Source organism: Lotus japonicus, chromosome 3 (assembly GCF_012489685.1).
Source record: "Lotus japonicus ecotype B-129 chromosome 3, LjGifu_v1.2".
Classification (NCBI taxonomy): domain Eukaryota; kingdom Viridiplantae; phylum Streptophyta; class Magnoliopsida; order Fabales; family Fabaceae; genus Lotus; species Lotus japonicus.
The window spans coordinates 37,155,191-37,224,456 of NC_080043.1; the positions used below are offsets into that span (position 1 = coordinate 37,155,191).

At 38.7% G+C, this 69,266-nt stretch overlaps 9 protein-coding genes and 1 non-coding gene across 12 annotated transcripts in view; 9 read left to right on the forward strand and 1 right to left on the reverse strand.

The window, feature by feature from the left end:
• Nucleotides 1–1,827, forward strand: part of LOC130709519 (21.7 kDa class VI heat shock protein) — a 2,136-nt gene extending 309 nt beyond the window's left edge. Inside the window, exons 1-2 of the mRNA XM_057558902.1 lie at nt 1–523; nt 1,383–1,827. The exon at nt 1–523 is cut by the window's left edge and continues 309 nt beyond it. Of these exons, the coding sequence (XP_057414885.1) occupies nt 214–523; nt 1,383–1,648 (576 nt within the window). The 5' untranslated portion in view covers nt 1–213 and the 3' untranslated portion in view covers nt 1,649–1,827. The remainder of the gene's footprint in view (nt 524–1,382) is intronic.
• A 1,489-nt stretch (nt 1,828–3,316) lies between these two features.
• TRNAA-AGC (transfer RNA alanine (anticodon AGC)) lies at nt 3,317–3,389 on the reverse strand. Its single transcript has one exon. It is a non-coding gene; the product is annotated as a tRNA-Ala (tRNA).
• A 5,683-nt stretch (nt 3,390–9,072) lies between these two features.
• LOC130709520 (kinesin-like protein KIN-14N) lies at nt 9,073–20,689 on the forward strand. Its single transcript, XM_057558903.1, has 17 exons — nt 9,073–9,412; nt 9,542–9,800; nt 9,953–10,097; nt 10,189–10,298; nt 10,409–10,528; nt 10,607–10,789; nt 11,856–12,065; nt 12,151–12,225; nt 17,503–17,649; nt 17,730–17,868; nt 17,983–18,092; nt 18,303–18,464; nt 18,572–18,789; nt 19,068–19,149; nt 19,281–19,385; nt 19,476–19,580; nt 20,323–20,689. The coding sequence occupies exons 2-17, from the start codon at nt 9,600–9,602 to the stop codon at nt 20,500–20,502; spliced, it is 2,292 nt and encodes a 763-aa protein (XP_057414886.1). The 5' UTR covers nt 9,073–9,412; nt 9,542–9,599; the 3' UTR covers nt 20,503–20,689.
• A 5,849-nt stretch (nt 20,690–26,538) lies between these two features.
• Nucleotides 26,539–27,347, forward strand: LOC130744075 (pentatricopeptide repeat-containing protein At5g39710-like). The gene is made up of 2 exons (XM_057596270.1): nt 26,539–26,937; nt 27,150–27,347. The coding sequence occupies exons 1-2, from the start codon at nt 26,539–26,541 to the stop codon at nt 27,345–27,347; spliced, it is 597 nt and encodes a 198-aa protein (XP_057452253.1).
• A 1,000-nt stretch (nt 27,348–28,347) lies between these two features.
• Nucleotides 28,348–28,707, forward strand: LOC130744076 (pentatricopeptide repeat-containing protein At2g37230-like). The gene has a single exon (XM_057596271.1). The coding sequence runs from the start codon at nt 28,348–28,350 to the stop codon at nt 28,705–28,707; it is 360 nt and encodes a 119-aa protein (XP_057452254.1).
• Nucleotides 28,708–28,716: 9 nt separating this feature from the next.
• On the forward strand, nt 28,717–36,497 carry LOC130744077 (pentatricopeptide repeat-containing protein At5g39710-like). Its single transcript, XM_057596272.1, has 5 exons — nt 28,717–28,788; nt 29,331–29,520; nt 29,643–29,806; nt 30,283–30,431; nt 36,236–36,497. Exons 1-5 carry the CDS (start codon nt 28,717–28,719, stop codon nt 36,495–36,497), a joined length of 837 nt encoding a protein of 278 aa, XP_057452255.1.
• A 192-nt stretch (nt 36,498–36,689) lies between these two features.
• Nucleotides 36,690–38,343, forward strand: LOC130744079 (pentatricopeptide repeat-containing protein At5g39710-like). Its single transcript, XM_057596273.1, has 5 exons — nt 36,690–36,902; nt 36,944–37,060; nt 37,144–37,346; nt 37,881–37,977; nt 38,113–38,343. Exons 1-5 carry the CDS (start codon nt 36,690–36,692, stop codon nt 38,341–38,343), a joined length of 861 nt encoding a protein of 286 aa, XP_057452256.1.
• Nucleotides 38,344–38,513: 170 nt separating this feature from the next.
• On the forward strand, nt 38,514–39,485 carry LOC130744080 (pentatricopeptide repeat-containing protein At5g39710-like). Its single transcript, XM_057596274.1, has 2 exons — nt 38,514–38,653; nt 39,275–39,485. The coding sequence occupies exons 1-2, from the start codon at nt 38,514–38,516 to the stop codon at nt 39,483–39,485; spliced, it is 351 nt and encodes a 116-aa protein (XP_057452257.1).
• A 15,694-nt stretch (nt 39,486–55,179) lies between these two features.
• On the forward strand, nt 55,180–57,835 carry LOC130744081 (pentatricopeptide repeat-containing protein At5g39710-like). Its single transcript, XM_057596275.1, has 3 exons — nt 55,180–55,531; nt 55,710–56,436; nt 57,616–57,835. Exons 1-3 carry the CDS (start codon nt 55,180–55,182, stop codon nt 57,833–57,835), a joined length of 1,299 nt encoding a protein of 432 aa, XP_057452258.1.
• A 6,984-nt stretch (nt 57,836–64,819) lies between these two features.
• LOC130709525 (disease resistance protein RUN1-like) overlaps nt 64,820–69,266 on the forward strand; it is a 5,255-nt gene continuing 808 nt past the window's right edge. Inside the window, exons 1-5 of one of the 3 annotated variants that reach the window (XM_057558909.1) lie at nt 64,820–65,476; nt 65,658–66,762; nt 66,867–67,139; nt 67,268–68,146; nt 69,206–69,266. The exon at nt 69,206–69,266 is cut by the window's right edge and continues 808 nt beyond it. In XM_057558909.1, coding sequence (XP_057414892.1) covers nt 64,932–65,476; nt 65,658–66,762; nt 66,867–67,139; nt 67,268–68,146; nt 69,206–69,266 — 2,863 coding nt within the window. In that variant the 5' untranslated portion in view covers nt 64,820–64,931. Of the gene's footprint in view, nt 65,496–65,657; nt 66,763–66,866; nt 67,140–67,267; nt 68,147–69,205 lie in introns of all 3 variants that reach the window. The other 2 variants (XM_057558911.1, XM_057558910.1) reach the window with 2 other exon arrangements.

A 69,266-nucleotide genomic window follows, 5' to 3' on the forward strand; every position in this document is an offset into this window, starting at 1 on the left:
TTAGCCATACGTAATATGCTTGGCATGGTTTCTCTTCAGATATAAGAAAAGTCTAGAAAAGAAAATATTCCTTTTAGCTTTACAGCCTCCAAATATGCCAAAGGAATTTGTTCTCTCTTTTTTTATCAGATAGCTTCTCTCACACTATAAGAGAAAACCCACAAAATTCTCTCCCCCAAAGCCTCAAAAAATTTCAGTCTTTCTAATTAGCAAATGGCTAGTTCCAGCAAGAAGATTGAGGTTAAAACAGATGATCAGACTCCACGTAAATGGTGTGTTTCACTGGGAGAAGATAATTTCAAAAGATTCTTCAACCAGGCTAATCCAACAGTGCATAAGGTTTTTGGTGATGGATCACTTTTCAGTCCAATGTTGTTTGGGAAGTTCTTTGATCCTTCTGATGCCTTCCCTCTGTGGGAGTTTGAGTCAGATGTGTTGTTATCTCATCTAAGGAGCTCCAACCAAAGCACTGTGGATTGGCATCAGAGAGATGATGGATATCTACTAAAAGCAGAAATACCAGGTAAGAAAATTTGCTTTTCAATTTGAATTTTCACACATAACCTTTATTCTGCCTTATCTGTAGAACTTAAGGCATACTTGATTTCTGGGTTTTAAAATAGTTTTTAAAAACAGAAAAAGAAAAAACATGTTTATATAGAGCCTGTTTGGATATGGGTTTATTGGAGCTATTGGAGTTTATCTACTTGAAAAAAAAAACTAAATAAGCTCCAATAAATGTTTGTTAGTTTACATCCAAAAGGGTTTATAAACTGTTTTAAAAAATTGTTTTTATTTTCAGTTTTTGAAACTAAAACAAGCCACTAGTCTTGCAGCTTTGCAAAACATCTCATTCTCTTCTTCTGAAGTATAAGTTTGAAAAATGATTTAAGAAAAAGGTTTCTAAGAGGTAGACACACAGAGTGAAAAAGAAAGAGAAGTTAGCAAAGTAATATATGTGATATATCATATATGATATGATAAGAAGAGACAGAAAAAAAAGGAGATGTATGGGAGGTGTCTGTACTGTTTGAGTGTCTCTGTATCATAACTGATAGTAAAACTGCCTCATCATTTTTATGATCTGCAAATAAATAAACACATGGATAAATAAATTAAAATTAAAAAAGGATCTCAAAATTGGAAGAACTATTCCTTAAACTTGCAGGAACCATTATTTGAACCAAGGGGAGCTTTCACCTTGCATCAAAAAATTTCTTTACCAGGTTATAGTAACTACAGGTAACCTATTATACAGTGGATCTTTCAATCAAATGACCGATTAAATAGGATGAGGCCAAGTTTCTTTAGATTTATATAAGAAAAGTGCTTAAACTGGTCAATATTTCTGTGACAGCAGTGGTTTGTGATTGTTAAAACAGGAACTGGGAAAAACCATATTGAAGTCCATGTTGATCACAAAGGGAAGGTTGTGGAAATCAGCGGACAATGGAAGCAGCAGAGAGACTCAAATGATTGGAGGTGTGGCCATTGGTGGGACTGTGGATATGTAAGAAGGATTGAGATGCCAGAGGATGCAGATTGGAAGAACATAGAAGCTTACTTGTATAATGACACATTTTTAGAAATACGAATACCGAAGAAGCAACAGGGTTGTGATGTTGCACAGGGAAAGAATGTGGCTTAAACAATGCAGAAGCTACTAGACTGTGTTACCATCATCTAGTAGCATCTTCTATGCAAATTGATAATGATATCTAACATTTAACATACTTTTAACTCTCCTGTCTAATAGTTGGCCTTTTGAATTTTGATGATGTAAAATATATATAGAAGAAGGGAATAAAAGGAAAACTGTGGTGTGAATAGAGCTGTTTATTAATTGTTATTTTGATTGACTGTGAGCAGCAAAGAACAAAGGACTATGTGTGTGTTTGGGTATACAACTTAAATTAAACACATGTGACAATAAACGGTTATCGCGTAAGCGCTTATTCATATTATTCATAAGCTAATATGAACAACTTATGAAAATAAACTCAAAACAGCTTACAGGTGCCATAAGCTATTTACATAAGCTCTGCCATACAATTTCATAACCGCTTATACTATAAGATAAGCTGAAGAATTCTTAAGCGCTAATGCTATAAGATAAGCTCAAATAAACTCTCCCAAACACTTTCATAAGCGCTTATGCTATATTTGAAATGTACAATGTGGAGGAATTTGGGGAATAATCATTGCAATATCATGTCTAAAATCCTGATCCCCATCATCTTCCACCACAGCATAAATTTCTATTTCAAGTTTCAAGAGAAAATGAATAGTAAAAAGCAGAACATGTCCATAAGATACATGGCAGAAATACTAAGAACACCATTTCAGTACTAGATCTAAAATTTCACAAGAAGTGGGTCTTGTTTTCTTTCTTTAGAGACAGAAATTGATGAGAGTAATCTGAAAAACAATAAAGAAGACAGCACGCATTACGCATATGTATATCACACCATGGCCAGTCCCCCAATCTCCAGAAGAACAACCAATTAAGTTATGTTTAATAAAACTGTAAGTTCAGGTCAATTTTGGAAACATTATAGGTCCAGTCAGTGAGTACTCTTGTTCTTAAGTAAAATAATAGCATATTAGTCATGAAAACTAAGTTATGTCATACATGTTTTAAATGACCTTGTTGTGTGAATTACTAGCTAGGTTGTACATATTTGTTCTTTGTGGAATTTGAGCCTCATGAATTTGGAGGAATTATAATTCCGCCGTTGTTTTACTGGTGGAAGTAAACAAGATTAAGCACCACAGATAAATCTGTTATCTTCTCCTAGTTTCTTGTATCAAAAAAATTGGAATCTGTCATGCACTTTTCTCACTGCCATCTTATTTAACATGGGTGAATGATTCAATTAGCTTCATTGCGAGTGGCAACAGAGGAAGACAACAAAAAACATACAGCAATAAAAAAAGCCCCATTGTCATGGCAAATTCTCATTCATTAATTCAAACACTTATGTGAAGCAGATTTCATATATGAACAATTGAATGTTGCAAAAGTAGTCACTTTTTATCTAGAGCTAGTGAAATAACAAATTTGGGATGGCAAAATTGACCTGAAAGTGAAACACTGCTGAATAGTTAAAACTTGACCCAAGGACTTTCACATTCACTCCAGTAATCGAAAGCCAAAAGAAGAATGCAACTTCATCTCTTACAGATGCAACCTTTGAAGAAAAAGAAGGCATTAACTGAAATCGAGGGTTTCAGCATTATCAATCAAAAGAGCATAAAACAACCACTTAACTGAAACAGAGACAAAATATTGAAATTCAATTCAAAAATGGAAAAGTGGAGATGCGGGGTATCGATCCCCGTACCTCTCGCATGCTAAGCGAGCGCTCTACCATCTGAGCTACATCCCCATATGACAAGAGAGTGAAACATAAGATTTATAATCGTAACTATTTTGTTGTCCATCGGCACGTTAAGAAAAATGTGATGCGTCACTTGCTTTCATTTTGGGCCTAATTTTATTTCTTGTTTTTGCTAACAGGCCTAATAAAGAAATATGTGGTGTCATTCACTGATATATTTAGTTATTTACTCCTTTAGTCCAATGTGATAAAAAGATTTAGAACCTGTTAATTATTTCCTATTTATTATTTCGATGCATATAAATGAAAACTCATGTATCTCCTAGAGTTAGGAAAAACAAAGTGTTGTTGCCTCCGCGCGATTCCAGCTGCTGCTGCTGCTTGGAGGAGGCCGCGGCCTGGTATAGTAAAGGTGAACGTGGATGTGGCTTTGGATAGTGAGAATATGGCAGGTTATGGCTGTGTAGCTCGCAATAGGATGGTGAAATACTTGCAGCTGCTCCCTTTACCCAGTGTTGTTTTGACAGCAACTATTGGGGAAGCTTTATGCTTGAGATGAACTATGATTCTTACTTCTCAGCTTAGCTTCCGAAAGGTTCAATTTGAGACTTACAGCTTGCTTCTACACCGGGCTTGGAAAAAGAGAAGGGGTGCTTCTACTTTATTTTATGTTATTGAGGATTGTTTTTCGCTTTTGCATTTATTTGATTTCGTAGACTTATCTTTTGTTCGCAGAGAAGGTAATTCCGTGGCCGTTTTCTTAGCTAGGAATGCTCCTTCGATCTTTGTCCGATATGGTTTGGTTGGAGGAGGGTCCTCCGGGTTTGCAGGAATTTCTAGACCGTGATGTAATGGCTTCTATGCCAATTTGATTTCAATGAAATCTTTTAAGTTCAAAAAAAAAGTTTAGTTTCCACAGAAAGATAAACTCTTATATAAACTAGAAAAAGCTTAATGGTTATTCAAACATACGCTAATCAATAAAAAAGAAAATAGAGAAAAAAATGATGCGGAGCAATTAGAGCTACAATATCTCCAAAAGTTGGAGCACCCGAAGAAATCCCGCTGATTGACTTCAGTTTTACGTTTATTTATTTTAATTTCATATCTTAGGGCTATTTTGATTTTAATTAATTTCAAATCTCAAGGCTCTTTAGGATTTACTATTTAATTAGGATTTACTATTTAATTAGGATTTTCTATTTAAATTTATGATTTACTATTTAATTAGAATTGACTATTTAAACAATTGTTGTTTTCTTTTATGAGACAGTTTGAAGTTTTACAATTTTTGGAATTAATAGAGAAATTTTCTCTTTGTCTGTCAACTTTCGGTATTTTACGGTATTCTCCGTGAAAATGAACGAATCTTGATCTCCAACCTTCGGTATTTTCCGGTATTCTCCGTGAAAATCAATGAATCTTGATCTCCAACCTTCGGTATTTTCCGGTATTCTCCGTGAAAATCAACGAATCTTGGCCTTTGAATTCTCGGTATACTACGGGTATCAACGAGAGTTTGAATTTATCCTTCTACCCCCAAGCACGCTGCATCAAAAAATGTGATAGATAATATAATATAATAGGAAGAGAGATATATAGAGAAAAATAAAATCAATAAGAGGTTAAAGAACTGCTCAAATATCTAAAAAAAAATGTTTTAATTAGTCGATTAATTAGTCATCGCTTTATCTTGTACTAATTTGGGTTTCAGTTTGAATGTTTAAAAATTTGGCTAAAGTAGGATTTTCATGTAAAAATTGGGTGACGATCGCGTACGTACCAATATGTAGGATTGTCCAAATATTGCACGGGGATTGGGTTGGCATTTTTGATGATAAAAAACAAGTTATGACAGAGTTCAACGATCAACTTAGTTTTTCAGAGAATAATCAAACTCTACTTTTCCCACCATGAGCCGCGCCACAACAACAATCATAGATAAAGATTCTTACCCTTCGCCCCAGTAACTTGAGATGCCACAACGTTCCCCCTTGTTCATTCTCATATTCGTCTTTGTTGTAACATTACTAGAGATGAATGTGGGGAGCTCCATCTTCTTCTTATTGATTGTGAGATAAATGACTCGACATGTAACTCTCATTAGATGATGGTGGTCTAGATTTTGTGTGTCTCAATTTTCATTAGACTGTCTTTTTTTAACCCAAAATTGACATGTGGACACCCCTGCCTAATATGTTCGGCGAAAATGATAATATGTGTACAGATGTTATTTCTCAACCACTTTTGGACACATAACTTTATGGCAGTTTTTAACTGTCGCTAACGTATGCAACAACCGCAGCGACTAAAAACCACTCTTATAATATCATTATTCGAATGTATGATTGTCATACCTATTACTAATTTCTAAACCAACCACTTGAAACTAACCCTTTATTATAATTAAGAAATAACTTCTTTATGATAAAGAACTTTGTATAATACTCTCAATCTCAAATAACATATCAGTGTATTTGAACTATAATATTCAATTCAACGCTTACCTACTAATTATGGTTCAGCTATTGGACATCACACCTAATTCATGCACCCGAGGGGGGGGGGGAGACTTTGCATTTGGCAATTATCTTTAGGAAATTAACCTTCAGACACACTTCAGCATCAAGCACCTGCTTTGCTTCACAATCTAGCAAAGGGAAATTACACAGGCAGCTTCAATAAGATATAACTAACCTTTTCACACATTTACTGTTACTAGAGTAGGATATTTGTATTGTCAATTGTGCAACCTCCAAGACTTAATTTGTGTGCTAATCCAAAGCAAAGAGCCAAAGTCTTAATGGTGGATTGATCCATTGGAACTTTTGCCGACACTCCATTACTTCCTAAGTGCAAGATCCGAAGATCTAGAGAATGTGACACAGAGAATTATTTTCAGGTTATATTCTACTATACATGGATAAGGATGTCCATAATAACGCATCACGCATGGGACAAAACTTTTTTTTTTGTTCTGGTGAGTCAATTATTCATGAACATAGTTGAATAAGAAGTCTCAAAAAAGGGGTCGGTCTTAGGAAAAGGACAAGAAGATGCACCTGATCAGTACCAAGAAGTGAATGGAAACACCAACTACTCGTGTCATATGGATGGTATGGTATGTGCTTTCACTATTGCGATCATCTTTTGAACGTATAGTAGTAACTCAATATGAATAACTGAATTCAGATTAGGTGGTTAATATTTAATCTCGGTGAATATAATATAAATACATATTAAAAATACGATCTATTTAATCTTAATTAAAAGAATTGCATTTGTGGCTGTAGTGCAAGCAGTTAACCGGTAAATCCAAATCCCTGTTTTCCTTATGCAAATTAAGTTGGCATTTTTCAGACAAAGTTGGTTAGGTAATAGTACTTTTTGGCAAATGATAGGGAACATTCTTAACTTTCATCTGAGGTTAACAGAAAATAGTTGTTTATACCTAAACAGAATTTGCAATGCTTGGATTTGGATTTGGATTTTGAAGTAAGTTCTTCTGTTAGATCCTGGCACAACTGTAGGACGAATAACTGTCATTAGCTTATTCCTGTTTTTTTATGGTTAAAGAACATTAAAATTGACTTATTTTATTTGTGTCACCAATCATGTTCTGTTGCTCCTGCAGATTTGGGAATAAAATTAATTCTGGGATCCAACTGGTTTTACAATTTTCTAAGAAAATGGTTCTTTGCCCCCAAAAGCATACGATGTAGAGCATTAACTAGATACAAGTAATTATTGTACTCATGTTTTATACTGATAGACATAGTGATCATGTTGCACTCAACCATTTAACAAACATCAGTGATCTACATCATTACTATCTTAAAAAAATCATAGCCACATAAAATTGTAGTATTCTAAAGGTCGCGGTGCTCATACTTGGTGCATTATTACGCAAATAAAGCTCACCTTTGATATTTATTTCAAGTATAAATAAAGTCACATTTCTTATTCCTTAAGGTAACTTTAGAGCTACCAAACTGTCATTATCAAATAATTTTCCTCGCCCATGTCTGTTTCATATACTTACGAGACATTGTAACAAAAGTAATAAATCATGCTTGGCCTTACAAATTTAAAATTAGTATAATAAATTATTATTTTCTTTTTACACATATTTTATAAAATTTAAATAAAAGTAAAAACTAGCTATGTGTGGAATTGAAGGAAGATCAAAGTTCTGGTTTGTTTCTTCCAAAAAAAAAAAGTTCTGGTTTGTGATCATTGATTTAAAAATCCAATTTATAAAGGCATATGAATAAATAAATTTTCTGAATCTGATGAACATAAATATAAAGAAATATTATGCGTTATAAAACTATTTTGCTTTTTTTGAAATTAATGAGTTGCTTGGGAGAACGAATCTTACACGTGATGGGCAACGACTGATTTTAAAAGTTCAAAATTGAATTGCAGTAAAAATCTAAACTAAGTTTCAACTGGCAAACAGTACCAAACACAACACAATCAGATCCACAATCACAACACAACATAATCGAGTACTGAAAGTAATTCTTTGACATTTTTTACCACACTTTTTTAGTTTTGCCATTACTTATATAAAATCAACTAAATTATACACTCTCCGGTGACTATTATAAGCAAAAATTAGTTTTTTAGATACATTTAATAAATGATGTATGTGACCATTTTAATGACCACATACATCATTTATTGAATGAATCTAAAAAGCTAACTTTTATTTATAATAGTGACCGGAGGGTGTACATGACACTTTTTTAGTTTTGTCATTACTTATATAAAATCAACTAAATTAGAGCATCTTCAATGTTAGTTCTTATTTCTTAGTTCTTAGCACTATTCATGTGGGCCCATACTGCCACATGTGCTTAAGCAACTCTTTACAGATTTTGCTCCAAGCATGAGTTCTTAGTTCTTATCACTATTTATCCGGTCCTACACTACCATTATTTTCATTTTTTTTTATTTCCATATAATTTTGATTTAAATTTAAATACTAATTTAATACTTAAATTAAATGAATGAGAGAGAAAAAATTAACTTTTTATGCTAAGAACTCAAAAGTAAAACATCTTATATAAGAACTTAGTTCTTATTTTTAAGAACTAAGAACTCCACGTCATCCCCCCCAATGGTTAAGAACTCACTCAAAAATAAGAACTAAGAACCTTGCATTGGAGATGCTCTTATACATGAGTCTTATTTGTAATTTTGTGAAACTCACATGAATTTTAACGGATTCAAGAGAGTGTTAGAAAAAAGATCTTATCAAATATGATAACACACAACTTTAAACACTATTTTTTCCAATATATCTCCAATTTTCAATTAAATCATACTTACAATTTATTTTTCTTATCTTCTCTTCCTATTTCTCTTTCCTTTTTAAACTATATACTTTACATTAAAAAAATAAATTACCCCCATCAGAAATTAATTCCTTCATATTGTTATCTAACTCATATGTTATCACGCTCTTAACACTTAAACTATTATACGAACTATTATACGAACGAAGACGTCTACTGATGCTATGTTTGGTTGGAAGGAGGGGAAAGGAAAGGGAAAGAAAACACGGAAATCGAGGAGTGAATTAGGACTAAGGTTTAATCCAAATTCACTCATCGATTTCCGTGTTTTCTTTTCCTTTCTTTTCCCCTCCCTCCAACCAAACTAAGCCTGAGTGTGCAAGAATCTTTATTAATGATAAAAATAGCAACCCATTTTTCTATTTTCACTCCTTTCTACTTTCTTCTTTTCAAGTATCCATCTCTCAATCTCTTCTCTTCTTTCTTTCTTTTCTGTGTGTGTGGATCATCACCAATCTCTTCTTGCTAAAGCAACTGACTTTGATCTAGTTAGCTTTGAATACAATCCATGTGCCCACAGTACTAGACTAGTCTCTGTTTCTATTTCTATTTCTCTTTCTCTTTCTCTCACACACACACACCCATTTTCTCTCTCCTCAAAGTGTCTCTGCAGACAGTGAACTCTTGAGCTTCAAATTGACCACAATGAACTAGAAGTGGCCTTCACTTTCACTCCCATTCACACTCCACCCCCTCCAACGTTCAAAGGTGTCTCCTTTACTCGTTTACCATGATTTGTCTACCATTTTCACCTTAATTTCAGTCATGGGTCGTTTTCATATCTGCTATAAGTGCAAGTGAAACGTCACGCTTAATAAAAAAGTGATCTTTTTGCAGAGTTTTACCAAATTTGTGGGTAATGAGCTCCTCACTGACAGATTGAAGCAAAGAAAAAATGGTGGGAACTCCGATTACTCCGATTAATGGAAGAACAAGGCTTTCTTTTGGTGTTGTAAATGGTGGCCATGACCTTGGCCCAAGTAGCACTCCACCAAGCAATGCTGGGTCTGATTATGGCAGTGTTGAGTTCACAAGAGAGGATGTGGAGGCCTTGCTGAATGAAAAATCTAAAAGGAAAGACAGATTTAACTATAAGGTTAGTTAAAGTTTGTAGCTTTACTTTCATTCAATTTGCATCATGTGTATTTTTTCATTGCTTGTTTTGGCTATTTGGGTTTGAGATCAAAATGGGTGTCCTATTATGTGTACTAGGCTTTGGACATTAACTTAAAATTTTGGTGTTTTTAGGAGAGGTGTGAAAATATGATAGATTATATAAAAAGGCTCAAGGTTTGCATCAGATGGTTCCAAGACCTTGAGTTAAGCTACTCACTGGAGCAAGAAAAACTAAAGAATTCATTGGAATTAAACCAGCAGAAATGCATGGAATTAGGTAAAGATTATTTCTCATTCTTTTCCACCATTGTTTTAGAAAATCCTCACCAATTTTTTCTACTAATGTGGTCGGATTTATTTAATTTCAGAGTTTCTACTCAAAATCAAGGAAGAAGAACTAAATTCAATCATTGTGGAGCTGAGAAGGAATTGCTCTTCTTTCCAAGAGAAGTTAATGAAGGAAGAATCGGAAAAAACGGTAAGTGAGATTTCCAAGTTACTGGAAATTTTTAAGGAGTGAATTTTATTGTGCATAATGCAAGAGAAAGGTTAATTATAAATTTACACTTATATCTTTGAAAACACAAGGCCGCAGTGGAGTCTCTTGTTAAGGAGAAAGAGGCTAGGCTTAACTTCGAGAGATCACAGGCTACATTATCGGAGGATCTTGAGAGAGCTCAGCGAGAGCTTCAAACATCAAATCAAAAGGTAAGATAACATTCTGGTACTGGTTGTCATGTTAGGAATCATTCTCATAAATAATGTCTACATAAATGAATTCTGCAGATATCATCACTCAATGACATGTATAAGCAATTACAAGATTACATAACTAGCTTACAGCAGTACAATGGAAAACTTCATTCAGAGCTTTCTTCAGCTGAAGAGGAACTTAAGCGCGTAGAGAAAGAGAAGGCTACTGTAGTGGAGAACCTTACTATGTTAAGGGGTCAGCTTACTTTGTCTATGGTGAGTTCGCTTTGGTGTTTGAACTGTTTCAATTCTGAATTCAATAGTCACTGGTAAGTAAGGAGAATTGGAATCTTATCATCTTCATCTAAAAATCCCCATTAACCAAAATGAAGAACTAATTAGTCATGAGTTTCTTCCTAACCATCTGTATTCATTATGTATTTTTGTGCTTACTAAAATAGAAGTAGGCTACATTGAATAGAATGCATGATTTTTGGTTGAAGAAATTCTTAACTATGATGTCTTATTGTTGAATAAATTGCATGGGTTCTTATAATGTTGCATTCAATGGTAGAGTCTAAGGATTTCCCCTCCCTGTAAACTATTAATACATTACTAGATAGAATATTCAGAATTTTCTTTAAATCTGTTCTAGGAAAATAGGAGCACAAAAAAATATTTTACTTTTCAAATCCTTGCTTGAGTCTAGTAGTAATATTGACTATTTTTCTTAACGTAAAGATAATTACTTACAAACTCAAATCATCTGAAGTTCCTTCAAACAGCAACAAATAAATTCCCTATCATTAAAATATATTCCTTGCTTTCATAACCTAATCAGTCAGAAACATTATGTTGGTCCTAAAGCACCTGATACTTTTTGGCTCTTCATTTGTTATGTTGGATATCAGCAGAAACCACTTGTTATGGTATGTTGGACATTATGTTGGTCCTAAAGCACCTGATACTGTGTAGGTATACATTGGGAAGTGTTTCTTTTAATCACAGAGTCCCCCAAAGATCTCATAATAGTCCTTAAAGGGAAGAATTAGTGAATTGAAAGTACTTATATTTGGGCAAGTTTGCTTGATTTATTTGAAAATTTATAGAGGTTATATCTCTTTGTTCTTAATTTTTTATGGAGAAAAGAATTTTGGAGTTTTGAGTGCATATTTGCTTTGTAATTATCTTTTGTGGGGTCTTTTTTTCTTGGTAAACCTTAATCATGATTAAATGTGGGTTTTGGGTTTATTATTGCTAATTTACTGTCCTTCATGAAGTTTCTGAAAATTGTTCTGCTGAACATACAACTAGTATTTAAATTGTTTCATTGTATTGTTAGTCCTCTCAAGAAGAAGCAACAAAACAGAAGGAAATTTTAGCCAGTGAAGTTGCATCTCTTCGAGTGGAGTTGCAACAAGTGAGGGATGATCGGGACCGCCAATTATCTCAACTGCAAACTTTAACTTCTGATTTAGTGAAGTTTAAAGATTCTTCAGAAAAATCTTGCTCCGAACTGAACAACTTGGCTATAAAAACAAATGAACTGGAGGTCGGTTTATATTCTGTTTCTTTTTGGTAAATGTCACATTCTCTTGTTATTATCTAGGCCTGAAATGATAAACTTTGCTTCACAGGAAAAATGTAGTTTGCAAGATAACCAGTTAAAGGCATTACAAGAGCAGCTGGAATCTGCCGAAAAGAAATTGCAGGTACTTGAAAGTAGGAGAAATTGTATTATTACTTCTTAATCAGAATACAAAGGGTAATTACATTATATAGAAGAAGACTAATCCTAAATAAGGAAATAACTAATTATGTACACAATCTCCTAATAAGAGAATAAATCTTCTAATACTGAATATAATCTTCTAATAATAATTCTTATATTAATTCCTTATTTACAACACCCCCCCTCAAGCTGGTGAATGAATATCTATCATTCCCAGCTTGCAAGTAAGCTCTCGAAACCGCTCCAAGGGAAGTCCTTTGGTGAGCACATCAGCCAACTGAAGTCCTGAGGGGACATACTGTGTAGATATTAGACCACTATCCAATTTCTCTTTGATGAAGTGCCGGTCTATCTCTATGTGCTTTGTTCTGTCGTGTTGGACTGGATTATGAGCAATACTAATGGCAGATTTATTATCACAGAAGAGTCTCATGGGAGCTTCATACTTTATTTTCAAATCATCCAGTATGATCTTCATCCACAACAGTTCACAAACTCCTTGAGCCATGGCTCTAAACTCTGCCTCTGCGCTTGATCTAGCAACTACATTCTGCTTCTTGCTCCTCCATGTAACTAAATTTCCACCCAAGAACATACAATATCCTGTAGTGGATCTCCTGTCAACAATTGACCCTGCATAATCTGCATCAGTATAAACCTCCATAGACAACTGCTCACTCTTCTTGAACAGCAGACCTCTCCCTGGACTTGCCTTCAGATACTGCAAGATTCTATCCACAGCCTGTAAGTGTCTCTCCTGTGGGTCATGCATGAATTGACTGACAACACTAACAGGATAAGCTATGTCAGGCCTAGTGTGAGATAGATAAATGAGCTTCCCCACAAGTCTCTGATATTGAGCCTTATCAACCCTAAGGTCCTCCTCACTACTTCCAATCTTGTGGTTTTGCTCTATAGGCACTCCAATGGGCTTACAACCCAATTTACCAGTCTCTTTGAGAAGATCAAGGACATACTTTCTTTGAGATATGAAAATCCCTTGCTTCGAGTATGCCACCTCCATACCTAGGAAATATTTCAGTTTTCCAAGATCCTTCATTTCAAATTGGGCTGCCAACTGTTTCCTCAGATTCTGCTTCTCAAGTTCATCATTACCTGCAATGATCATATCGTCTACATAGACTAACAGAAGAGTGAGTTTACCATTTTGAGTATGTTTGATAAAGAGGGTATGATCACCTTGGCTTTGTTTATAACCCAGAGACACCATAGCATTAGTGAATCTCCCAAACCAAGCTCGGGGTGACTGTTTGAGCCCATATAGGGCCTTCTTCAGTTTGCACACCTTATTTCTTCCTGAAGTAGGGTCATACCCCGGTGGAATCTCCATATACACCTCTTCCTCCAAATCTCCATGCAAGAAAGCATTTTTAACATCAAACTGTTGTAACTCCCAATCAAAATGAGCTGCTAAGGAAAGAATGATCCTTACAGTGTTCATTTTTGCTACCGGAGCAAATGTCTCTTCATAATCAATTCCATAGGTCTGGGTGTATCCCTTTGCAACTAGCCTCGCCTTATACCTGTCAAGTGTGCCATCAGATCGGTACTTCACGGTATAAATCCACCTGCAACCTACTGTCCTCTTGTCATTTGGCTTCTCAACAATCTCCCAAGTTCCATTTTTGTCCAGTGCATGCATCTCTTCATTCATGGCTTGAATCCAGTTCTTATCTTTTAATGCTTCTTGTACTGATGTAGGGACTCTAATAGAGTCAATAGCTGAAATAAAACTCTGATGCTGCACAGAAAGATTTTGAGTAGACACAAACTGGGATATAGGGTACTTGGCACATGAACGTTTTCCTTTTCGTAAGGCAATAGGTAAGTCATCAAGGTTATGCTCATAGGAATTACTAGGCTCAGGGTTCGCAACACTTACCTCAGGATCAGACGATTGGACTTGTTGTTGGATCAGGACGGGTTTTACTTTCCGCTGGTACTTTATCCTGAACCTGTCAACATTATTCTGATCTGGTACTACTTCAGAACCATTGTCATCATTCTCATCTGGTACTAGTTCAGGACCATTGTCATCATTCTGATTTGGTACTAGTTCAGGACCATTGTCATCATCATCACTGTCCTCAGTGATAGGAATAGAGGAAGGCATCAAGGGATCCTGTAAAAGAGGAATAACAGACAATTCTGGAGACTCAACTTCCTGAGTATTCCCCCCCTGAAGCTGAGGATTGGGATAAAAAGACTCTGATTCTTGAAAAGTAACATCCATGGATATATAGACACGACGACTAGGAGGATGATAACACTTGTAGCCCTTTTTATCTGAGGCATATCCTATAAAGATGCACTTAATAGCCCGAGGATCTAACTTACCCCGATGATGACCGTGAACATGGACAAAGGCGGAACAACCAAATACACGACTTTGAAGACCTGACTTAATGGGCACAGACGGAAAGAAGCTAGTCATAACCTGCACAGGACTAACACTAGATAAAACCCTAGAAGGTAACCTATTAATTAAATAAGCAGCAGTCAAGACAGCTTCCCCCCAATAAAACTTAGGAACATTCATTTGAAAGAGTAAAGCTCGAGTGATTTCAAGAAGATGACGATTTTTCCTTTCAGCAACCCCATTTTGTTGTGGGGTGTCAACACAAGTCAACTCATGAACCACACCATTTTTTGTAAGAAATTCAGAAAAATTCTTGTTAACATACTCTTTCCCATTGTCTGACCTTAACCTCTTAATAGGTTTCCCAAACTGTGTTCTAATCATGTGGAAAAAGTTAACAAATAATTGAAACACCTCAGACTTATCTTTCATAAGAAAAACCCATGTAATCCGAGTACAATCATCAATAAAAGTAACAAACCATTTTGCACCAAAAACATTAGAAATGGACGAAGGTCCCCACACATCAGAGTGAACAAGATCAAAAGGTTGAGCACATTTATTATTACTAGGAAGAAAAGTTGAACGATGATGCTTAGAAAACTGACAAACATCACAATGAAAAGATTCGACTGACACTTTTGAAAATAAATGGGGAAACATGGTCCTAAGAATACTAAAAGGAGGATGCCCAAGACGCTTGTGCCGCAACCATATTTGAGAAGTATTCCAGGACTCTGAACTCGTCTGATGACACTTGCTTTCCTCGTGCCGCAGACAGTATAACCCGTCCTGTTCCTTAGCAATCCCAATTATCTGTCCCGTGGCAAGATCCTGAAAAACACCATGTGAGTGGAAAAAGGTTACAGCACAGTTCAAGTCTCGAGTGAGTTTATGGATGGACAAAAGATTGTTAGAAAGCTTTGGGACATGAAGCACATGCTTTAAGGGAAGAGATGGACTAAGGTGAATATTACCACATCCCGTAATCTGGTTTTGGGATCCATTAGCAACAGTGATATAGTGTTTTTCAGGGTAAGTGGAATAAGAAGATAAATGTGAGGGGTGAGGTGTCATATGATCTGTAGCACCAGAGTCAATAATCCAGTCATTTTCAGTACTCAAAGCATTAAGAGATAAGAAGGTAGAACTCTTACCAGTCATTGTGAGAGAACAAGAACCAGAGGGCTTACTCAATGAGTCCATAAAAGCTCTCAGACGCTCCAATTCTGCTTTGCTAAGGCTAGGGACATCTTCTGCTGGTGGTACAGGTGGGACTTCACCATCATTTTCCATGTCAGAAGTTGTGTGATTTGCGCGCCTCTGCGGAGCACCTTTGGACCCCCTCATACGTCTAAGGACGTTTTCCCTTCCATAAAGTTTGAAACAGTACTCTTTGGTGTGACCAGACCTCTTACAGTAAGTGCAACGATCATCACGGTTGAAGAGATCATCACGGTTGAAGCGATCATCACGGTTGGGGCGATCATCACGGTTAGGGTGTCCGGAAGAGGTGGATCCTTTTATGGGACCCTTTCCAGAGGCTAAGGCTGAACCATCAACTGATTTGTCTTCCACCATCACTGTCCTCCTAGTTTCTTCACCACGAACTATAAAGAACACCTCTGAGAGAGAAGGGAGTTGCTCTTTACCCAAAACTTGGACCCGAATCGGATCAAATTCAGAGTTAAGCCCAGAGAGAAACTTAAAGATTCGCGCTTTTTCAATAAATTTATTCAATGTTGTGGAGTCAGCATCACACTTCATCTTCAGATTTTGATACTGATCTAATTCAATCCATAGACCATTCAAGGTCCCATAGTAATCTGTCACGGAGAGAGTTCCTTGCTTAGAATTGAAAACTTTATTTTCCAATTCATAACAAGCTGAGAGATCTTGTTTCTTAGAATATGCCTGTGCCAGATTATTCCAAATCTCCTTAGCAGTAGGGAAAAACATATAATTCCGGCTAATTTCCGGAATCATGGAGTACCAAAACCAGGTCATAATAAGAGAATTCTCTTCACGCCATGTGTCATATTGTGGATCAGTTTCAGCAGGGGCTTTTTCTTCAATATAACTGATTTTCTTACGACTTATGAGAGTGTGACAGATGAGCTCAGACCATTGGAGGTAGTTGCGCCCATCCAAGCGAAAGGAACCTTGTAATACCGGAAGATCTTTGTGGGTCAAAGGTGGAAGAGAGACTTTCACTCCAGAAGTGAGTTTCTCCTTAGGTATGGGAATCTCGTCTCCAGACATACTGAGAGATGTTACTGTAGAAGGGAAACAAGAGGAAAAATAACAGAAACAGAGAAGATTGCACTCTCCTTGAATGGAAGAACCAAAGGCTTCTCAAGAAAAAACACCAACAAAGTGAGGAAACGACCCTCAGAACAAGACCAAAAGGCACGGGGAACCCTCTCTGTGCAATCGGAGTAACGAACAGAGGATGGCAGGCCGGTGATGAAGAGCACAGGCCTCCAAACGGTATAAGCCAACAGTGGCAAAACAGGAAACGTTACCAGATAAAAGGGCCGTAATAAGACGGCTAGGGTTTTTTTCGCAGAAGCAGAACTCCCAAGATCGGGAGCTCTGATACCAACTTGAAAGTAGGAGAAATTGTATTATTACTTCTTAATCAGAATACAAAGGGTAATTACATTATATAGAAGAAGACTAATCCTAAATAAGGAAATAACTAATTATGTACACAATCTCCTAATAAGAGAATAAATCTCCTAATACTGAATATAATCTTCTAATAATAATTCTTATATTAATTCCTTATTTACAACACAGGTAATGATGCATGCATTTAGAATAAAAGAAGTCTCATTGGACTTCTGGTATAATTATACTTTTTTTCCTTATCAGGTTTATGATATATCTGCTATCGAGACAAGAACAGAGTTTGAAGGGCAACAAAAACTTGTGAATGAGTTAGAAAGACGCTTGGCTGATGCTGAATCTAAAGTGATAGAAGGGGAGAAGCTGAGGAAAAAATTACATAACACCATTTTGGTAATTCCTTGAACCAAAATTTGTTGATAATTTAAAAATAAAATCCACATCCTACTAATCTCCATTCTCCATTTTAACAGGAACTAAAAGGGAACATTCGTGTGTTCTGTAGAGTCCGGCCTCTGTTGCCTGATGAAGGTTGCAGCACTGAAGGCAAGATTGTTTCTTATCCCACATCGATGGAGGCTTCTGGACGAGGAATCGAGTTGACCCAAAATGGTACATCTCATGATGCTCTTTGCCATTGAAGTTCTTCTTTTTCTAATTGATGTATGCTTGTCTTAGTTTATCATTTAATTCTGTTATAACACTACGGTGCTACTGTTTTTCTAGGCCAAAAACATTCTTTTACGTTTGATAAAGTTTTTGCACCTGATGCACGACAAGAAGAAGTTTTCACAGAAATTTCACAGCTTGTGCAAAGTGCTCTCGATGGTTATAAGGTAATTTATAAGTTCTGTACTTCATCCCATACATTATTTTTCAAGTAATAATATATGCATAGCTGCAAGCCATTGTTCATTTGCTAGTCTGTTACTGCAACAAAATAGAATTTGAAAGAGACTTTTGATTTATAATATGTTTATCAATTCGTATGTATAAATGTTTAGCACCAAGGTTTGTATGAAATCTGATGAACTTTTTGTTTCCAGGTTTGCATTTTTGCCTATGGTCAAACAGGGTCTGGTAAAACCTATACAATGATGGGCAGGCCTGGATTTCCGGGAGAAAAGGGTTTGATACCTCGATCACTCGAACAAATATTTCAAACAAGACAGTCTCAGCAGCCCCAAGGATGGAAATACGAAATGCAGGTGATATAAAATATTGTCTTCTTAACTCTCCCATCATTGCAATGTGTACAAGTTTTAAGTATGATGGTGAGATCTAATATGCTTTCTCCTACATAAATTTTTTACAGGTATCAATGTTGGAAATATACAATGAAACCATTCGTGATCTGTTATCTACAAATCGGTCGACATCAGATGCGGCACGCGTAGAAAATGGTACTCCTGGAAAGCAATACACGATCAAGCATGATGCCAGTGGAAATACTCACGTTACTGATCTTACAGTAGTGGATGTTGAAAGTGTAAAAGAGGTTGCATTTCTTTTAAATCAAGCTGCAAATTGCAGGTAAAAAATTACTTCGTAGGAGGATCCTTTCTACGCTCTTAATTTTTGTTCAATGTGGCTGTGTGTGCCTGCTCCATCAATAAAGCACAATGAAGGAACTTGCCATTTTTGCTAGCTTTATATGGGATCAAGAGAAATAGGTTACTGATTTTGGAAAAATAAAAGTAGACATACTTCTATTGCAACAAAATATTTTGACTTACTCCTAGAAGCTAAAATACTTTGCTTTTGGATGTCACTTTCAACTAATATTTGTTTTTCTCTTTATTTTCTTTTAGGTCTGTGGGAAAAACTCAGATGAATGAACAATCTTCGAGAAGTCATTTTGTATTCACTCTTCGAATATATGGTGTAAATGAGGTAATGGATGTTTCTCCCCTCATAATTGCTTCACCTGTTTAAAATCATGTTCCATGTACCTGGCTCGATTATGTCCCAATTTTCCATACAAACACCAACAATCTAACACAATCAAATTGTTGCTCTGCCAGAGCACTGATCAACAAGTACAAGGTGTTCTGAATCTTATTGATCTCGCTGGGAGTGAGCGTCTCTCAAGAAGTGGGTCAACCGGGGACCGATTGAAAGAAACTCAAGTATGTGAAGCCATGCATGAGGTTTTCTAGATCATATAGTTCTGCTTATTTGATTTCTGATAATATGAACTTTATTTCATTTGTAATCAGGCAATAAATAAAAGTCTGTCATCATTGAGTGATGTTATATTTGCCTTAGCCAAGAAGGATGATCATATCCCATTCAGGAACTCAAAGCTTACATATCTACTTCAGGTATTTTTTCTCTCTCCATATTTTAAGATATTCCTTGGTCTTCATTATATTAAATACAATAATAATGCTGAAATGTTCTTAACTTCGATGAAGAATCTCCCTAGTGCTAAAACTTATTTTTGTCTTATAATAAGTCTTCTATTTAGATGCACATGAAGGACTTTCCATGCTATGTTTTGAATTTTAGGCTAGAGCATAACTCTACCCTCGACATCCTAGAACAACTGCGAGCTAGATTGATTGTTGAACTTTAAACATGTGTGGGTGGGCGACCCAATGATGGATCTAGGATTTGTTAATTGTTATAATACCATCTTAAATTTTGGGTTAGAGCCTTACACTACCATCTTTAATGATTTATTTGGTCATATCTCTAATCAGTGTAGAACCACAGTACAATGCATTATTAGTTTCCCTTAATTGTATATATGTGAAATTATATCATAAATAAGTTATATTTATATTACAAACATGGAACAAGCAGGTGGTTGGTTCATGTGGTATGTTGTCTGATTCCCCTTAAGCAGGGTTTTTGGATTCGAGTATTCTGAATGAAAAACCTGCTCAAAGAGCTAGCTGGCTAGCTCCATTGTGATGTGGATATTTCTGGCTCGAATAGATTGTGTCGACCAAAAAGATTGCATAAGTAGAGATAAAGAAATAATTTTTGTAACATTTATTTCAAATTTTACAATATTGAGTGTGTCTGGTGAACTGATTTCTTGAACACAATGTTGAACAGCCTTGTCTAGGTGGGGACTCGAAGACATTAATGTTTGTAAACATCTCTCCTGACCAAGCGTCAGCAGGGGAGTCTCTATGTTCACTTCGGTTTGCATCAAGAGTAAATGCTTGTGAAATTGGGACACCTCGGCGTCACACAAACGTGCGTCCTACAGAATCTCGTTTGAGCTACTTCTGATCTTTAGATAGATGAACATGTTGTTTAACCTATAATGTGGCTCTCAAATGCCTGGCCTATGTGACTACTACAATAACCAAAGTAATTTTCATTCTAACATCATACACGTAGCTTGTATTGTATAGTGAAGAAGTTACCCAAATATGCACTCTCCCATTCTATTAGTTCCACTTGCAGTTCTGCTCAATGTTACATGTTAATAGTTTCATTGCATTTACTCTCTATTATCAGTTGATAGAATTCTCTGGATAAAAGTTTCAGCATATAAAACTTTTGCCTTGCAAGTGGTAGGGGTAGTTCCATTGTGATTTGTGAATGCGATTAGAAGAGAGTGATGCTTTCAACTTATAAATTATTGTTAAATGATTATCTCCCAATAATATGGGCTAGCTCTTTCTACGAAAATTCGTCTCACTCCATTTCAAAACTGTTGTTGTTATAGTTCTTCACTTCTTACTATTTTTCAAAATTATTGTTATCTTAGAAATTCAAGGCTATTTATTACATTTTATTCCATTTATACTCTCATTTAATTGTACATATCTCTCCTACCTCTTCTTATTTTCACCTATCACAATTCTCTACAAATAACTATTATTCTTACCTTCAAAAAAAATTTATTCTTACTTTTCAAATAACTATTATTATCTCTCTTTAATACTCCTTTCGTCCCTAATTATAAGATCCTATATACTTGTGTCCATTTATGTAAAACCCTTATAGGTTATAGAAATATTTATTATCTTTTTCCAAATATACACCATGTGTTTATTATACTTTTGTAATTCTCAAATTTTAAATATCATTAATAATTAATATTTTCCACACTACTCACTACATTACTTAATTATAAATGTGGTAGATTGTATAAACATGTTAAAAACTAAGGGCCCGTTTGGTGGTCAGGATAGGATATGATATGTGAACATGATAGCAACAGGATAGGATAAGAGCAGGATAGACTCTTATCATATCTTGTGTTTGAGGTGCACATGATAAGGACATGATATGATAAGGAAAAATGCATCAGATTTATATTTGAATAAAAAATACATTTAAAATTGATCATTCTATTAAATTTAATTTATTTACATTTTAATGAATTAGTCTATATTTTAAAATAAATAAAATTAATTTAAATTTTATTAATTAGCCTATTTTATTGTTTTGAAGATAGCCTTTTAAATAAAATTATGCAGTTAACCAATTGGTTTTCACTTAGTTGTGACACGTGATAATTAACAATAAAAATCAACTAATTAAGAATATTTTTATTTCAAAATTACTTTAGAATTAAATTATAAATTATTATATAAGTAGATAAGTAGTTTTAAATAATAGGAGATGAAAATAGAAAATTAATCTATTACTATTAAAAAATCAATATTTGTAATCAATGGTTTACACTTAGTTTTGACATGTGATAAACAATAAAAATTAATTAAATTAAAAATATTATTATTTCAAAAATACTTTATATTTAAATTATTATATAAGTAGATAAATAAGTTTTAAATAATAGGAGATAAAATATTAAATTAGTTTATTATTATTAATAAATCAATATTTGTAAGTGAGTAGTCTATTTTACTATTTATGAATAACAATCTTATTTATTTTAGTTAAATTAATATTTTTATATTTATTAATTAATATTATTATAAATTATAAATTATATAATATTAAAATAAATTAATTGGAGTTAGATACTGAAAGAAAATATATAACTGGTATCCTATCCTGTTCTATCCTAGCTCTCCCCTCAGGATAAGTTTTACACATGATTGACAGGATAGGATAGGAGACAGGATAATGTTATCTTATCCTGCTGGTGCAACAAACAACAGATAACAACAGGATATGATTATTATCCTGTCCTATCATATCTTGTCCTGGTCACCAAACGAGCCCTAATATATGATTTAACCTAATTACATCTAATAACTTTTTCTAAAATTTAGTAAGGGTCACACCAAATTATCTATAAAATGTCTTATAATTAGCAATAAATAGATTATTATGAGTCAAGTTATTATTTTGGTAAGTCAAGTCAAAGGTGAAGTTATTTTTTTTAACCATAGCTATTCTCTGCTGAGATAATTCTGTTTGATCATGATGTGGCAAAAGCCAAATGTCTTTCCAATAATGCGTCTCCTAAGAATTGAAATTTCGATTTCCCAGGTTCAAACAACCATATTCCGTGATTGCTGTTTCAAATACGAGTTGTAATTTTTCAATGTTAATCATTTGTTGATACCGTGAGAAGAGGAGTTGGATGGAGGATGTTGGACAATTTGGAATCATTGAATAGTCGTAGCCTCCCTTGTTTTTTTTCTTATGCCTCGTTTTGTGCCATGGTTTTCCTCTCTGTGTCTTGCACACCTTTTGGACAAGATTAACCAATGGTATTGTTTTGGGATGTGATGGCAATTTCTCTTTTCTCTGATCTCGTTGTATGGGATGTTGGTCTGTCCGAGTCAGAGTGTGCGTGTGGTCCTCCAGAGGTCGATGTGCAGAAGTTGGTCGTGAAGTTGTTGCTGTCCTATGGAGGGTGTTGTGGAGGGTGGGGTTTCAGGGGTTGCTGAGGGTGTTGTGGAGGGTGGGGTTTCTGGGGTTGCTCAGGGTGTTGTGGAGGGGGTTGTCACTGGTGGTGTGGATGGTATTGTTTCTAGGGTAGTTTATGAGGTAGGGGAAGGTTATGGGGAGTGTTATTCTGGAGGGTGTGGAGGGTGGTGGGAATGTTGGTGGTTCTCAGGGGGTTGAGGAAGTTACTGTGGAAGATGGTGAAAGTTCTTCGGATGAATCTCTTGATGGTGTCAGATTAGATGATAGTGAAGAAGAGAGGGCTATGGGCTTGGAAGATGGATTTCCAAATCACTGTAATGATGAAACTACAAACACACATGTTGCTGCTGCTGATGAAGGCACAACTGTACCTGTTCCACAGAGCACCCTGAATGGTGAAGCAATCAACCTTAATGGTGGTGATGGTCAAGCAATCAACCTGAATGGTGAAGGCACATCAGGAGATGTTCCTGCAGTCGGGCTAGGTGCACATAGATCTGTTCCTGCTTCATTGGAGATACATGTGCAAGATTTTGATAATTTGGATGAACTTGAAGAAGGTTATATAACTGAGGAGATTTACAGTGATGATGGTAGTGATATTGAAGGAGGAGTTGACAGACCTAAGTACCCTAAGTATAGAACGAAAGAGATGTGTAAAGATTTTATGTTTAAAGTGGGTATGGAGTTCAGGACATTGAATGATTTTAAACAAGCAGTAGGTCATCACTCTATTCTTAATGGCAGGGAGACCAGATACATTAAAAATGATAGAAAGAGGGTGAGGATTAGATGCAAAGAAGATTGTGACTTCATTGTGTTTTGTAGCAAGGTTGGGGGAAGTGAGACTTTTAGGATTAAAACATGTGTATCAAAACATACATGTTCAAGGGTCTTTGACAACATGAATGCCAGCTCAAGGTGGATTTCAAGCATCATTATAGACAAACACAGGTCTAATCCTGATGTGAAGATTAATCATATAGTTGAGGAGGTAAGGAAGGATTTTTCAATTGGAGTCACCCCTTGGAGAGCTTCCAGGGCAAGAAAGATTGCCAAAGAAGTGTGGGAGGGAGATGCAAAGAAACAATACAATATGTTGTGGTCTTACTGTGCTGAGCTGAGAAATAGGAGTGCTGGTAACATCACCAAACTCACCATGGCTAGTCCTACTGAAGGTGATTTACAGCCTAGGTTTGGCTCATTCTACTGGAGTTTTGATGGCTGCAAAAGAGGTTTTAAAGCTGCTTGTAGACCCTTCATAGGGTTAGATGGCTGCCATCTTAAGACCAAATATGGTGGAATTTTGTTAATTGCAGTGGGTAGAGATCCAAATGATCAATACTACCCACTTGCATTTGGGGTTGTTGACACAGAGATTAAGGAGACATGGAGATAGTTCATGCAGCTTCTTCTAGAGGATATTGGTGACCAGCAAAGGTGGACCTTTATATCGGACCAACAAAAGGTAAGGATAAACATCATTTTCATGCTATCATTTTGTTTATGCCTTGCTTTTGTGCCATAATGATAAACATAATCTTGTTGCTGTTTTGCAGGGTCTTCTGGCTATTTTTGATGAGATGTTGCCCGATGTTGAGCATAGGTTCTATGTACGCCATCTGTATGCTAACTCCAAGAAAAAATTTGGGGGCGGGTTGATGATTAGAGACTATGATGGCGGCTGCCAAAGCAACCTACATCCAGAGATGGCAGGAAAAAATGATGGAGATAAAGGAAATTAATGCAGCAGCATATGAATGGCTGGCTAAAATTCCAACTAAATCATGGTGCAAACATGCTATCAGTTACTACCCAAAGTGCGATGTCTTGATGAACAATTTATCTGAAGCCTTCAACAACACAATACTGGTGGCAAGGGATAAGCCCATCCTTACTATGTGTCAGTGGACCAGGCAGTATCTTATGAGTAGGATTGCAAAGATGAAGGCCAAGGTGGAGAAGTATAGAGGTGTAGTGATGCCAAAGCCCATGAATAGGCTGAACTGGGAGATTGGAAAGAGTGAGGATTGGATGCCAAGGATGTGTGGTGATGGTATCTTTGAGGTCCAACACAAACTTTCCCTGGAGAAATTTGTGGTTGATATAGGGAAGAGTAGATGCAGTTGCAACTACTGGGACCTAATTGGCATACACTGCAGGCATGCATTTGCAGGTATATTTGATTTAGGAAAGGATCCCATAAGATTTTTCCATCCTTACTATAGTAAGGAGACTTATGACCTCTGCTACTCCTTTAATGTATCACCCATAAATGGATCATCTCAATGGCCTACTACCCCATATCCTGATATCCTACCACCTGTATTCAAAGTTAGGCCCTAAAGACCAAAGAAACTGAGAAGGAGGGGACCAGATGAAGAGCCCAACCCCAAAAAACTTAGAAGAACCCAGACCTCTAACAAGTGTCAAAGATGTGGAGTTTAGGCCACAACAGGAGAACATGCAAGAAGCCCCCTACATCATGGGAACTTGAAGATGAAGAGGAGGAGGAGGAGCAAGTCAATGCAGGACAGACATGCAACCAGCCTCAAAATGAAGAAGGCCAATCAACTCAGCAGCAGCCTGTAAATGTGGAAGACAATGAGGTATCAAAGTTAATAATTTGATATAAGGGTGTATGCTAAAGAATTTTTTTTGAAGGGGCTTAAACCAAAGGACCCTTATTTTATAGCGGCCCCCAACATATTTAAGCCTTTGAAAAATTACAGTAAAATATCGTAAGGAGAAGCTATAAACATAATTACAATCATATGAAAATTAATAAAACTACAAAGTTATAAGTTAAATAATAAACTAAGGAGGAGATGTGCACAAGATAAGAGTTGAGACTTTTAGTTTTAGGTTTTTTAATTAATAATATATAAGATAATAGTAATAATAATGAAGACCAACTTTTACGAATTCCCTTTGCATCATTTCACTTCCTCTGCCAACGAAAAACCTAAAACCCAGAAATGAGATACCTAATTTAAACGAGACTCAATCAATCGCCGACCAGCTCCAATCATAAAACGTGTTTCACTCTTTGCGTCAATCCTCAAGACTTTTCACCACAGTGTTCAATAAGAATCATCATCGAGCAAGGAGACTGAGTTCTTGAAGCCAAATCCAGTTTATGTCACTCTTCAAGAGTTGTGCTCCAAACAGAATACAACAGAGGCTGAGAAGGTTCTTCAAGGCATGAATCAAGATGGTTTGGCCCCTGATGAAAAGACTTGAAAGTCTTTGTTTGAGCTGTTCAGTGATCAGTTGCAGCACGATGAAGGTTAGGAGATTTTGAGGGATAGGGTTGGTGTTGGGTTTTCACCCTCTTTTGCTATATATAATATGATAGTTCTTTCACGTTGCAATGTGGGGATGGTAGATGAAGCTTTAAAGATTTTGCGGGACATGGTTGAGAAGGGTGTGGAGCCAGATTGCCTTTCATTCAAGGCAGTTCTTTAGGGTATGTGCAAGGATAAGAGGAAAACTGAGGCTGAGGGGATGCTTAAGGAGACGAACGAGAAGGGTTTGGCCACTGATGACAATATGATAGTTCTTGCACATTGCAATGTGAGGATGGTAGATGAAGCTTTAGAAACTTTGAGGGGCATGGCTGAGAAGGGTGAGGAGCCTGATTTAGTTTCAATCAAGGCTGTTCTTCAGGTTTTGTGCAAGGATAAGAGGAAAACTGAGACTGAGGAGCTGCTTAAGGAGATGAACAGGAAAGGTTTGGCCACTGATGACAATATGATAGTTCTTGCTCATTGCAATGTGGGAATGATAGATGAAGCTTTAGACATTTTTAGGGAGATGGCTGAGAAGGGTATGAACCAGATTGCCTTTCATTCATGGAAGTTCTTCATGGTTTGTGCAAGGATAAGAGGAAAAATGAGGTTTAGGAGCTGCTTAAGGAGATGAACGGGAATGGTTTGACCACTGATGACAAGATGATAGTTGTTGTACATTGCAATGTGGGGATGGTCGATGAAGCTTTAGAGATTTTGAGGGACATGGCTGAGAAGGGTGTGGAGCCAGATTGCCTTTCATAAAAGGCAGTTCTTTAGGGTTTGTGCAAGGATAAGAGGAAAGTTGAGGCTGATGAGCTGCTTAAGGAGACGAACGGGAAGAGTTTGGCCACTGATGACAATATGATAGTTCTTGCACATTGCAATGTGGGGATGGTCGATGAAGCTTCAGAGATTTTTAGGGACATGGCCGAGAAGGGTGTGAAGCCAGATTGCCTATCATTCAAGGCAGTTCTTCAGGAAAAATGAGGCTGATGAGCTGCTTAAGGAGATGAACGGGAAGGGTTTGGCCATTGATGACAATATGATAGTTCTTGCGCATTGCAATGTGGGGATGGTGGATGAAGCTTTAGATGTTTTTAGGGGCTTGGCTGAGAAGGATGTGGAGCCCGATTTGGTTCAATCAAGGCAGTTCATCAAGGTTTGTGCAAGGATAAGTGGAAAACTGAAGCTGAGGAGCTGATTAAGGAGATGAATGGGAAGGGTTTGGCCACTGATGACACTTTGGTGAGCCGAGCAGGTTGGCACACACTCCCAACTTGAAGGTGTCTTTAGTACAACTCTTGGCTGCCGGAGTCGGGAACGGGTTAGATGTGCAAGTGAAGCACCCACTTGTCACGAGATACCTAACCCAGACAAGACTCAATCAATCGCTGACCAGCTTGAATCATGAAGCATGTTTCACTCTTTGCCTCAATCCTTAAGACTTTTTACCACAGTGTTCAATCAGAATCATCATCGAGCAGGGCAACTAGGTTCTTGAAGCCAAATCGAGTTTATGCCACTCTTCAAGAGTTTTTCTCCAAACAAAAGACGTCAGAAGCTGAGAAGGTTCTTGGGGGCATGAATAAGGATGGTTCAGCCCCTGATGAAAAGGTTTAGAAGTCTTTGTTTCAGCTGTTCAGGGATCAGTTGCGGTACGGTGAAGGTCACAAGATTTTGAGGGACAAGGTTGGTGTTCGGTTTTCACCCTTTTTTGCTACATATAATATGATAGTTCTTGCATATTGCAATGTGGGGATGGTGGATGAAGCTTTAGATATTTTGAAGGGCATGGCGGAGAACGATGGAGCCATATTTGGTTTCTGTCAAGGCTGTTCTTCAGGGTTTGTGCACGGATAAGAGGAAAACTGAAGCTGAGGGGCTGCTTAAGGAGATGAACGGGAAGGGTTTGACCACTGATGACAATATGATAGTTCTTGCTTGGAATTTGGGGATGGTAGATGAAGATTGAGAGATTTTGAGCGACATGTCTGAGAAGGGTGTGGCGCCAGATTGCCTTTCATTCAAGGCAAATCTTCAGGGTTTGTGCAAGGATAAGAGGGAAACTGAGTCTGAGGAGCTTCTTAAGGAGATGAATGGGAAGGGTTTGGCCACTGATAACAATATGATAGTTCTTGCACATTGCTATGTGGGGATTGTAGAGGAAGCTTTAGAGATTTTGAGGGACATGGCTGAGAAGGGAGTGGAGCCAGATTGCTTTTCATTCAAGGCAGTTCTTCAGGGTTTATGCAAGTATAAAAGGAAAATTGAGGCTGAGGAGCTGCTTAAGGAGATGAACGGGAAGGGTTTGGCAACTGGTGACAATATGACAGTTCTTGCACAATAAAATGTGGGGATGGTAGATAAAGCTTTAGAGATTTTGAGGGGCAGGAGTGAGAAGGGTGTGGAGCGTAAAAGGGTGTGGAGAGTAATTTGGTTTTAGTCATGGAAATTCTTAAGGGTTTGTGCAAGGATAAGTGACAAAGTGAGGCTGAGGAGCTACTTAAGGTAATGAGCGGGAAGGGTTTGGCCACTATTGGCACTTTGGTGAGCCGAGCATTTTGGCGCACACTCCCAGCTTGAGGGCGTCTTTAGGGAAGCTCTTAGCTGCCGGAGTCGAGAACGGGTTCGGGATCAGGTTAGGTGTGCAAGTGAAGCACCCACTTTTCACGAGATACCTAACCCATATGAGACCCAATCAATCGCCGAACATCTCCAATCATGAAGCGTGTTTCACTATTTGCGTCAATCCTCAAGACTTTTTGACACAGTGTTCAATCAGAATCATCATCAAGCAGGGCAACTAGGTTCTTGAAGCCAAATCCAGTTTATGCCACTCTTTAAGAGTTATGGTCCAAACAGAAGATGACAGAAGGTGAGAAGGTTCTTGGGGGCATGAATCAGGATGGTTCGGCCCCTGATGAAAACACTTACAAGTCTTTGTTTGAGCTGTTCGGTGATCACTTGTAGTACGATGAAGGTTACAAGATTTTGAGGGACAAGGTTGGTGTTGGGTTTTCACCAACTTTTGCTACATATAAATTGTTAATTCTTGCATATTGCAATGTGGGGATGGTGGATAAAGCTTTAGTGATTTTGAGGAGAATGTTGGAGAAGGGTGTCGACCCAGATTGCCTTTCATTCAAGGAAATTCTTCAGGGTTTGTGAAAGGATAAGAGGGAAAATGAGTCTGAGGATATTCTTATAGAGATGAACGGGAAGGGTTTAGCCACTGATGACAATATGATAGTTCATGTACATTGCAATGTGGGGATGGTAGAGGATGCTTTAGAGATTTTGAAGGATATGGCACAGAAGGGTGTGAGCCAGATTTCCTTTCATTCATGGCAGTTCTTCAGGGTTTGTGCAAGGATAAGTGGAAAACTAAGGCTGAGGAGCTGCTTAAGGAGATGAACGGGAAGGGTTTGCCCATTGATGACACTCTGGTGAGCCGAGCAGGTTGGCGCACACTCCCAGCTTGAGGGCGTCTCTAGGGCAGCTCTTGGCTGCCAGAGTCGGGAAAAAGTTCAGGATCAGGTTAGGTGTGCAAGTGAAGCACCCACTTTTTACGAGATACCTAACCCAGACGAGACTCAATCAATTGCTGACCAACTCCAATCATGAAGCGCGTTTCACTCTTTGCGTCAATCCTCAAGACTCTTCGCCACAATGTTTAATCAGAATTAGCATCGAGCATGGAAACTAGGTTCTTGAAGCCAAATCCAGTTTATGCCACTCTTAAAGAGTTATGCTCCTGATAAGTGCCAAATTTACGTAGTTTTCCATATTATTTTGGGCACTTATCTTTGATAAAAGTGTGGAATTTCATATTAATTAACCCTCAACTGTGTAGTTTAGTAAATAATTAGAATTAGTATAGATTTTATGTTAAATTTAGAGTCTAATCCCATTTTTGATGTAGGAATGGATGTTAAAGAGAATCCATCAAGATTTCATTGAAGAAAAGCAACAAGAGGGAGAAGAAATCCATTTTAGAGCAAAGAACTCGCTCAAGCAAGACAAAATTCGCTCAAGCCAAAGTTCCAGGGAAGATCTCGCTCAAGCGAGATGGTATTTCGCTCAAGCGAGCTATGGCGGTGCAGGAAACCCAGACATGAAGAAAGCTATTCGCTCGAGCGAACGCGAATCTCGCTCGAGCGAAACTAAGACAGTTTAAAGTCTATAAATGGCCAGAAACAGGGCAGAACATAGAGCTCGAATTTTCCCATCTTTTCTTCATTTCTCTTCACTTCCAGACCTTAGAAACAGGGGAGAAAGCTAGGAGAACTTGGAGAAGAGGCTTGGGTGCCGGATTCGACGGCGAGACATCGCGGAGTCTTCGGTTCTTCTCGTTTCTTTTCCATGTTTGTAAAGTTATCCATGGAAATGGATAACTAATCTCTCTTGTTGGGGTTAGATTTAGTTGATAACTCTATGTATTCTGTTTGATTCAATTTATATTCTATCATGTTCCTTTGCTTATGATTTAGTGATTTTCTCTTGTGTTTCATGCTTGTTTTGGATTGATCACCTAGAACATGAATTTAGATTTAATAGGATGGTGGGAACTGACTATCTAAATCTGAACTAGGAGAAATCATCTAATGACTCTAAGGTCTAGGGATAGGGTTAGATCATTAGTCTATTTAAACATCCATGCTTAATGCTACTCACTATTGTTAATCGATCAAGGGATTGGGGGTTAATATAGCTGAGTTGATAATCTTCTACGCCGGGGGACTGGGTAGTAAGATAAGAAATGGTGAGATGAATTATATGCATAGACATGATACATATTTGAATCAGTAGGATATATAAAGGTTAATCAATGGAATCTAATCCCAACAGTTTCTCTGCCTTGTTGTTTTCTATTTTATTTTGCTTTGTTTTTATTTATGTTTGTTACAAAACTCCTCTCAAAATATTGGGAAACCTCATTGCTTAAGCTACTAAAACTATTGAACGGCGTAGTATTGCCAATTCCCTGCGGATACGACAAAACCCTATGCTATACTACAATTGAATCTTGAGGATTTTGAAATTAGTATTAGTGTAGAAAAATCTTTCAACAAAATGGCGCCGTTGCCGGGGATTGTGTTTGTAATGTTGGTGAAACTAGTGGAATGTTGGTTTGAGTTGTAAATAATGTACATATTCTATGTTTTGTTCTTATGTGTTAATTTCACTGATTTGTTCTTGTTATTAATGCTTGTTGTAGCCTGATCACCTATAACATGATTTGAGATTTGAAATTCTGTGAATCTGACCTAGAAAGAATCAGCTAGTGAATCTAATCTTAATTAGGTCATTAGTCATGAAATGATGATTTTGATACATAGGTTTGTTGTATATATGTGAATTGTGCATATTTGTTGTTTTCTTTCTCTTGTTTTCTTGTTTTTGTTTTTCAAATCCCTAAGGATTCCTCACTTTTGGTTCTTGAATGATTGCTGCAAGTTTTAATGAGAAAAGTCATCTTTTGAGTTGTGTGAATCAAGATAGAACCATGAAGTTTTGGAAACCATGAGTTTTGGTGTGTTTGTTTTCTATGCTTTTGTGTGCTTTCTCTTTTAATTTGTAGCATAAGTGATTTTGTGAAGTTGTGCTTAAAGATGAGTTTTCATGAGCTTCACAAGTCTTATTTAACATATTGAGATTGTTCAATGAGTTTGGAAGTAAGAAATATCATGAAATCAAATTTTAAGGGTGTGACTTGTTGAAATGCATGTGAAAATTCGGTCTAATTTGGATTCTGTGCTTTTGATGTTGATAACCTGTGTTTTAGACTTCTAACAGATCCAAAATGTCATATCTAATGCACATGGAAGGTTGGAATGCAAGGTAGGTGAGTATTGCAAATTTTGAGGTATGAGGTTGTGTGAAAGTGGTAAAACAGCAAGTCCTCCGAAGTGGTTTTTCTGCATAACAGTGAAAATTTCTTCCAAATGATCTTGAGCAAACTCATTTTTGTGTTAGAATACTTTTCTTCAAGTGTTAGATTCAGTTTTAAGTTAAACTCTTTGATTTTGTAGTGAAAGTGAATAAGAACTCCTCATTGTGTGCTTTTTTTAGCCATGAAATGTGATTTTTAGTAAAAATGCTCAATTGTGTGTTCAAAGGATCTCCACAAGTTTCTCATGATGTTATAAGAATGCTCAATGGGTAAGGAGGCAAGAAAAATGCATGGATCAAAATTTCGGGTATTGACTTGTGCAAAAGTGTGAAATTGCATGTGAATTGAGCTTGAATTGGATTTTGTGTTTTGGGTTGATTTTAAGATTTCTCACAAGTCCTAAATTATGTTTAACATGCATTTGAATGAGTTTGATGCTTGAATTATGGTTGAAGTGAAATTTAAGGTGTGAGGTTGTATTAAAGTGATGAAAAGCATGCCCCTTGGTGAATTTGCTGCATAATGGTGCAGATTGCTTTATGAAATTCTTGAGTTCTCTCATGTTGAGGTTAGTTTTAGTAATAGCTTAGTGTATTTGTGCTTTGGTGTTGTGTGTGTAGTTTGGTGTGCTAAATTTTGAGTTCTATGTTGTTTTAGTACTTTTAGTTTCTTTGAATTTGGGTTTTTAGTTTTAGGATTTTAAATTGTGATCTTGTGGATTGGGTGTTCAATTTTGTAACTTTAAATTTTCCACAAGTTTGCCTTAATGTTAATATGATGTAAAATCAATTTTGGGGTCAAGTTATATCATATACTGAATTTTGGGGGGTAGGTTTTCATGATTTTCTCTTGAAATCCCCTGTTTTTGATCTGCATAATGATAATCTCTGCTGTTGGGAGCTCAGCGGGTATTTCTGGTCGCTCAGCGGCCTAGAAAACTGGTAATGGCCGCTCAGCGCACACCATTAAGCGCTCAGCGCCTACACAAACAAACAGCATGATAGTCCTTGCTTTAAATGATCATAACTTTCTCGTTTCTTATCCTATTTGAGTAAATGACCACTCTTTGGAAAGCTCTTCAAGTGTACTTTCATATGAACCAGAGTGTGGATTGTTTTAATGGAAGATGTGACTTTTCTAATTCTCTTTTGTGTACTAGCATAAATTGTAAGTGACAGTTAACAGGAATCTTTTGATGCTGGTTTTGCTTGGCCTGAGGACAGTCCAATTTACTTGGAGGGGGTGAGAAGTTTGATGAGCTATCCTGGAGCATCATGCATAACATCATGAGGGAGTATTTTTCTTCTTCTTTCATTTGTTTTCTTTTAGTTTCTTGATAGTATTCTAGTCTATAGATAATTTAACACTTTTTGTGAATTTCATGGATATATGACTGATTTCAATTGGCATGGTTGATGAAACATCAATAAAATTGCATGATGTGTTTTTAAAATGCACCTTGAATTTTTTTGATTCCATGATTTAACTAGTGTTTGCACTCAAAGATTGCATAACTTGATATGATTGTAAGATTCACATGGAATACATAGGCATAACATGAAATTTTTGAAAATCAGGGACTGCTTTGAATCCAAATCAAGTGAGGGAGTGTTCCTAAACAGTTGAAAGCATGAGAGAGTCACCATTTGTTTTGCACAGTTGAATTTGCTTGAGTCTCTTATTAGTATTGATTGCATGAGAATGATGGGAAAGGATCAAGGCAATTTTGTTCATTAGTATATATAGCTACTTGACCATATAGCCTACCCTTTTATAGGAATATCTTTTGTTACCCCATTTGAGCCAAAAATTTGAAAAATTTCTTGTATATGATCCCAAGCTTAAAAGAAAAACAATGTCTCTTCCTTACTTTCTAAGTCAAGAGAGCATGTATAATTAGATTGTATACAAGTGTGCAAGTTGGGAGGAGTGGAGGCTATTAGCATCTTGTTTTGAAATTATCAATTTCTCAATCTTGTGTGTTTAAAAAAAAGAAAAGAAAAAAAGAAAAAAAAAGAAAAAAAAAGGTGTATATAAGAAAATGAAGAAAAAAAGAAAAGTGTAGGATTGAGGAACTGAATGGAAAGAAAAGGGTTTGTGATTTAATTTGTGAGAAAATGGTGACAAAGAAAATATTGGTAAGGAGAGTGGATGATTCATGATTTGCATTACATTGTGTTTGCTCTCTTGATTAGAAAGTGTTTGAATATCCAGAAAAACCAATGTCTCTTTGGAAACCAGACCTCATTACAACCCTATAAGACCTTAGTGATCCTTGATTTCCCATGCAGTTATGATAGTTGTGAGACAGATATCAAATTCGAATTGTTGTGATTCAATGGTTGACATTGTGTGAAACACTTACCCTATTTTGGCTTTACAAGTTTATTTGCCAATTGATTGATAAATTCCTTGGTCCAGAAACATTTGATTGTGATTGCCTCATCAGTTCATGTTGAGTGTGTATTGTTCATTACTATGTGTTCCCTTTGTAGGCATCACATGTTTGGATTGGGAGTGCAAGTTTGAAAATGTGTTTTGGTGAAAAAGAAATTGGAATTGAGTGTTCATGTTTATCATGCTTGTTGCAAGAACTTTGTACATATGATTTTGGATAATCAGTACCTTTGTTTGAGGACAAACAAAGTTCCAAGTTGGGGGGAGTTGATAAGTGCCAAATTTACGTAGTTTTCCATATTATTTTGGGCACTTATCTTTGATAAAAGTGTGGAATTTCATATTAATTAACCCTCAACTGTGTAGTTTAGTAAATAATTAGAATTAGTATAGATTTTATGTTAAATTTAGAGTCTAATCCCATTTTTGATGTAGGAATGGATGTTAAAGAGAATCCATCAAGATTTCATTGAAGAAAAACAACAAGAGGGAGAAGAAATCCATTTTAGAGCAAAGAACTCGCTCAAGCAAGACAAAATTCGCTCAAGCCAAAGTTCCGGGGAAGATCTCGCTCAAGCGAGATGGTATTTCGCTCAAGCGAGCTATGGCGGTGCAGGAAACCCAGACATGAAGAAAGCTATTCGCTCGAGCGAACGCGAATCTCGCTCGAGCGAAACTAAGACAGTTTAAAGTCTATAAATGGCCAGAAACAGGGCAGAACATAGAGCTCGAATTTTCCCATCTTTTCTTCATTTCTCTTCACTTCCAGACCTTAGAAACAGGGGAGAAAGCTAGGAGAACTTGGAGAAGAGGCTTGGGTGCCGGATTCGACGGCGAGACATCGCGGAGTCTTCGGTTCTTCTCGTTTCTTTTCCATGTTTGTAAAGTTATCCATGGAAATGGATAACTAATCTCTCTTGTTGGGGTTAGATTTAGTTGATAACTCTATGTATTCTGGTTGATTCAATTTATATTCTATCATGTTCCTTTGCTTATGATTTAGTGATTTTCTCTTGTGTTTCATGCTTGTTTTGGATTGATCACCTAGAACATGAATTTAGATTTAATAGGATGGTGGGAACTGACTATCTAAATTTGAACTAGGAGAAATCATCTAATGACTCTAAGGTCTAGGGATAGGGTTAGATCATTAGTCTATTTAAACATCCATGCTTAATGCTACTCACTATTGTTAATCGATCAAGGGATTGGGGGTTAATATAGCTGAGTTGATAATCTTCTACGCCGGGGGACTGGGTAGTAAGATAAGAAACGGTGAGATGAATTATATGCATAGACATGATACATATTTGAATCAGTAGGATATATAAAGGTTAATCAATGGAATCTAATCCCAACAGTTTCTCTGCCTTGTTGTTTTCTATTTTATTTTGCTTTGTTTTTATTTATGTTTGTTACAAAACTCCTCTCAAAATATTGGGAAACCTCATTGATTAAGCTACTAAAACTATTGAACGGCGTAGTATTGCCAATTCCCTGCGGATACGACAAAACCCTATGCTATACTACAATTGAATCTTGAGGATTTTGAAATTAGTATTAGTGTAGAAAAATCTTTCAACAGCTCCAAACATAAGACGACAGAGGTTGAAAAGGTTCTTGAGGGCATGAATCAGGATGGTTTAGCCCCTAATGAAAAGACTTGCAAGTCTTTGATTGAGCTGTTCGGTGATCAATTGCGGTACGAAGAAGGTTACAAGATTTTAAGGGACAGGGTTGGTGCTGGGTTTTCACCCTCTTTCGCTACATATAATATGATAGTTCTTGCATATTGCAATGTGAGGATGGTGGATAAATCCTTGGAGATTTTGAGGGCCATGGTTTAGAAGGGTGTGGATCATGATTTGTTTTCAGCCAAGGATGTTCTTCAGGGTTGGTGCAAGGATAAGAGGAAAACTTAGGCTGAGGCGCTGCTTAAGGAGATGAACGACAAGGTTTTGACCACTAATGACAATATGATAGTTCTTGAACATTGTAATATGGGGATCGTCGATAAAGCTTTAGAGATTTAGAGGGGCATGGCTGAGAACGGTGTGGAGCCAGATTTGGTTTCAGTCAAGGCTGTTCTTCAGGGTTTGTGCAAAGATATGAGGAAAACTGGGGCTGAGAAGTTCCTTAAGGAGATGAACGAGAATGGTTTGGTCACTGATGACAATATGATAGTTCTTGCACATTGCAATGTGAGGATTGTAGATGACACTTTGGAGATTTTGAGGGGCATGGCTGAGAAGGTGTGGAGCCTGATTTGGTTTTAGTAAAGGCTGTTCTTTAGGGCTTGTCCAAGGATAAGAGGAAAACTGAGGCTGAGGAGCTGCTTAAGGATTTGAACGGGAAGGGTTTGTCCACTGATGACAATATGATAGTTCTTGAACATTGCAAGATAAGCAAGGTAGATGAAGCTTTAGAAATTTTGAGGACGTGGCCGAGAAAGGTGTGGAGCCTGATTGCCTTTCATTCAAGGCAGTTCTTTAGAGTTTCTGCAAGAATAAAAGGAAAATTGAGGTTGAGGAGCTGCTTAAGAAGATGGACGGGAAATGTTTCGCCACTGATGACAATATGAATGTTCTTGCACATTGCAATGTGGAGATAGTGGATGATGCTTTAGATATTTTGAGGGGCATGGTTGCGAAGGGTGTGGTACCTGATTTTGTTTATGTTAAAGGCAGTTCTTCAGGGTTTGTGCAAGGATAAGTGGAAAACTGAGGCTGAGTAGCTGCTTAAGTAGATGAACGAGAAGGGTTTGGCCACTGATGACACTCTGGTGAGTCAAGCAGGTTGGCGCACACGCCCAGCTTGAGGGCTTCTCTAGGGCAGCTCTTGGCTGCCAAAGTCGGGAACAGGTTCGGGATCGGGTTAGGTGTGCATGTGAAGCACCCAATTGTCACGAGATACCTTACACACACGAGACTCAATCAATCGCCGACCAGCTCCAATCATGAAGTGTGTTTCACTCTTTGATTCAATCCTCAAGTCTTTTCGCCACAATGTTCAATCAGAATCATCATCGGGCAGGAGAACTAGGTTCTTGAAGCCAAATCCAGTTTATACCACTTTTCAAGAGCAGTGCTTCAAACATAAGACGACAGAGGCAGAGAAGGTTCTTGAGGGAATTAATGAGGATGGTTTTGCCCCCGATAAAGGTTACAAGATTTTGAGGGACAGGGTTGGTGCTTGGTTTTCACCCTCTTTTGCTACTTATAATATGATAGTTCTTGCATATTGCAATGTGGGATGGTGGATGAAGCTTTAGAGATTTTGAGGGGCTTAGCGGAGAAGGGTGTGGAGCCAGATTGCCTTTCATTCAAGGCAATTCAATAGGGTTTGTCCAAGGATAAGAGGGAAACTGAGTCTGAGGAGCTTCTTAAGGAGATGAACAGGAAGGGTTTGGCCACTAATGACAATATGATAGTTCTTTCACATTGCAATGTGGGCATGAATCAGGATGGTTTGGCCCCTAATGAAAAGACTTGCAAGTCTTTGATTGAGCTGTTCGGTGATCAATTGCAGTACGAAGAATGTTACAATATTTTGAAGGACCGGGTTAGTGTTGGGTTTTCACCCTCTTTTGCTACATATAATATGATAGTTCTTGCATATTGCAATGTGGGGATGATGGATATATCTTTTGAGATTTTGAGGGCCATGGTTTTGAAGGGTGTGGATCCTGATTAATTTTCTGCCAAGGCTGTTCTTCTGGGTTTCTGCAAGGATAAGAGGAAAACTTAGGCTGAGGCGCTGCTTAAGGAGATGAACGGGAAAGGTTTGGCCACTGATGGCAATATAATAGTTCTTGCACATTGCAATGTGGGGATGGTAGATGAAGCTCAAGAGTTTTGAGGGACATGGCTGAGAAGTGTGTGGAGCTAGATTGCTTTTCATTCAAGGCAGTTCTTCAGGGTTTTTGCAAGGATAAAAGTAAAACTGAGGCTGAGAAGCTGCTTAAGGAGATGAACGGGAAGGGTTTGGCAATTGGTGACAATTGGTGACAATATGATAGTTCTTGCACAATGAAATGTGGGGATGGTGGATGAGGCTTTAAAGATTTTGAGGGGCATGACTGAGAAGGGTGTGGCGCCAAATTTTGTTTCAGTCACGGAAATTCTTCAGGTTTTGTGCAAGGATAAGTGGAAAAGTGAGGCTGAGGACATACTTAAGGTGATGAGCGGGAAGGGTTAGGTCACTATTGGCACTCTGGTGAGCCGAGCAAGTTGGCGCACACGCCCAACTTGAGGGCGTCTGTAGGGTAACTCTTAGCTGCCGGAGTCGGGAACGGGTTCGGGATCAGGTTAGGGGTGCAAGTGAAGCGCCCACTTTTCACGAGATACCAAACCCAGACGAGACTTAATCAATCACCGACCATCTCTAATCATGAAGCGTGTTTCACTCTTTGCGTCAATCCTCATAACTTTTCACCACAATGTTCAATCAAAATCATCTTCGTGTAGGGCAACTAGTTTCTTGAAGCCCAATAAGTTTATGCCACTCTTCAAGAGTTGTGCTCCAAACAAAAGACGACAGAAGTTGAGAAGGTTCTTGGGGCCTTGACTCAGGATGGTTCGGCCCTTGATGAAAACACTTACAAGTCTTTGTTTGAGTTGTTCAGTGATCAGTTGCGGTACGATGAAGGTTACAAGATTTTGAGGGACAAGGCTGGTGTTGGGTTTTCATCCACTTTTGCTACATATAATATTATAGTTCTTGCATATTGCAATGTGGGGATGGTGGATAAAGCTTTAGAGACTTTGAGTGGCATGGCGGAGAAGGGTATGGAGCCAGATTGCCTTTCATTCAAGGAAATTCTTCAGGGTTTCTGAAGGGATAAGAGGGAACTGGGTTTGAGGAGATTCTTAAGGAGATGAACGGGAAGGGTTTGGCCTTTGATGACAATATGATAGTTCTTGCACATTGCAATGTGGGGATGGTAGATGATGCTTTAGAGATTTTGAAGCATATGGCTGAGAAGGGTGTGAGCCAGATTTCCTTTCATTCAAGGTAGTTCTTCAGGGTTTGTGCAAGGATAAGTGGAAACTAAGGCTGAGGAGCTGCTTAAGGAGATGAACAGGAAGGGTTTGACCACTGATGACACTCTGGTGAGCCGAGCAGGTTGGCACACACTCCCAGCTTCAGGGCGTCTCTAGGGCAGCTCTTGGCTCCTGGAGTCGGGAACAAGTTCGCGATCAGGTTAGGTGAGCAAGTGAAGCACCCACTTTTCACGAGATACCTAACCCAGACGAGACTCAATCAATCGCTGACCATCTCCAATCATGAAGCGTGTTTCACTCTTTGCGTCAATCCTCAAGACTTTTCGCCACAATGTTCTATCAGAATCATCATCGAGCAGGGCAACTAGGTTCTTGAAGCCAAATCTAGTTTATGCCACTCTTAAAGAGTTATGCTCCAAACATAAGACGACAGAGGTTGAGAAGGTTCTTGAGGGCATGAATCAGGATGGTTTAGCCCCTAATGAAAAGACTTGCAAGTCTTTGATTGAGCTGTTCGGTGATCAATTGCGGTACGAAGAAGGTTACAAGATTTTAAGGGACAGGGTTGGTGCTGGGTTTTCACCCTCTTTCGCTACATATAATATGATAGTTCTTGCATATTGCAATGTGAGGATGGTGGATAAATCCTTGGAGATTTTGAGGGCCATGGTTTAGAAGGGTATGGATCCTGATTTGTTTTCAGCCAAGGTTGTTCTTCAGGGTTTGTGCAAGGATAAGATGAAAACTTAGGCTGAGGCGCTGTTTAAGGAGATGAATGGAAAAGTTTTGACCACTAATGACAATATGGGGATGGTCGATAAAGCTTTAGAGATTTTGAGGGGCATGGCTGAGAACGGTGTGTAGCCAGATTTGGTTTCAATCAAGGCTGTTCTTCAAGGTTTGTGCAAAGATATGAGGAAAACTGGGGCTGAGGAATTCCTTAAGGAGATGAACGAGAATGGTTTGGCCACTGATGACAATATGATAGTTCTTGCACATTGTAATGTGTGAAGGTATGAAAAACGGTAGAAAGGGGGGGTTTGAATAACGTTTTCAGTACAAAACTTCCACCTTAAGGACTTTGACAAATCTTTCGAGAACTTAAGTGCTAAAGCTAAGAGATAGAGAAGCACACAAGGATTTTATCCTGGTTCACTTGATAAATCACTCAAGCTACTCCAGTCCACCCGTTAAGGTGATTTCTTCCTTCTTAGAATGAAGGCAATCCACTAATCAGGTAAGAGTTACAACTGCACTTGAAACCTACAAGTGACTAACAATTACACTGACTTAGCTCACACTAAGATTCACTCTCTTAGTCTTCTCTAGGATCCGATCAACTTTGATCTCCTAAAGGAACTAAACAAACTGTTTATCAAAGAAATGTTTACAAGAGATTTGCTTCTAAAAAGCTAATAGTAAACTCAATGAATTTCAGATGAAAGAAAGCTTAGAATATTTTGAATATGTCTTGCGCGTATGTGTTACTTCTTCTCACCGCTTCTTTCAATCTTCAGCCTCTATATATACTCCAAGGATTAGGGTTGAGCGTTGCATGGGAAATGCTACCGTTGGAGGGCAGTTCTGGAAAATCCAGCTTCTGCTGTGGCTGAGAACGTTAGGTAGGTCGTCAGGAAGGTACACTTGCTTTTGTACTTGGATAGCGACTTGACCTTTTAACCTAGGAGACTTCTGATCAGAGGAATGCTTCGTATTGGAACTTGTGAAGCCGGTTGATCAGAGTCAGAGGGAAAGCACAGATCCTCTGACCATTGTATCTTCTGATTCTGAACTCAGAGGGAAGAACATGGCCTTCAGAGTTTCTTGCTTCTGGACTTCAGAGTTTCCACTATTCAGCTTCTGGATCTTCAGAGTCTTCTACACCATCAGAACATCTGAACCTTCAGTGTTTCTTGGTTATCAGAACTTCTGGATCTTCAGAGCTTCTAGCGACTGAGTCCACATCAGAGTTTGTATAGCTTCAGAACTTCTGAAGCTTTTCCACTGTTCATACTGAACATGGTGAATGCGAAAGCGTTGCTTGGGTTACCCTTTATACACAGTGCTTCTGATTTGTGTGAGATTGAGTTGAGGTCAGAGCCTGTAAATAGCACACTCAGAAAAACACGTTAGAGTACCACAATTGTTCATATCAAAAGATTAACTTGTAATCATCAAAACATAGAGTTGTACTACTCGATCAAAACTTGATCTTACAATCTCCCCCTTTTTGATGATGACAAAACTAAAATTTTTGATGAACAATTCTTAAACATTAAACTGAATTCACTCAGAGTTTAGAGATATAGAATAAGACTTATCCTGATGTGAATAGTTTATCTTGCTCATTCTGAATTCAAGTCACTGCTTGATTCTGAGCTTAGCTCCCCCTGAATCTAATACTTGATGAAAACGTTAGTAAAGTCTAGATTCTGAGCTAAATAATATAAGAGTTCAGAGTGAAAAACTTATGACATAGATGAAAAACGAATAATCAGAGCGCATAAGTGATCAGAGTCATGGACAAGGTATCAGAGTCTTGGGTATCAGAGTCAACTTAGAATCACTTCAAAAGAAGTGAAATGTATTCCTTGTATTTGCCCAGTGACACATCTATGGTCATGAAGGTGGAACTCTTAAAATCTCCAAAAGAAAAATAAATCACACTAACACATCTTACACATCAAAAACTGGGTTTACTCCCCCTTTTTGTCATAAGCAAAAAGCCTGGGGTGTGAAAAACTTAGCTTGAAGTACAAGGTACTCCCCCTTAGAGAAGGTCTAAGTTTAAAGAAAACGAAAACGATGTAAGAATCAGAGTTAGGCGAAATAAATAAAAGAGTTAATGCAAGGGATGAACGTTTACCACCGGTCAAGTGAGTAAATAGAAGGGTCAGTTACCAAGAACTTAACCTCGAGAAACTGTAGGAGCATTAACTTGCAGAGAGAAAGTGAAGCCTATAAAAAGCGTTGGAGAGAAAGGTAAGCTTCACACCTCGAATAATTTTCAGTGAAAAAGAATGGCATCATACAACGTAGCACTAGAAGAGCTGAGGAAGAAGGCCTTTGAAGAGGACTTGTTCCTGAACATCAGGCATCCAGAGGGTGCAACGACCATCTCGGAGCTAACACGGACACTGCTGGAAGAGGACCTGCGTCCAGAGTTGGAGAGAGACCTGAAGGAATTTCTTGCCTTCGTGGAGGAGGTGCAAGAACTCAGCCGGCTTGAACTCAAGCTGCTGGAAGAGAAAGAGTGTTTGGAAGAGAAGCTCAAGACTTCAGAAGAGATTCTGGAGAGGGATGAGCTAAAGAACAGGCTCAGCAACATCCAGCATGTACTGGAGAGTCTGGAGAAAGATAGGTCAGAGCAGCGCCAGGAGTGCAGAAGAATGAGGAGAGATCCTCCATTCTAGACTTTTTAGGGAAGTAATGTATGATGTAACCGCAAAAAGATTATGAATAAAACGAGTTTAGCAAACATATGGGACACAAGTATATAGATACGCATATATAATCACAAACGAATAAAATAGAATAAGTAAATAAAAAAGAAACAGAGTTTAAATAAAACAACGTTAGATAAAAAGAAAGAAAAAGAAGAGATCCTAAAACTAAGGTTTGTCATATCGTCGCAGAAGTTCCATCATCATTTGCTTCATCTCAATCAGCATGGATTCATGAGTTTCAAGACGTTGTTCCATGATGTCGAGTCTGGATGAGCTTGGCTGAGTAGAACTGGAAGAAACATTCTGAGCAGCTTGAGGATCTGGAATGGAAGCAGAAGCAGCAGGAGTAAACACAACTGGTGCAAGTGCTTGGCATCTAAGAGCTTCAGCCTCAGCTTCAAGTCGCTCTGCCTCAAGTCTGGCTTGTTCAGCTTGAGCTGCTGCTTGACGTGCAGCTTCTTCTGCTTGTTCTTTCTTTCTCTTGGCTTCTTCAATAGCTTCAAGAAGCTTATTTCTCTGTTCTTGTTCATGAAGAGCCACCTTTCTAGCAAACCTTTGCTTGGCAGCCTCAATCCTCTGACTTCCCTCTGCATGCAGGAGCTGCATCATAATTGGAACTTGAGCCACTAGCCAAGTGCTCAGATGGTTCCACTCATCAGCCACACTTTCAGCATTCTCACTGAGGTCAGTCTGACCGTGCACATTGCGGAGCCTCAAGGAGGCTTCATGATAGAAAATATTGATGCACTCAGAGAGAGAGGTGGGTTGAAGGTGAGTATAGGGAATTATGGAGAGGTTGGTTTCAGGAGAGGCTGGGTGATTGCTGCTATGAGCTTCAGAGACACCTTGTGGAGAACCAATGTTAATCATAGGAGCATTTGGTTCAGAGGTTCCAAGGTGGGGGTCTGAAGTTTCAACCAGAGGATGAGGTGATCTAACCGAGGATTGGTTAGACACTGAATGTTCGGGTTCAGGTTCTGGTTGAATAGGCTCTTGTTGGTTGGGGACATGGTGAGCTTGTTGAACCAAGGGGTCTGCCTCTTGTAAAGGATTAGCCAAGATAGGTTCATCTGGGTCTACTAGACGTTCAGGTCTAGGGCCAGGATATCTCCTAGGGCTTGGACAAGTTAGGTAATATTCTTCCAAGGTAGACACCTTTTCTTTTCTAACCTCCATGAATTTTCTAATGGATTCAGAGTTATTGGAGGGAGAAGAATCAGCAACATTGGTTGGGAAGGATACAGGTGTAAAGGCTGTTGAAGAGTCTGTATCCGTGGTTTTGGCAGCAGGACGTTCTGATGCTCTGGGAACAGAGTGATCAGACGTTCTGGGTTGTGGTTCTGTTTGATTTGGCTCGGGTTGGTCATGGATGATGGGTTCAGAGGATAATGGGTCGTACGGAATGGTGAGGAGAGAGGTTGGTTCTTCTGACCTAGAGGGTTGGTTCTGAAGCAAATTCCAGAGAGGTGCTTCAGTAGGAGAAGGTTGAAAGAAGGAAGATCTTGGGGAATGTGGTGGAGTGGTGGTTTGTGCGGCTGGCTGGGATTCAGGAATAGGAGTGAGGGGATTGGAGGAGTGTTTGAGCATAGCAGAAATAGGGAGTGCATCAAATAAATTCAAATCATCATCAGAAGCAAGTGCAGGCTTACTTGAATGTGCTGATGATCGAGTCACTCTGGCAGGAGGTTCAGTCCTTCTGACCATTTCAGCAGCTGGTTCCACCCGAGTAGGCTTCACCACGATTCTGACCTTCTTCTTCTTCTTCTTTGGAGGACCATCCTCACTATCATCACCATCATCAGGCTTTCTCTTTGTCTTCTTGACCAGAGGGACATCAGATTCCTCGGAAGATTCGTCCAGAACCATCTTCCTCTGAGCTTTCTTCTTGGGAGGAGAAGGAAACTCTGGAGCTGGTGGTAGTCTGCTGACGAAATCATCAAGGTCAATTTCGAATCCTTGAGCCCTAAGATCTTCAACATAGCATCTGATGGCGTCAGGATTGTCGGCTTGAGTCCACAGAGGGTAGTCATTCAGAGGCATTCTTCTTCCTCTGATCTCAGAAGATGTGTCTTCATGAGCAGGAGCAATCTTCTTCTGGACCAAACCCATCTTCTTCAGAGAATTTGCAGTGAAGACATCACTGACAATGGTGCTCAAATCCTCTGTGCAACCAGCATTGATCAAATCTTGCACCAAGTTGCTTTCAATGAGAAAGTCTGAGAGCAGCCTCCCAAAAGGGATATATTTGATTGCAGACTTGATGGAGGCGGTGGTGCGAGACTTCCGGATGCATTCCTTCAAGTAGGAAAACAGGAAGTAGGGAAGGCAGATCTTCTCCTGATTTTGGATGAAGAACAACATCGCCTTCTGGTTGAAGTTGATGTAGTCTGGGGAACTGCCCTTCGGTCTCTGGTTTATGCAGTTGAGCAGGATCTTGTGCCAGATTCTGAGTTTGGGGTGAAGATCCATCACCTTGTAACTCGTCTTGCCCGGTTTGAAGGTGGTGTACAGAACCTGGTTGACTATGTCCTTGGTGCTGGGTTTCAGCTTCGATTCCGTCAGTTGGAACCGATACCCATAAGCAGTTTCTGCACCTAGCAGATTCACGAATGACTTCTCCGTGATGATGATCTTTCTGCCAAGAATGTGAGAGACCACTTGAGTATCATCGCAGTCTGCGTGCTTCCAGAATTCCTTTACCAGTTTCTCATACACCGGTCCTCGAAGTCGGTTGAAGTAATTTCCCCAACCTTGAGCTTGGACTTCAGGACGAAGATCAAACCCATTTGCAGCCAAGTTGTCGAGGTTGAATCTCCATTCTGCCAGGACTTGGAGTTCCTCAGGAGGATAAACACAGTGAACGGCACAGCCCCGTTCTGCAATTGGAACACTCTGTTCTTGAGCTTGAACTTGTTCTTGAGTTGGATTCTCAGAGCCCCTTTGACCCGTTGCTAGACCAACTACCATGTGAGGGAACTGAGGTGCATCTGCAGTAGATCTTCTGGTTTGTCTCACCATTTTGAAGAGGTTGAAGGTTTGAGGTAGAAGATGAAGGTTGAAAGATGAAGAGAGATCGAGAGAGAAATCGAGAACAAGGCGGTTTTGAAAAGCAGAGAGAGCGAGAGAGAAAACCGGAAGTGAAAGAGAACGTGTGTGTATAGTGGGTTTTATCAAATAACCGTTGTTGATTCAAAAAGCACTTTAAGATCAACGGTTGAAAATTAAAGATAGATAGTAACAGTAAAATACACAATCACACACAGGAGATAAGCATATCTACACGCAATCATAACAGACTGTCACACGGGCACACGGAACTATGCATCAGAAATTCTGACGCACGTGTTGTTGTCTCAGCTTCAGAGTCAGTACCAGTGGGCACACACACTCTGATTGAGTTACCTTCTGGACTAGACATCTTCTGATCAAGAAGTATCATAGTCAGAGGTTCGGATCCATCTTCACTCTGGACAAAAGTCCATGTTTAGATTTTTCAGAATAAAATTAAATCTATCCTCTGCTAAGGGCTTTGTAAAGATATCTGCCCATTGATGGTCAGTATCAACAAACTTCAGAAGAAGTACGCCCTTCTGTACATAATCTCTAATAAAGTGATACTTTACCTCAATGTGTTTTGCCCTTGAATGTAGGATAGGATTCTTACTCAATGAGATTGCAGCAGTGTTATCACAATAGATTGGGATATTGCTCTCAAGGATCTGATAATCCTCCAGCTGATGTTTCATCCAGAGCATCTGAGTGCTGCATACTGCTGCTGAGATATATTCTGCCTCTGCAGTTGATAGTGCAATGGTTGATTGCCTCTTGCTTGCCCATGAGACTAGATTGCTTCCCAGAAATTGACAATTTCCGGAAGTACTTTTTCTCTCTGTTCTATCTCCAGCATAATCAGCATCACAATAACCTGAAAGCTTATACTCTGATGTTTTCTTATACATCAAGCCAAGGTTAGTGGTGCCTTTTAGATACCTTAGGATCCTCTTAACAGCAGTTAAGTGGGTTTCCCTTGGATCTGATTGGAATCGAGCACATAAATGAACACTAAATAATATGTCTGGCCTAGATGCAGTTAAGTATAGAAGTGAACCTATCATGCCACGATAGAGCTTCTGACATACTTTACCACTTTTATCTTCTTTCTCCAGAATGCATGTAGGATGCATTGGAGTCTTGGCCACTGTAGATTCCAGCATATTGAACTTCTTCAGAAGTTCTTTAGTGTACTTGCTCTGATGGATATATGTTCCTTCTGGTGTTTGATCAACTTGTATTCCCAGAAAGTACTTTAATTCTCCCATCATACTCATCTCAAATTCAGCCTGCATCATCTCAGAAAATTCTTTGCATAGAGATTGATTAGCAGAACCAAATATAATATCATCAACATAAATTTGCACAATTAGGATATCATCTTTATAAGTCTTGTAAAAAAGAGTTGTATCTACTTTACCCCTTACAAACTTATTCTCCAGAAGGAATGAGCTAAGTCTCTCATACCATGCTCTGGGAGCTTGCTTCAGACCGTAGAGTGATTTCTTCAATTTGAACACATGGTCTGGTTTCTTTTCATCTTCAAAACCTGGGGGTTGATGAACATAGACTTCCTCTGAGATATAACCATTTAGGAAGGCACTCTTTACGTCCATCTGATGTAGAACTATGTTGTGATTTACTGAGAAAGAGATCAACAGTCTGATTGCTTCCAGTCTTGCTACTGGAGCAAATGTTTCAGTGTAGTCTATTCCTTCCTGCTGGCTGTAGCCTTGAGCAACTAGCCTTGCCTTATTTCTGACTACATCTCCTTTCTCATTCAGCTTGTTTCTGAATACCCATTTCGTTCCAATAACATGGACACTCTCAGGCTTCTTCACTAAGCTCCAAACATCGTTCTTGGAAAATTGATTCAATTCTTCTTCCATGGCCAGAATCCAATCCTTGTCGTGAAGAGCTTCATCTATGGACTTGGGTTCAATTAAGGACACCAATCCTTTCAGACTCAGCAAGGTCTCTTCAGAGGGTCTGAAGGCAGATCTGGTTCTGACTGGTTCGTCTTTGTTGCCTAGAATCAATTCCTTAGGGTGAGCTGCAGTGATTCTGCTCTTCTTCAGAGTTTGTGAGTTAGAGGGACCAGCTTCTTCCTCTGGTTCATCTTCCTCTGGCTCAACTTCCTCTGGAGCTTTGCCTTTGTCAGAAACATTAATGCTTAAATCTGCAAACTTTTCAACTAGCTTTGACTGGTCAGAGTCAAGCTTATCATCAAATCTAACATGAATAGATTCTTCAATAGTCTTAGCATCAGTATTATAAAATCTAAAACCTTTAGATCTATCAGAATAACCAAGTAATAGACACTTAGAAGACTTAGCATCAAATTTATGCAATCTATCCTTAGTATTGAGAACATAACAAACACAGCCAAAAGGATGAAAATAAGAAATGTTGGGTTTTATGTTCTTCCACAATTCATAAGGAGTCTTATTCAGAATTGGTCTCACAGAGATTCTGTTCTGAATGTAACATGTTGTATTTACTGCCTCTGCCCAAAAATGCTTAGCCATGCCAGTTTCTTGGAGCATGGTTCTAGCCATCTCCTGAAGAGTTCTGTTCTTCCTCTCAACAACACCATTTTGTTGAGGAGTTCTGGGACAAGAGAAATCATGTGCAATTCCATAGGAATCAAACAGACTCTCAAACTTGTCATTCTCAAACTCTCCACCATGATCACTTCTGACACGCACAATCCTACAAGCCTTCTCGTTTTGCACTTGGGCAATGAAGGTAGAGAACACAGAATGAGACTCATCCTTGCGGGATAGAAATTTTACCCATGTCCAGCGGCTATAGTCATCAACGATAACCATCCCATATCTCTTGCCACCTATAGACTCAGTTTTCACTGGTCCAAAAAGGTCGATATGCAGAAGTTCCAACGACCTTGAGGTTGAGACAACATTCTTTGCCTTGAAAGGGACTTTTGTGAATTTGCCTTTCTGACATGCTTCACAAAGAGCGTCTGAAGCGAACTTCAGATTGGGTAAGCCCCTGACAAGGTTTAGCTTGCTCAGCTGAGAAATCTTTCTCATACTGGCATGCCCTAACCGTCTATGCCATACCCACTGCTCTTCATTAACAGACAGAAGGCACTTCACATTCTGAGCCTCCAACTCAGATAATCTGATCTTATAGATGTTGTTCTTCCTCTTGCTGTTAAATAGAACAGAGCCATCGATCTGACTTACAGCCCGGCAGGACTTTTGATTGAATATAACATCATAACCCTTGTCAGCTAATTGACTTATAGACAATAAGTTATGTGTTAAGCCGTCTACCAATAAAACATTATCAATGCATGGGCTACTATCTACACAAATAGTACCAGTACCAACAATTTTACCCTTTTCATTTCCTCCGAAGCCAACTTCGCCTCCAGGCTTAAGTTTCAGCTCTCGGAACATACGCTTTTCTCCCGTCATGTGACGCGAGCATCCACTGTCCAGATACCATGATTGGTGTTTCAATGGAGCTATCAAGGATATCTGCAACATAGATAATCTTGTCCTTAGGTACCCACTTTCTGGGTCCTCTTTTGTTAGTTACCCCAGAGGTTCTGATCACCTTGGGTGTCTCAACATAATATTTTAAAGGAATATTTGCATGATATTTAGTCATAGAGAAAGATCCCTTTTTAAGAGGATGTTTAGCAACTTTAGCAGGTACAGGATCAGGCAATATGGTACCAGAGGGAACAAAGCATTCATACACGGATTTAGCTTTAGACACAGAAGGCTCATTTCTAATTGGTTTAGAATAGCCAATGCCATGCATTCCATTTATGCTTACGCCATAGATCATTGAAGCCATTAAGCTTCTATCCACGCTTTTAGCTAGGAATCTTTGAAAAGACTTTTCATACTTAGATTCATTCCTACAATCAGAGGCATCACAGGCAACAATTTCTTCTAACTTAGCAATCTGGTTCTTAAGCACAGAGTTAGAATTTACCAAAGCATGATTTTCATTTTTCAAATCAAAAATAATTTTCTCATGTTCAGAAGGAGTCTTGGAGACAGCAGATAAGTTCTTTTTCAACTTTTTATGCTTAGACAATAAAGAGTTATACTTATCCATGATATCAGACAAAGCATGTTTCAGTTCAGAGGTAGAGAAAGAAGCAAATACCTCATTTTCATCGTCTGAGTTAGGATCTCCTTCTGATTCTGAGTCAGAGTCAACAGCTTCCTTTGACTCTGCTCCTTTGTCTTTGACAATGGCCATGAGTCCTTGGACTTCACCATCAGAGTCAACATCCTCTGACTCTGATTCATCGAATGTCACCATCAGACTCTTCTTGGCCTTGAAGTGCTTCTTTGGCTTCTTGTCTTTCTTCAACTTTGGACAATCACTTTTGTAGTGCCCAGATTCTTTGCACTCAAAACATGTGACTTCCTTGATTGAAGACTTCTTCTGGCCTGAGGACTCATACTTTCCTTTTGCCTTTCCAGAGCCTTTGAACTTGCTCTGCCTGTGCTTCCAGATGCGGTTGAGTCTCTTGGAGATCAGAGTCAGCTCATCTTCATCAGAATCTTCTGATGCTTCTTCAGATTCTTCTTCTTCAGCTTGAAGAGCCTTTGACTTCTCAACCTTAGCCTTTTCAGATTTGGATTTGAAGGCTATGGACTTTTTCCTCAGATCTTGCATCTCTGAGCGCTTCAGCTCATGGCATTTCAAAATGCTGATGAGTTCTTCTAAACTCATATTCTCAACGTCTCTCGTGAGCTCTATTGAAGTCACCAAAGGCATCCAACTTTCAGGAAGACACCTGATGACTCTTATGACATGATCTTTTGTTGTGTAGCTCTTGTTGAGAGGTCGTATGCCAGCTACAAGCAATTGAAATCTGGAGAACATTTCTTCAATGGATTCATTTGGCTCCATGATGAAGGATTCATACTTTTGGATCAAAGACAATGCCTTTGATTCTTTGACCTTCTTGTTTCCTTCATGAGACATCTTCAGAGATTCAAAAATGCCTTTAGCAAACTCACGATCTGTAATCTTCTGGTACTCTTCATAGGAAATAGCACTTAGAAGAATTGCTCTTGCTTTGTGATGTTGTGAGTACAACTTCTTTTGATCTGCAGTCATCTCTGACCTTGGGATCTTCTTGCCATCTGCATCAACTGGACGCTCGTAGCCATCCACAATAATATCCCAGAGATCTGCATCGAAACCCAGAAAGAAACTTTCCAGTCTATCTTTCCAATATTCGAACCTTTGACCGTCGAACATAGGAGGCTTTGCATTGTAACCATCTCTTTGAGTTTCACTGGTGGTGGCAGCCATTGTTTTTCACACCGGCCCGGATCACTGAACACTGTTAGGTGTGGTAATCAGAACTTGCGCTCTGATACCAATTGAAGGTATGAAAAACGGTAGAAAGGGGGGGGGGTTTGAATAACGTTTTCAGTACAAAACTTCCACCTTAAGGACTTTGACAAATCTTTCGAGAACTTAAGTGCTAAAGCTAAGAGATAGAGAAGCACACAAGGATTTTATCCTGGTTCACTTGATAAATCACTCAAGCTACTCCAGTCCACCCGTTAAGGTGATTTCTTCCTTCTTAGAATGAAGGCAATCCACTAATCAGGTAAGAGTTACAACTGCACTTGAAACCTACAAGTGACTAACAATTACACTGACTTAGCTCACACTAAGATTCACTCTCTTAGTCTTCTCTAGGATCCGATCAACTTTGATCTCCTAAAGGAACTAAACAAACTGTTTATCAAAGAAATGTTTACAAGAGATTTGCTTCTAAAAAGCTAATAGTAAACTCAATGAATTTCAGATGAAAGAAAGCTTAGAATATTTTGAATATGTCTTGCGCGTATGTGTTACTTCTTCTCACCGCTTCTTTCAATCTTCAGCCTCTATATATACTCCAAGGATTAGGGTTGAGCGTTGCATGGGAAATGCTACCGTTGGAGGGCAGTTCTGGAAAATCCAGCTTCTGCTGTGGCTGAGAACGTTAGGTAGGTCGTCAGGAAGGTACACTTGCTTTTGTACTTGGATAGCGACTTGACCTTTTAACCTAGGAGACTTCTGATCAGAGGAATGCTTCGTATTGGAACTTGTGAAGCCGGTTGATCAGAGTCAGAGGGAAAGCACAGATCCTCTGACCATTGTATCTTCTGATTCTGAACTCAGAGGGAAGAACATGGCCTTCAGAGTTTCTTGCTTCTGGACTTCAGAGTTTCCACTATTCAGCTTCTGGATCTTCAGAGTCTTCTACACCATCAGAACATCTGAACCTTCAGTGTTTCTTGGTTATCAGAACTTCTGGATCTTCAGAGCTTCTAGCGACTGAGTCCACATCAGAGTTTGTATAGCTTCAGAACTTCTGAAGCTTTTCCACTGTTCATACTGAACATGGTGAATGCGAAAGCGTTGCTTGGGTTACCCTTTATACACAGTGCTTCTGATTTGTGTGAGATTGAGTTGAGGTCAGAGCCTGTAAATAGCACACTCAGAAAAACACGTTAGAGTACCACAATTGTTCATATCAAAAGATTAACTTGTAATCATCAAAACATAGAGTTGTACTACTCGATCAAAACTTGATCTTACAATGTGGGGATTGTAGATAAAACTATGGAGATTTTGAGGGGCATGGCTGAGAAGGTGTGGAGCTTGATTTGGTTTCAGTAAAGACTGTTCTTTAGGGTTTGTGCAAGGATAAGAGGAAAACTGAGGCTGAGGAGTTGGTTAAGGATATAAATGGGAAGGGTTTGGCCACTGATGACAATATGATAGTTCTTGCACATTGCAAGATAAGGATGGTAGATGAAGCTTTAGAAATTTTGATGACATGGCCGAGAAAGGTGTGGAGCCCGATTGCCTTTCATTCAATTCAGTTCTTCAGAGTTTCTGCAAGAATAAAAGGAAAAATGAGGCTGAGGAGCTGCTTAAGGAGATGGACGGGAAATGTTTCGCCACTGATGACAATATGAATGTTCTTGCACATTGCAATGTGGAGATAATGGATAATGCTTTAGATATTTTGAGAGGCATGGTTGCGAAGGGTGTGGAACATGATTTTGTTTATGTTAAGGCAGTTCTTTAGGGTTTGTGCAAGGATAAGTGGAAAACTGAGGTTGAGGAGCTGCTTAAGGAGATGAACGAGAAGGGTTTGGCCACTGATGACGATCTGGTGAGTCGAGCAGGTTGGCGCACACGCCTAGCTTGAGGGCGTCTCTAGGGCAGCTATTGGCTGCCTAAGTCGAGAACAGGTTCGGGCAAGGTTGTCAGACTCATGAGTCTAAGCAGACTCGTTTTGGGTAGGTAGACTCGACTCGTAGACTCGACGAGACTCGAGTCTACCAGAAATGAAAATTTACTAAGTATAACCCTGTCACATGAAGAATAATACAAACATATAATCTAATTATAAGAGCATCCAAAATGCAATTAATCAAATAAACTCAAAATCCAACTTCCGGGATAGTTCGGTCTTCCTCTTACATTAGAAGAATCAGTAGCAGCATTAACAGTGTTTTGTGAATTTTCAGCCCCTGACATTGCACTCACTCACTGTTCGATCTGACCCAGAAAACAAAAATAGCAAGTAAGCAAATTACTCACTCACACAGGCACAGCTCACTGTCTCAGAATAAAAGAACATGAAAATGAAAAAAAAAAAACAAAAGAACTGACAGTCACAGAAATAGAAGGTCACGAACAGTAGGAGATGTAAGTGAACAAACAGAAATAGGGAACAGAAGCATTATTGAGAGCAGCAAATTAACAAACAATAACAAAGAAAGAGGAGATGAAAGCAAACGCACAGGAAGAAGGAAGAAGCAAATGCAAACGCAAACGCAAAAAAGAAAACAAACGCAGAGGAGCTTGCTTACCCACGAACAGGGATGGAGGAAGAAGGAGACGCGAGACGCAGCGACGGCGCGGGGCGGCGGCGCGAGACGGCGGCGTGAGACGGAGGCGTGAGACAGACGCGTGAGACGGCGGCGGTGGGAGACTGTGGAAAAACGAGAACGAATGCAGAGAAGGAGAACGAAACGCGATAGAGGAAACTCAACTCAGGAAAGGTTTGAAATTAGGTTTAGTTTGGGGATTTTTATTAAATTTGGGATTTATTAACTTAAAAAAAAAATAACCCTTGACTCGGTGACTCGGTCTAGACTCGCGAGTCAACCGAGTCTGACCGAGTCTGGGCAGAAAACGAGTCTACCACCGAGTCGACTCGTTTTTCCTATGTAGACTCGCGAGTCTATCGAGTCACCGAGTTAACTCGCGAGTCTGACAACCTTGGGTTCGGGATCGGGTTAGGTGTGCAAGGGAAGCACCCAATTGTCACGAGATACCTAACACACACGAGACTCAATCAATCGCCGACCAGCTCCAATCATGAAGTGTGTTTCTCTCTTTGCTTCAATCCTCAAGACTTTTCGCCACAGTGTTCAATCAGAATCATCATCGAGCAGGGCAACTTGGTTCTTGAAGCCAAATCCAGTTTATGCCACTTTTCAAGAGTTGTGCTCCAAACATAAGACGACAGAGGCTGAGAAGTTTTTGAGGGAATTAATCAGGATGGTTTGGCCCCCGATGAAGGTTACAAGATTTTGATGGACAGGGTTGGTGCTGGGTTTTCACCCTCTTTTGCTACTTATAATATGATAGTGCTTGCATATTGCAATGTGGGGATGGTGGATGAAACTTTAGAGATTTTGAGGGGCTTCGCAGAGAAGGGTGTGGAGCCTGATTTGGTTTCAGTCAAGGCCATTCTTCAGGGTTTGTGCAAGGATAAGAGGAAAACTGAGGCTAAGGGGCTGTTTAAGGAGATGAACGGGAAGGGTTTGGCAACTAATGAAAATATGATAGTTCTTGCACATTGCAATATGGGGATGGTAGATAAAGCTTTAGAGATTTTGATGGGCATGGCTGAGAACGGTGTGGAGTCAGATTTGGTTTCAGTCAAGGCTGTTCTTCTTGGTTTGTGCAAGGATAAGAGGAAAACTGAGGCTGAGGAGTTCCTTTAGGAGATGAACAAGAATGGTTTGGCCACTGATGACAATATGATAGTTTTTGCACATTGCAATGTGAGGATGGTAGATGAAACTTTAGAGATTTTGAGGGGCATGACTAAGAAGGATGTGGGGCCTGATTTAGTTTCAGTAAAGGCTATTCTTCAGGGTTTGTGCAAGGATAAGAGGAAAACTAAGGTCGAGGAGCTTCTAAAGGATATGAACGGGAAAGGTTTGGCCACTGATAACAATATGATAGTTCTTGCACATTGCAAAGTGGGGATGGTAGATGAAGCTTTAGAGATTTTGAGGGACATGGCTGAGAAAGGTGTGGAGCCAAATTGCTTTTCATTCAAGGCAGTTCTTCAGGGTTTGTGCTAGGATAAGTGGAAAACTGAGGCTGAGGAGCTGCTTAAGGAGGTGATCAGGAAGGGTTTGGCCACTGATGACAATCCTCAACACTTTTTACCACAGTGTTCAAATAGAATCATGATCGAGCAGGGCAATTGGGTTTTTGAAGCCATATCCAATTTATGCCACTCTTCAAGTGTTGTGCTCCAAACAGAAGACCAGAGAGGCTGAGAAGGTTCTTGAGAGCATGAATCAGGATGGTTTGGCCCCTGATGAAAAGACCTACAAGTCTTTGTTTGAGTTGTTCGGTGGTCAATTGTGGTACGATGAAGGTTACAAGATTTTGAGGGACAAGGTTGATGCTGGGTTTTCACCCTCTTTTGCTACATATAATATGATAGTTCTTGCATATTGCAATGTGGGGATGATGGATGAAGCTTTAGAGATTTTGAGGAGCATGGCTGAGAAGGGTATAGAGCATGATTTGGTTTTAGTCAAGGCTGTTCTTCAGGGTTGGTGCAAGGATAAGAGGAAAACTGAGAATGATCAACTGCTTAAGGAGATGAACGAGAAGGGTTTGGCCACTGATTACAGTATTATAGTTCTTGCACATTGCAATGTGAGGATGGTAGATGAAGCTATAAAGATTTTGAGGGACATGACTGAGAAGGGTGTGGAGCCAGATTGCCTTTCATTCAAGGCAGTTCTTCAGAGTTTGTGCAAGGATAACAGGAAACCTGAGGCTGAGGAGCTGCTTAAGGAGATGAACAGGAAGAGTTTGGCCACGGATGAGAATATGATAGTTGTTGCACATTTGAATGTGGGGATGGTTGATGAAGCTTTAGAGATTTTGAGGGACATGGCTGAGAAGGGTGTGGAGCCAGATTGCCTTTCATTCAAGGCAGTCTTCAGGGTTTGTTCAAGGTTAAAAGGAAAACTGAGGTTGAGCAGCTGCTAAAGGAGACGAACGGGAAATGTTTGGCCTCTGATGGCAATATGATAGTTCTTGCACATTGCAATGTGGGGATGGTAGATGAAGCTTTAGAGATTTTGAGGGGCATGGATGAGAAGGGTGTGGGGCCTGATTTGGTTTTAGTCAAGGAAAATCTTCAGGGTTGGTGCAAGGATAAGAGGAAAACTTAGGATGAGGAGGTGTTTAAGGAGATGAACGGGAAGGGTTTTTCCACTGATGACACTCTGGTGAGTCGAGCAGGTTGGTGCACACTCCTAGCTTGAGGGCGTCTCTAGGGCAGCTCTTGGCTGCCGGAGTCGAGAACGGGTTCGGGATCGAGTTAGGTGTGCAAGTGAAGCACCCACTTGTCACGACAAAGAAAAGCAAGTTGGTGGTGAGAAAGAGAGCAAGAGTTGAAGGTCTAGAAGAACTCATTGTTTCCACTGGAAAATTGTAACAAGACTTCTCAATTTTACAAGTGTTGTAAATGTGTGAAGGAATGATTGATGGTGTTATATATATAGTGTAAAAAATAAGTTGGTGTAGTTTTAGTTCGCCAAAGATTAAAACAATGAATAGTATATATGTCACATATCATAAGTAACATGTTAGTTGTAAAAACATGGTTTATAGGTGGATCAGTTTTTAATATGGTTCACAGTAAAATTACGGTGCGATTTTTTATGTTGTTTTGAGTAGTAAAAAACATGTGAAACGACGAATTAAGTTGTGTTGGACTAGTAGCTGGCAGTGAAAATGAATCAAGCTGAAAAGAAATGACAGTGTTTCAAGTTTTGCTATATGAATGAATGAAGGAATCAATTTGTGTAGTTGATTCATCAGATTAATCCCGGGCTACACAACCAACTACAGTGGTCCTACTGCACAGGATAGTGATTAGTAAAGAAATATACATATATATAGTTATTAAAAGGCATGATGATACAGGGCTCAGTCAAGTCATACCAAGCACAAGAGAAGATGATTTATATTGGGTGCGTTTAATGGGCACCACTTGAGTAGGTGGTGTATCCATACACCACAAAAGTTAACCACAGAATATAATATTAAAAAAATTAACGGTAGAGATCAAAACTAGATAGGTGATTTAAATTACATTCATATCCTTTAATAATAATAAAATGGAAAAGATATGTCCAAACTCCTAGTGGCGGCCAGAAGCAGAGGGTTGCCATTGTTGGTGCTCTAGCAGAAGCTTGCAAAGTTCTATTTTTGGATGAGCTAACCACATTCTTAGACGAAACTGATCAGGTTGGGGTTATCAAAGTTGTTAGGAACACTTTGGACACCTCTGCAGATGTCATAGCATTATGGGTCACCCATCGTTTGGAAGAACTAGAATATGCATAAGGAGTTTCATTGAAGCCAGACAATCCGCTTACATTACCCAAAATAATTCCTAAACAAGTCTCCAGAAATTGCTTCCCATTAGTTTTCAAATTTGTCCTCAATCAGTCTAAGAAAATGACTCAGAGGGAAGAACCCAGATTAGATTTCATAGTGGTGCTATCCATGCTGAGTTCTTCGAAAGTGATAGATTAAATTTCATGTGCGACACCAACCAGACAATGGTTTCAAACACAGTGAAGAGAAAGAAGAAAGAAAAGGCATGAGGAGAGAAAAGAAAAGAAAATGCATACATCAGAAGTAAACCCAAAGTAGTAAAACATAGCACCAGTGGATCAGGAAACAGCTCATCAGTAAACCCAAAGTTCTCATCTTTGTTTCCACTTCTCTTCTGTGTTCGGGTGAACCAATCTTTAACTTGCTAACCCCAAAGAAAAGTATTTGATAATTTTTCAATAGTTATCCTAACGTGACCGGTGTTGTAGATATTCAATTGCAACAAAGGATAAACATAAATTAACGGAAGGTACATGTTGGAGGAAGGGGAAGGCGGTGAGGTAGGATGACTGCTGTGTTACTCCAGGGCCAGCTGCTCCAGCTATAACTGCTGTGTTACTCTTGGAAGACTATGCCCTGCAAGGATCCAAGGGAGCACCACAGAGGCCTGAATTATTTGCATAACTGTCCGCTGAAGCTACACCGCTTCTAAATGTCGGAATTTGCCCTGTCAAAAAATTATTGGAAACAGAAAATGACTTAAGCCGCGAAAGCTGAGTTAATTCTTTAGGAATTTGACAAGTGAGTTGGTTTTTGTCAAGTCTGATGGTATTAAGATAGGTACAGTTTGCAAGATACACAGGGATTGGCCCAGTGAAGCCATTTGAAGATAGATCAAGGGATGTCACAAAGGTGAGAAGGATAGATATATCTTTTGGAATGGTTTTAGAGAGCTTGTTATTTGACAAATCCAATCCTGTTAAGCTTGAGCAATTTCGAATGCCACGAGGGAACTGGCCCTTGAGTGCCATGTTGGACAGTTTGAGATTCAAGACCCTGTTCTCATGAGGATGCCAACATTCAACCCCAGTAAACTTGCAGATAAACCCTTCTGTCTTGTGGTCGAAATTCCAGGATTGCAAATAATTGTAAGGGTCTTCAAGTGAAGCCTTCACACTTTTCAAGCAGGAGATATCACTTTCAGTCCCATATGTCACACCACATGCAATCAGCAGAAAGAATGCAACAATAACACAAGGCCACAAGCAATGAAAATTCTGCGACTCAAAACCATACCGAACCTTCCTTCAATGTTCACCATTACCATTGAACCTTATCATCAACCCAGAACCAACCCAGAAACAATCACAAGCACAACCTGTAACCCCAACGCAACCACCGCGGTGAACAGCTCATTGAGACCCAGATTCCACTGTTTAGCCCATTCCGAACTGCCATCTCAGCCATCTTGGCTGTGCGACCTCCACCGTTCCTCCCTGGAAGCCCAGTCGCCGTCGTAATCTCCAGTCAGAGCCGCCACCGCGGCTGATGTCGCCATCCACTCCACCCACCGCGTGATTTCACCTTGGTCCTGCTCCCCAAGGCCGCGCAGTTATGGGTCGATCTACCTCCCTCGCTGCCGCGAATCGCACCAGCAGCAGCCAAGGGGCCACCACCGCAAACTCCGCTGCCTTGACCTCGCCGCGAACGGCACACTGGCTGGCGGCGCTCATTATTGGGCACAAGTTTGAAGGTGAGAAGCGGTGAGAGCAATGGAGGCTGATTGGGTGGGGGCGAAGATGAGATTTGGTGCGACAGCGGGTGGGAGCGGTGGTGCAAAACTAGGGTTGGAAGGTAGAAGACAGGGACAACCTAGTAATTTCGCTCATAAATTTGATGGAGGACAGGTACACCACCTAATTAGGTGGTGTCCATTAAACGCACCCATTTATATTTAGTATTTTAGTCCTTTTGATTATGTCTTTTATTATGTCCTTTTGATTATGTCTTTTGTCCTTTTTATTATAAGGCTAAGCCTCTTTGAGCTGGCCCATTAGGTCCATTAGGTTAAACTACTCATCTCTGTAAGAGTAGTGTTTTTTCCTTCAGTTGAGGTATCAAAGAAATAAGAAGTAATTTATTTTTCAGATTTTCTTTTCCTTCGGTTGTGACGTTCTTCTCACCATTGATAGAGGAAGACGTTCTCTCTATCAAATTGGTGCTTTCACCGAGTTACTCATGCCTCCGAACTGAAGTTCTACCACCGCACATGGATTTACAACCAGATTTACGGTTTGGTTCTATGGTAGAACAACTCCAATACCTATGGGAGATCAGATTCAATCCTGAACCTGGAATTCCAAACCCTTTTGCATCACCATCATTTTCCCCTCCCCATTTCACCCACCAAATCCATCACCTTGCCGCAAGCTACCACCCAGAATCATGGGAATTTGAGTTTGCCACCCTAGGTATGGAGCTTGGCACCCTACCCCTTTTTTTAAAAACCCGAATTACCGTACAGAACATATAGTTTCGTATCTAATGAAGTTGAAAATACCTCTATCTTTACATACTGAAAAAAATACGGAATCTTATATCTCATATTAATACGGAACTTTAAATCCTTTATCGAATGGTGCTAGGCCCCATACCCAGGGTGGCAAACCCAAATCCTGAACCATGCCACCACTCTCATACACAATATTCTTCTCAGCCACATCCATGTCACCCACAACATTCCTATCACCAATCCCACAACCCCAAACCTTACAGGTTTATTACCAAAACCCCCAGCCAAATCATCCCTCTTATCCCCAACAAAACCCCCAACTACATCAATATCCCCATCCTTTACCCACGTATTCTTCATAGTTCATACCTCCAACCTGCTACCCCAAACCTTTTCACCCATAATCCCACCATTTCCTCCATTGCCGATACCATTCCAAACCCAACGCCCACCTTTTCCCCACTAGAGTTCCTAGCTTTCAGCGGCAAAAACGCAACTGGCTCTTTTTGGCAGATCGTTTCTTTCTTCAGAACCCCAGCCCATGGGAAACACAATTCCAACTCTTGGCAATTCATCTCGACGACAACGCCCTAACTGAGAAAAGGGTTTGATATCTCGATCACTCAAACAAATATTTCAAACAAGACAGTCTCAGCAGCCCCAAGGATGGAAATACGAAATGCAGGTGATATAAAATATTGTCTTCTTAACTCCTCCATCATTGCAATGTGTACAAGTTTTAAGTATGACGTTGAGATCTAATAAGCTTTCTCCTACATAAATTTTTTACAGGTATCAATGTTGGAAATATTGAATGAAACCATTCGTGATCTGTTATCTACAAATCGGTCGACATCAGATGCGGCACTTGTAGAAAATGGTACTCCTGGAAAGCAATACACGATCAAGCATGATGCCAGTGGAAATACCCACGTTACTGATCTTACAGTAGTGGATGTTGAAAGTGTAAATGAGGTTGCATTTCTTTTAAATCAAGCTGCAAAATGCAGGTAAAAAATTACTTCATAGGAGGATCCTTTCTACGCTTTTAATTTTTGTTCAATGTGGCTGTGTGTGCCTGCTCCATCAAAAAAGCACAATGAAGGAACTTGCCATTTTTGCTAGCTTTATATGGGATCAAGATAAATAGGTTACTGACTTTGGAAAAAATAAAAGTAGACATACTTCTATTGCAACAAAATATTTTGACTTACTCCTAGAAGCTAAAATATATACTTTGCTTTTGGATGTCACTTTCAACTAATATTTGTTTTTCTCTTTATTTTCTTTTAGGTCTGTGGGGAAAACTCAGATGAATGAACAATCTTCGAGAAGTCATTTTGTATTCACTCTTCGAATATATGGTGTAAATGAGGTAATGGATGTTTCTCCCCTGATACAGTTTCCATTGTACTGCAGCTTCCAGGAGGCATCACAGATATCCTTCCTTCCTCTCATTTCCTTCCTTCCTTCCTTGTGATGCATGCATGGCAGTCTCTTCCACCTTCCTGTTAGAAGTCCCACATTGGCTAGACATAAGGCCAATCAAGTGTTTATAAGGGTTGTGCAAACCTCAACTCTTGAGCTAGCTTTTGTGGTTGAGTATAGGCCTCCCAATTTCTAATATGGTATCAGAGCCTATCCTAAATCCATTTGTTGTGTGGAGACCTCCCATATTTGGGTCACCCGTTGTTGTTCCCACGTTCCAGTCTGTTCAAATCCTGGACGTGAGGGGGTGTGTTAGAAGTCCCACATTGGCTAGAGATAAGGCCAATCAAGTGTTTATAAGGGTTGTGCAAACCTCAACTCTTGAGCTAGCTTTTGTGGTTGAGTATAGGCCCCCTAATTTCTAATAGTTCCTGAATGAACGCCTCTATTCTTCTGGTTCAAGTTAGCTGGTAAAAAGGTTGGACTATTAGTCTCTTCAGAAGCAATGTCCACGTGATACAGATATTTTTGAGACAAAAAATGCAAGACAAGACTGTTGTTCTCTTTAGAGACAGTTGAGATATGATAACTAAATAATTGTAATGAGTGGAATAGTACCTTGTTCTCATTTTTCTCTCGATTCGTGTACACCATAACACTAATAATATCCATATACACTCTTTTTCTCTCTTTTCCCGTTTATCACATTACAATAATGTTTGGTAGACACCATTGTGTGACTAACTAGACAACTAAATAAAAATGAGAGATAGGAAGAAGAAAAAGATAAGTGATAGATTTTGTATATGATGCGATTTAGAAGAAAAAGAAAAAGAAAAGTTATGATTGGTGGACACATACCTCCATTTTGTGGCGGTAAAAAAACCTTTATAAGTTGCTAAATTTTGTAATTTGAGACGGTTTTTAACTACCATAGATTAAAGGTGTTAGGTGTTGACACTATTCCTACGTCCACCATCGATATTTTTTTTGAGAGATTAAGAGAAAATTATGGGTGTCCATGGTATCCAGTGTAGTGTGGTCTATGTATTAGGATTGTCCCACATATTTCCACTAACCTGCTCTTTCTTTTCCATGTCTCTGTCATGCCGCATGCGATTCCCATCCCCCCTTTGTCATCCATTAACAGCAACCCACCTCCTTTCCATTTTATTTTTCTTGTCATTTTTTTTTCTTTACTTCAACATCACATCACACAACACCATCTATTATATATTTTACTTCTCTTTCTCATGTGGGGTGTGTATGATCATAAATGATATGTACACGACTCATTTTCTAAACACTTCATTTTTACATATTTCTATTTTTATCTCTCTCCTATTATCATCTATCACATCTCATACTTTTCCTCTCATACTTTTTCTTTTCTTCCTATCTCTCTCTTCATTTCACCTCAAAGAGAGATGTGAAAGTAACATTATTCGTGTATCACTCATGGAATTTTAACCAATTTTCTCAAAATTTCGATAAAATTCTGAGTCTTAGATAGCCCATGGTATTTCCACCTCTCTTCCATATCATTTTTCATTTTATCATTGTTTTCTCATCACATCACTTATAACAACTTTAACTTTTCATTTCTCCTTTTATCTCTTTTCTCTCATGTATGTATACATCAAGGTTGTGTCCGTTAAAGTAATAATTGTGAATAAAATAGTCTCACATTGGATATGTAAGCAAGAGTTAAAGAGTTTATAAGTAGAAGGACCCACTCACCCATTGCCTTAAGGTTTTGTGGTGAATGTATGTGGATGATGTCCTTTACCACTTATGCTCTTAGCCTCTTAACCCAATGTATGGATGGTAAAACTCTCAACCCCCTCATGAGCCGTAAGACTGTGAAGAGTCTAGCGTTCCGCTGTGCCACTCCAACAGTGGTATCAGAGCATTGGTTTGAGTGAATTTGTGACAGAGAAAGAGCCGATGGTACAATCATGGTCAACGACAAGTGAAGTCGATGGTGTGCAACAACCGAGTGAGAGGTCAATGGCGAGTGAAGTCAATGATGCAACCATGAGTGACAATGGTGTGACGACCCAAGTGAAAGGTCGTTGGCGAGTGAAGTCAATGACACAACCATGATGTGACGGCTCCTTCGACTCCTTGTATCATTAAATCATCTTGAAAGTTGTGGAGATTAGAGCATCTTTATCCATCACACTCACTAGAGTGTCTACACTTCATTCTTTACAATTCCCCGTAGTGCCACATCATCTAAACAATTTTACTAACTTTTTACTCCAACCCAAAAACTCTTAAAAGTTTCTCTAGTAGACCCCACATTCAACTACACACTTTATATGATAAAATGATAAGCAAATATAATAATATTTTATAAGAACATATTTATGAAAGACACATGAGAGAGAAGTTTCTATACTACCGCACTAATGAGAGAGTCTCTTTGGTGTGAGACACTCTCATTGGAGGTGCTCTTAGAAGGCAGTGAGCCTCTTTGGTGTTGAGTTCCAACGGTGATGCAAGAATGTATGAAATGAAATGCTCAAGGGGAGTAAAAAGGAAAAAATGAAAAGAAAAAAGAACATGTCAGTTAGACTTGAAGGGTAGTAAAAAAATTGAAAACATGAAAATGGATTCACAATTGAAGGGGAGTGTTGAAATAACAATTGTGAATGAAATAGTCCTACATTGGATATGTAAGCAAAACTTAAAAAGTTTAAAACTGGAAGGATCCACTCACCCATTGCCTTAAGGTTTTGTGGTGAATGTTTATGGATGATGTCCTTGACCACTTATGCTCTTAGCCTCTTACCCAATGTGTGGATGGTAAAACTCTCAACCCCTTCATGAGCCGTAAGACAGTGAAGAGTTTAGTTTTCCGCTGCCCCACTCAAACACTATTACCCTGAATATTTTTGGAGAAAAATATAGTCACCAAATTTCAAATGACAATGTGACGATCATTATCAGTGTTGGAACATCCCAGAGAATGTGGAACCAACCTTTTTCCTCAGCTTTGCATGTGGAGCCAAAAGTGGTTGACGTCCCATGTTAGTGCGCACAATTATATGAACTTGGTGATGTATCATCAATCAAGCTATTCAATTTCATCGTCTCCCATCCCATCATTGAGAACCATAGGTTCTTCTGGTGAATCAACCAAGGAATAGAGAGAAGATGGACACAAAACATTCAAGTGAGAGAACTTGTGCCTTGCTGGTCGGAGATACAGTTTCCATGGATTCTAACTGCTCATCATCTTCTGGCAGGTACTATAAACATGATGTGTTCCTCAGTTTTAAAGGTGCTGACACCCGCAACACTTTTGTGGACCATCTTTACACTCATCTCACCAGAAAAGGCATTTTCACCTTCCAGGATGACACAAGTCTCCGGAAAGGAAAAGCCATTTCACCACAACTCGTGCAAGCCATTAAAGACTCGCGGGTTTCTATCGTTATCTTCTCTAAAGACTATGCTAAGTCTACATGGTGTTTGGATGAGATGGCCACTATTGCTGATTGCAGTAAAGAATTGAAACAAACCGTTTTCCCTGTTTTCTATGATGTCGACCCATCTCATTTACGAAAGCAAGATGGGGTGTGCCATATTGCCTTTGCTTCACACTTTAGGAAGTTCAAAGATGATCCGGGCAAGGTTTACCGGTGGCAGAGAGCTATGACAAGTTTGGCTAGTTCAGCTGGTTGGGATGTCAGGAACAAGTAAGTATTATAATAGCAGGTTAGTGTCAGCTTCTCTTTCATCATAATCAATTTTGGAGCCCAGAAATTGCTGATAAAAGCTTCTTTCCATAATTGATTTTGGTTTTTAAGATAATCGTAGAAGGATACTTGTTACTGAAGTTACATCAATCAGTGATCTTATTTTGCGTTTGTCTTTCAGGCCAGAGTTTGGAGAGATTGAAAAAATTGTTCAGGCAGTGTTAAGAGCATTGGATCATAAATTTTCTAGTTTTACTAATGATCTGATTGGGATACAGCCTCATGTGAAAGAATTAGAAGACCTTCTAAAATTGAGTTCAGAGCATGATGATGATATTCGAGTCTTAGGGATTTGGGGGATGGGTGGAATAGGAAAGACCACTCATGCTACTGTCTTGTATGACAGAATTTCTCATCAATTTGATGCTCCTTGTTTTGTTGAGAACGTGAGCAAACTTTATAGGGATGGTGGTGCTATTGCTGTACAGAAACAAATTCTTCGGCAAACTCTAGAAGAGAAAAATCTAGACACTTGCAGTACTTGTGAAATATCCAGAATTATAACAAATAGGCTACACAGCACTGTTAAGATCCTTGTAGTTCTCGACAATGTTGATCAGTTAGAGCAATTGCAAGAGTTGGCTATAAATCCTAAATTGCTTTGTGCTGGAAGTAGAATAATCATAACTACTAGGGATGAGCATATTCTGAGAGTATATGGAGCTGATAAAGTTCACCAGGTTACACTATTGAATAATAATGATGCTCGTGAACTTTTTTGTAGAAGGGCCTTCAAAAGTGAAGACCAAAGTAGTACTTGTATGGAGTTGATTCCTGATGTACTAAAATATGCTCAATGTCTTCCATTAGCTATTAGAGTAATAGGTTCTTTCTTGTGCACCCGAGACGCTATCCAGTGGAGAGATGCCTTGGATAGATTGGAGAATAGTCCACACAAGGAAATTATGGATGTGCTCCAGATAAGTGTTGATGGACTACAACACGAGGAGAAAGAAATGTTTCTGCACATTGCTTGTTTCTTCAAAGGGGAAAGGGTGGATTATGTAAAGCGAATTTTAGATGCTTGTGGATTACACCCTCACATTGGAATACAAAGTTTGATTGAAAAATCACTCATAACCATTAGAAACCAAGAAATTCATATGCATGAAATGTTACAAGAATTGGGGAAGAAAATTGTTCGGCACCAATGTCCCAGACAGCCTGGATCGTGGAGTAGACTGTGGCTTTACAAAGATTTCTACAATGTCTTGGAGACAGAAACGGTAATCAGTTATATTTTTCAAAATCAGTTGTTGTTGGCTAATGTTAATATTAGTTCTTAGAACAAAAAGTGCATAACATGTGTCTTCTAGTTCTTAATTTCCAGGGAACAGACAATGTTGAAGGCATAGTGCTAGACCAAAAAGAAAATGTCTCTAAATGCAAGGCCGAAGGATTGTCAAAAATGAAGAGTCTTAGATTGCTGATATTATATCATAGGAATTTTTCAGGAAGACTCACTTTCCTTTCTAACAATTTAGAATACCTTTTGTGGCATGATTACCCTTTTCTTATTCTGCCATCAACATTTGAGCCATATTATCTTGTGGAATTGAATATGCCTCATAGTAGCATCCAACGACTTTGGAAGGGCACCAAGGTACTTTAATGGATTTTCCTAAATATGATATTTCCTTGTTAATATAAGCAAAGCTTTTTAAAAGTTGTCTTTGCTTTTAGTTTTAATATAACATGGTGAAATGTTGATGGTTAATTCTATCTTTACAGCACCTCCCCTGTCTGAGAAGGGTGGATATGAGCAACTCTAAGTATCTTTTGGAGACTCCAAGTTTTGAAGGGATTCCAAATCTTGAGCGGTTAGATCTTACAGGATGCACAAACTTATTACATGTCCATCCATCCATTGGAGTTCTTACAAAACTTGCTTTCTTGAGTTTGAGAAACTGTAGAAGTTTAATCAGCCTTGATTTTGGTGATGGATCTAATCTATGTTCTCTAAAAGTGTTACACCTATCTGGTTGCACAAAACTTAAACACACCCCATATTTTACTGGCATCTCAAATCTGGAGTACCTTGATATGGATCAATGCAGAAGTTTATATGTGGTTCATGAATCAATTGGGGCTCTTGTGAAACTTAGACTCTTGAGTTTGAGAGATTGCACAAATCTTGTGACTATACCCAGCAGTGTTAATACCATGACATCTCTCATAACTCTAGATCTATGTGGCTGCTGTAAACTTATGAACATGCCCTTGAGATGGATTTCCAACCCTTCTTTTCAACTGAGGTCTTTGATTTGTTTGAACCTGAGTTTTTGCAATCTTCCCAATGTCTCTGATGCTATTGGAGAGTTAAGGTGTTTAGAAAGACTAAATCTACAAGGAAACAATTTTGTTTCACTACCACCTACCACTCAAAGGCTTTCTAGTCTAGCATATTTAAACTTGGCCCATTGCCATAAGCTTGAATGTTTGCCATGGCTACCACCAGAAAGTGCTTCATCGGTAGGAAAATATTTTAAAACAGAATCCGGATCTCGTGATCATAGGTCAGGATTATACATTTTTGACTGCCCCAAGGTTGTCTATAATGATCTGCTATACTTCAACTTTGAATTGCAATGGCCCTTAAGGCTAGTTACGGTGTGTGCTTTTCATATCTTAATCTTACCTCTCTAGTCTTAATTTGTTAGTCACTTTTTCTCTTGCTTTTTTCCCTATGATATTACTTGTATCTCACTAGGTTCTAAATCCAACATATTTTTAATTGTTGGATTGCCATGAGCTTAACAAGTCTCCTAGTTTCCCATTAGATACTTTTCATAAGTAAAAAAGTAACAACTCCCTTAATATTCATCTATTCAGAACAAAAAGAAAACACATACATCAAGAAATACAATTAATTTATTTGAATTATTTTTAAACTCTCTTTGACTTTTTAACTACTTCTTAATAAACAACTTTTACAGCACTTGTATATTACTAGCATTACACAATGGTATAATTGATGAAAGACTTAAACTAAACTTTTAGTCCTCTAGTTTTCACTATGATTTTGGAAGTCCTTGTACTTTAAGAAATAAGAAAATTTGGTCATTTTGTCAATTTTTACATGCAAAAAATTCTTAAATATTCATTTTCTATTCAAATATTTTGGTAAGATGGATTGAGAAAAGAATACAAATTAGAAAGTATGAAATTAAAAAGTTCAGTAAGGATTTTATTGGATGTAAGATTAGGGTTTAGAGAGGAGAACTTTTGGGATTTGTTTTGAAGTCTTGGATAAAATTTAGTTTGGTTTGTATAGGTTTTGAGTGGAAGAAGGTTGACAATGATTTAATCAAATCAATTTGTAAAATTTCACCTAAATAATTAGAATCTGAGAGTTATAAGTAGAATAAGAGTTGTTAAGGGACTTAATTGTAAGAATTTTAAATATTGAGGGACTAAATTTGCTAAAAAAATCTATAGAAACCAAAATCACAGATTAGCTATATTAGATGGGCTAAAAGCGTAATTAATTTTTGATAAAATGATAATAAATGTCGAGCTACTATATGGACAGATAAATAGGAAGAGACAGTATTTTAAATTATTATGTCAGTATAGTAAAATGCAAGGATTATGTATTTTTTATTGTCCTTATGGCCTTCCTTTGCACTCTCTCTAGCTCTAATGCACATACCTGTTTTCCATTTTCAGGAACCTCGTCACTTTCGGTGTGGCTTTGACATTGTTGTTCCCTGGAATAACGAAACAACAC

Coding starts and splice junctions, on each gene's coding strand:
- LOC130709520 (XM_057558903.1), top strand. CDS start 9,600: ATGGTGGGAACTCCGATTACTCCGATTAATGGAAGAACAAGGCTTTCT. Junction 10,098..10,188: donor GCAGAAATGCATGGAATTAG/GTAAAGATTATT, acceptor ATTTAATTTCAG/AGTTTCTACTCAAAATCAAG. Junction 18,790..19,067: donor AATCAAGCTGCAAATTGCAG/GTAAAAAATTAC, acceptor ATTTTCTTTTAG/GTCTGTGGGAAAAACTCAGA.
- LOC130744075 (XM_057596270.1), top strand. CDS start 26,539: ATGTGCAAGGATAAGAGGAAAACTGAGGCTGAGGGGATGCTTAAGGAG. Junction 26,938..27,149: donor ATTCATGGAAGTTCTTCATG/GTTTGTGCAAGG, acceptor GGTTTGTGCAAG/GATAAGAGGAAAGTTGAGGC.
- LOC130744076 (XM_057596271.1), top strand. CDS start 28,348: ATGTCTGAGAAGGGTGTGGCGCCAGATTGCCTTTCATTCAAGGCAAAT.
- LOC130744077 (XM_057596272.1), top strand. CDS start 28,717: ATGGTAGATAAAGCTTTAGAGATTTTGAGGGGCAGGAGTGAGAAGGGT. Junction 29,807..30,282: donor TGCCCATTGATGACACTCTG/GTGAGCCGAGCA, acceptor TTTTTGATGTAG/GAATGGATGTTAAAGAGAAT. Junction 30,432..36,235: donor GATCTCGCTCAAGCGAGATG/GTATTTCGCTCA, acceptor ATCTTTCAACAG/CTCCAAACATAAGACGACAG.
- LOC130744079 (XM_057596273.1), top strand. CDS start 36,690: ATGGCTGAGAACGGTGTGGAGCCAGATTTGGTTTCAGTCAAGGCTGTT. Junction 37,347..37,880: donor GTTAAAGGCAGTTCTTCAGG/GTTTGTGCAAGG, acceptor ATAATATGATAG/TTCTTGCATATTGCAATGTG. Junction 37,978..38,112: donor CAGATTGCCTTTCATTCAAG/GCAATTCAATAG, acceptor GGCATGAATCAG/GATGGTTTGGCCCCTAATGA.
- LOC130744080 (XM_057596274.1), top strand. CDS start 38,514: ATGGCTGAGAAGTGTGTGGAGCTAGATTGCTTTTCATTCAAGGCAGTT. Junction 38,654..39,274: donor TTGGCAATTGGTGACAATTG/GTGACAATATGA, acceptor TGAGTTGTTCAG/TGATCAGTTGCGGTACGATG.
- LOC130744081 (XM_057596275.1), top strand. CDS start 55,180: ATGAACAAGAATGGTTTGGCCACTGATGACAATATGATAGTTTTTGCA. Junction 55,532..55,709: donor ATTCAAGGCAGTTCTTCAGG/GTTTGTGCTAGG, acceptor CCACTCTTCAAG/TGTTGTGCTCCAAACAGAAG. Junction 56,437..57,615: donor GTCTTCAGGGTTTGTTCAAG/GTTAAAAGGAAA, acceptor AAAATGGAAAAG/ATATGTCCAAACTCCTAGTG.